The sequence below is a fragment of the Papaver somniferum genome, chromosome 11 (assembly GCF_003573695.1).
Source record: "Papaver somniferum cultivar HN1 chromosome 11, ASM357369v1, whole genome shotgun sequence".
Lineage (NCBI taxonomy): Eukaryota > Viridiplantae > Streptophyta > Magnoliopsida > Ranunculales > Papaveraceae > Papaver > Papaver somniferum.
In genome coordinates this window covers 122,045,320-122,117,408 of record NC_039368.1, presented here as the reverse complement: position 1 = coordinate 122,117,408, position 72,089 = coordinate 122,045,320, and the positions used below count along the sequence as shown (strand labels likewise).

General features: G+C 39.8%; 1 long non-coding RNA gene across 1 annotated transcript; it reads right to left on the bottom strand.

Annotated features, from left to right (window-relative positions):
• Window positions 1–35,275: 35,275 nt before the first annotated feature.
• On the bottom strand, window positions 35,276–41,621 carry LOC113321195. Its single transcript, XR_003346543.1, has 4 exons — window positions 40,317–41,621; window positions 39,909–39,996; window positions 36,353–36,409; window positions 35,276–35,507 (listed from the first exon to the last, which is right to left on the bottom strand). It is a non-coding gene; the product is annotated as an uncharacterized LOC113321195 (long non-coding RNA).
• Between the last annotated feature and the right edge of the window lie 30,468 nt (window positions 41,622–72,089).

Genomic DNA, 72,089 nt, shown 5'->3' with positions numbered 1-72,089 from the left:
AAGGGAGCGGTGATGAAATCCGAACCCCTATCTTATATGGTCCAGTCCTTGCCCTTTACTAGGAATTTAAAAACAGTCCATATTCAAGTCCTCAGCATATATTCACCTTAAGGAGTCCAGTAACCCGCTTGCAGGAGATTCGCGGGTGTTTAGAATTTTACCTCCCGTACCAGACGGGCGAAGAACCGCTGAAGTCGACTCGGGCCACGACTCCTATGCCGTGTGCGAACCCGAGGGGCCGAGACGATATCGTAATCGTCGTCCTTCCCTGCAAACAGTTTATATTTAAGGATACCCTTCCGTAGGGTTTAAAAAATAAAAATAAAATGTCCCAAAATTAATGTCCAAAGTCCATAAAAAAAAATACAAAAGAAAAGAAAGTCTAATAAAAAAATTACAAAAAAAATGTCTCTCTTTTTTTTTCTCTCTTTTTATCAAAATAAATAAATAAAATTCTTCTTCTTTCGCTCCTTTAGCTTTGCTTTTCGCTCCCAAACTTTAAGTAAATCACCACAAGCTTTGGCAAAATTGTCTTTCGCTCCAATCTTCAAAAATCTGCAAGGAAACAAAAAAAACCAAAAACGTAAAGAAGAACAAAAATAATAAAAATAATAAAAATCTAAAAAAAATGCTAACTAAACACAGGTCCCCGGCAGCGGCGCCAAAAATTTGATGGTTTATCAAAAGTGATTGTAGTAGTAGTGGTAAAACAGTTCTTTTCAGACTTGTGAAGGTAACAAAATTTCTAGATTTAAATAAAATTTAGGAAAATAGCAAACTGACGTAAAATTTTATGGAGAAATAGGGGTTGAGATTCCACCAATCAACAATACTTATGTGATCTAATATTTTTTTACTATGCAATTTAAATAATTGGGTTGATTCTAAATATTGCCTAAAGCAGATTTTCCAAAATATCAAATGTTAATCACAAGTATAATACATCAAGAGTCTAAAACTAAGCATGCATTATCAAGGGAAAACACAGTTGATTAATAAAAACCATTTAAATCATTTTTATCAATGCAATTAATCATATAAAAATATTGCATAAATTAATAAAATAGAGATTACCACATAATTATTGTGAGAATGGCTTCCTCTGTCGCCCCTGGGATTGGGTTTAGCTCCTCATCTCAAAAACACACTCACAAGATAAATTCATGGCTAAAATAGGTGTTTTTATTGATGATTATATGATGAAATAGGAATTAGCAACGCTGCAGTGGTGTTACAGCGCCACTGTTACAAAAGAGTATGGTAATTTAAGACTGCTGTAAACGATAACTATCTACTGCTGTGAAACAACGACAGTGGTATGAAAATAAGTCTGCTGAAGAACGACTGACTCTGCGAGTCTGTTCTTCGTGTTCTTCAGAAGCTTTAATGGCAGCAGCGTTGTCTCCTCTATAATTGCTTCTCCTCGGCTCTCATCGACTCTAAACTCTCTCCTAAAGGTTTCTAACCCTTCTATGACTTGAACCAACTCTTATATAGTCTTTTAATCCCCAAAAATCTCTACTGAATCCGACTTTTTCTTTTCTTTTTTCTTCTCTGCGCTGTTGAGAGAATATCTCTCTCTGATCTCCCTGTACGCGTTTATGATCTATTCTGTTGCCCCAAAACTCTCCCAAGACTTTAACATGACCAAGTAGAGTTTTCTTTAGCGTAAAACTCTCCCAGAATCTCCTCAAAAAATCTTTGAAACGTAAACAGAACCATGCGTGTCCTATTTGGACTCTGATTTCTTCTCCCGGCTATTCCAGCCCAATCTGATCGATAAAAACACATGTACCATCTCTGTTTAGTCCATTCACATCCATCCCAACTGATTTTAGGGGTTGAATCTCTTTAGAAACCGTCCATTAATTTAATCCAACTCTGCCAGTAAACATGCATGAATTTTCCCGCCAAAACATTAATTTGAAAACGTGAAGAAATGTGATCTCCCCCTATCCAGTTCTGGTGTCCCTTTAGCAGCTGCCTGGAAATGGGTCACCCCTTATTAATTAGGTTACCCCTTATCCAAAATCAAGGGTCCGTATAGCAAGTGTCCTCTGGGGCATTTTCCGCACTTTTTTCGGGGTTCCTCCGGGGTATTTCTGGGATACTTCCGGTACACTTCTGAGGCTCTTCCGGTACGTTATCAACGGAGGTCCAAATGCCACATTTTTAGCCAAATTCGCCGCAAGAGATTATTTTCCAAAAACACCTACAAATACATAAAATAACCAAATAAGTACAATATCGAGTACTAACAATATATACAAATGAGCTATATTAGACACATAAATGCGTCTATCAAGTATCAATATTAATATGTAGTATTAATATATAACATATAACATATTAATATGTAGTATCAATATATAACATATTACTACTAGTACTAGTACTAGTTACTACTAGTATGCTAGAAACTACATATTGACGATATATAACATATTACTACTAGTACTAAGTTACTACTAGTATACTACTAGTATACTACATATGTTATTACTACATACTACATATGTAGTAACATATGTATTAATATACGTAATATTATATGTTAGGGTTACTAGAATAATTTTACTCTTTTGCCCCTTAACCAAGCCTCGGCCAGATAGTGTTCGCCCAAGAGAACGACAATTTTGCCATTCTTTCTCAATTTAGATGATTCTTCTCTTTCTTCCGCATGACTTCAAAGTAGCTATAAAATTCAAAACACGCGTAAAATACATAATTTACAAGAAAAATAGCAAAGAAAGGATGAACAATAAATAATAAATCAAGGTGTATTATACACCTATCAAGTACTTGCAGAACTCTAATTCTCTCTTCCAAACAGAAGCGAACCTTAAAAGAGTATACATTCTACGGATTTCGGGTCGGCTCTTAAGACATTGTTGTGTGTTCGAGTGTTTAGGATTGTGAACACACGAACTACGCGGTTGTCCGAATGCCCGCAATCAATTGTTAAAGTCTAAAGAGATTACGATGATGATACCCGGATGTGGGTTCATTGGCTCAAAACCCACGGGTTTATCATGGCCTCCTCCAACTTCCCCATGCGTAGAGATTATGCATGGGGTACAAATATAAAAGGAAAACAACATATATAAGTAAATGCATGCGGAACTAAATGAAAAAGTGCTGAAATGTAAATAAGACCAAGGTTTACGTGGTTCAGCACTAAGGCCTACATCCACGGGGTTTGTTGTTCTGCTATATTATTCACGGTTACACGAATAGTTGAATGACTTGGGGTTTACATATTTCTCTCCACTATGGGATTCCTTACCTTTGCTATCTCTCTCTCTCTCTCTCTCCTGATTTTTTTCGATCCCCTCCCCCTTTGTGGAGATTGGGTATTTATAAGGTAGGATGTGGGACCCATCTCTGAAGACCGTTGGAACCTTATCTTCTAGTGTCTTGTGTCCATCACGCAGAGGTCTGCGTTTCCCCCTCGATCCCGCGGAGGCATCTTCGCTCGTTCCATAGGTCGGTCGACACGTGCACTGCTCAGAGTGTTTAATGCGGGTGGTTGAGGGGTCTGCTCGTGTCAGACAAGTGTCTTCTGCCCCTGTCAGTCCGTGTCAGCTGACTTTCTCCCACCGTTGATCTTAGCTCCTCTTCTGGGGATGAGATAAAGCAACTCCTAGGGGTTTATTTGGTGCTTCGCGACGCATCGTGTTTTGATGTCTTGGCTTGCATGCTTTCCACGTACCTTTCTGTATACACGTGTCCGATAGTGAGATATATGTGTACACAATTTGCCCCTTTTCTTCAGGCTTAACTGACTAATGGGTGCCTTGAAGAAAAACTATCGTCGCACATTCTTCTCACTCCTAATAACTTCTCCTAGATACTTGGGCACGTCTTTTATTCGTGCATTAACTGCTTATGTAACGGGCACGTTTTCCTATTTCTCCCTTAATTTCCTCTTTTCTTTCGGGTATTTTAAGGATAGAGAGGAAATTTAATTTCATTCTTCCTAAACACTCTCTCAGTTCATTCTTCCTTTAAGTTTCCTACCTGCCTTCATTAAACCTGTGACCTTAAATTCTTTGTCAGTCTTCATTGCACCTGTGATCTTAATTCTGTCAGTCTTTATTGCACCTGGGATCTTCCCCTGTTCGTTTCTTCTACTTGCTGTTTTTGCCGGTGAGTTTTTCTTTTCTTGATTTCACTGTTTTATGCCGTGTTGATTGTGAATTTTCTGCTATTGTTGTTCCTTGTGTTGTGATGAAGAACTCTTTCTGATGCTTGCATACTAGTTTGCCCCTGTTCTTCATCTTAAATTAAGGCAGCCATTACTTCGAGGGTGGAGTATTGAGATTGTATCCTAATTTTAGGGTTTATGTTGTCGTGGTTGTATTGCTATGAATGTGTTTTTTGATTTTTGGTTATTGTGTGTAACCTGTTCTTGATTTTATTCTTTCCGCAGCCATGTCTGACCGTCCGCGGCCTACTATGAGACTCCTGATTCTAGGTTGTCGAGATCTCCTCAGCGTCGAGAGTCTCAAGATGATGTTCGTCGGAGTCGAGTGTCTTCCGGAGCGAGAGCCTCGTCTTCTCGGGAAGAGATTCCTCCGATAATTCCGTCTGGCTCACGGAGATTTAATCACTCAATGGTGCGTCCTCGTGAAGAGACTCGGAGTACGCAGGCTCCTCCCCGCGCTGTTGCTTTTGACGTTCCTCCTTTACGTTCGTTAGTGCCCGAGCATCATCCACGGTCTTCTCCAACTTTAAAGGGAAGAATACAAAGGGCGTAGCTCCTGCGGCTGGATCTTCAAAGAATCCCCCCGTGAAGAGAAAAGCGTCTGAAGCGTTTGTTAGTTCATCCGGCCCCGCCGAGGAGGAAGAGGCTGCTCCCTTGATACGCAGTGTTTCTGTTAGCAGGAGAAAAGTAACCTTCAAGCATATCGATCTTGAAATATTCAAGGAGAAGCATGAGCTCCAAGCCTTCGGGGTTCGTTTTTATGCCCCCGAGGATGATATTACGTATGAGCTGATCTCTAAGTACGAATTCGATGAATTTCACTTGTTAACGACGGTTGGGGCCTTCGAGGCTGGTCTGATGCTGCCGTTGTACAAATCGGGTGATTCCTTCTACTACGACGTGCTCGCTAGTCGTGAGGGTTCTTCCACAAATACTCATAGCCGTTCCGTATCCCAATTATCGGGGAATTATCTCCGCGCCCTGAAGGAATGCTATCTGCGGAGTAAGGGGGAAACGTCGATGACTGCTACGTCCCCAATCCCTTGGAGAAGGAATGGTACACTCCTGAGAATTTAATAACTCCTTCGGTGATTACGTCAATAGCAGGAATCGCAAGCCGTGGAGTGTCAGCCTTCGGAATCTTCCTGCTCCTCGAGGCGAGATTCGTCTGTTAAATGAGGTCAGCGATGCCAAGCTGAAGTATGTTCCTGGCACGGAGGCGTCCAATCGTCGGAAACTCTTCCCCGCGCGAGAAAGGATCAAGCGTGATCATGACTACGAGTGGCACGCCACTGTCATTGAGATAGTAGGTCCGTGGGCTTACGGTTGGATTCCCGGTTCCCGCGGATGGCGGCCAACCGAGAATAGTAAGCCGCGCGAATCTCCTCCCGCTCGCTATGGAGATTTCTGCCCCTGGCGTCTGAACTTTGCGGGCATGAATTTTCCTTATGCCCTGGATGTCGTAGAGGGAGACGAGGAGGATGGTTCCGGTGCTATACTCCCATCGAAGAATATCTCAGCTGCTCAGGTACGCAGATTCTAGTTGTGTTTGTGTTTTTTTATAACTTCCATCGGACGGGAAGAATAATTCCTTTGTGGTGTCGGTTTCAGGTATTGAAGAAGAAAGATTAGGCCGAAGCAGTCTTCTACTATGGTGGTGGGTGAGGTTGAGGCCCAAGAAGAAGTTACTAGTCCTGTGAACGAAGAGTTTGCGAGGACGAGATTACAGATGGGGAGGAACGTACTGGTACCTCCCCTATCAATGCCGAAGAAGAGGTCTTCGCTGGTCCCCCGGTGATGGAGGAAGGAACAAGGGTGTAGTGGCGGATGATGTTGTCATCGAGGATGTTTCCGTCCCTGCTGGTGATGTCATGGATACCCTCCCACTTCTCAAGAATTTTCTTTCGATCGGATGTATTCCACGGGGAGTTCTTTGACGAAGCCCTCGATTTTCCCGAGGACTTCTCTTTACTTTCCCCTAATGACAATTGGGATGTTCTTGGTGGTGATGGTAATGGTGATGCTGCTGTAGAAGGTGTTGGTGCGGAGGAGCCTGCTGTGCATGTAGGCGCGGGAGAACATGCCAACGTTCATGCTGAGGGGGTCGAGTCGGTCAAAGGAAAATCTGTTGTTGACGCGCCCGCCGATAGTCTTCCCCAGTCGCCGATGTCTGAGGGTGAGGATGCCATCATGAGTTGGTTAAGGAGAAGAATCTTCTGTTTGTCTCTCATCCTGCTCCTGTGGTTGTTGGGGAAAAGGAATCAACCGCGTATACCCGTCGCATGATGGAGATGTCTTCGAAGGCGCAGGTGTCTGAAGCCTGGGGAAAGGTTGACCGTTCCCGAAGCTACCCTCGTGCCGGAGCCTCCTACTTCTGTTGCCGATATGATGGCTATTGCCGACGGGTATCAATATGGCTTCCCGCAACAGCGTGTGCTGGAGGTAAATTTTCGTACATTCTTGTTCGTGAGAATAGGACGCTTCGGTTGAATAATGTTTTGTCATTTTGATGTGTAGATGATGAGGAGCGAGCATTGCAACCACGTGCTATATCAGTTCTTTAAAGCAAAATCTCTGAAGCTCGAGGCTAAGCTTCGTCATCGGGAAAAGGAATTATCTGCGGCGGAGGTGGAAATAGAAGAGCTGAAGAAAAGCCTTAAGGAGAAAGAAAGACTGGGTGAAGCAGAGGCTGATCTTCGTTCAGAACTTATTGCAGTGCGCGCTGAGTTAGAGCAAACTCGTAGCCAAGTTTCCACTTTCACAGGTTTGGTTCTTTTCCTCGCCGTTATCGTCATTCTTTTCTCTTAGTTGTTCTGTCTGAGTCTCCCCACCCTATGTCCAGTGGGTGGCATCCCCGAGCTGGTATGGCTTCGAAACGAAAGAGCTCGGCAAAAATCTCGTATTAGAGATTTGGTTGAGAAGATTAAGAGTGAGGCTAGGAAATGGGATGCTCGGGCTGAAGTATGGCGCGCGCGGCATGTTCAGATGGTCGACATGCAAAATCTGTACAACCATGATCGTGCTTTATTTGATGGCACACTGCTGTGGACCAGTGATAATCTGCGGGAATCCCGCGAGCGTACTTCCTTGTTGGAATCTAGGATTCAGCTATTGGAAGAAGAATTACAGACGGCGCGGTCCATTCCTCTTTCAGGGGTCCAAGATAATATGCTTGGTCTTGCCAGGGAACGAGATGATGCTCGTGCTGAAGTCTATGCTCTCAGCAATGCTCTTTCCGCGTCTCGTGCCGATGTAGCCCGTCTTGCTGAGTCTGAGAGGAATCTTGAAGTGTGCATGTATAGACTCAGCAAAGGGGTCTCAGAGATAAATAAAGAGGTCGACCACCTTCGTCATATGGACTCGATGAAGCAGGTAGAATTAGATGCCTGTCAATTTACTCTCACCAACCTTCAACTAGACTATAAGAAATTATCCGCGGAATATGATCATCTTGATGAAGCGCGAGATGCGGTTGTTAATGAATATGAAGAGGCTTCGGCTTGTGTCGAAGGTATAATCCCAATTCATCGAGTGTGATCTTGTTTGTTTTCTACGCTAACTCCGTGGTGTTGTCTTTTTCAGGGCTCGAGGAACGCTTCGCGTCACAAATGAAGAACTTGAAAAGGCTCAATCTTCCTTAGCACAGCAAAGGAACAAACCAATCACTTCAAGAATTTAGCAGCCACCCGCGAGGAGGCCGTTGGTGCTGCTTCCAGAGAAGTGAATCGGCTATCCTCGTTATTATCCCAAGCCCAACAGCGGACAACAGTTATTAAACATAAGGCTCGTTGTCAATTGGCTGAGGAGACGAACAAGATGCTGGAGAGGATAGAGCTTGGCCTAAGGAATGAACATGGTCTCGTGAAGAACTACCCTCGTCGTCCCGTTCCTGCTGCATTGCCCAGCTCCTCGGGCCCCTCTTCTGGTGGGAGCGTCCCATCAAGTTCGGAAGAATCCGGATGACGGGACCGCCACCTAGGTAGAGATGGCAGCGTTCTGTAGGGTCCGCGGCATAATTGTGCTTTTTGTAACGATGTAAAAGGAATGTTTTTTGATTGTGTATCCTTGGCTTTGGCCGTTCACTTCTTGTAATCACCCTTTATGAAATGAATCTCTTCTTGATATACCTACAATGTTTTTGTATTTTAAGTTTGTGAAAAATCAAAACAAAAGTTAAGTGTTTTTGAGTGCGATACGAAAGGAAGGTACCTTCGTGATCGTCTTGAGACCTGTCACCCCGCTGGCAAATCCTGGGCCAGAGGATTCCCAGACGGTGGGGGCCGGGGCAACGTTCTAGGATATGGGGCGTAAAATATGTACGCACCCATTCCGTCGACCCGTTGCCTTAAGATTGGTTGGGTATCTCTTTCTGCTGGGTGCCTTCCCCCTGGTCCTACACTTATGGACACTGATGGGGGAGCCCTGAGAGATTGTAGATTAACTACTTTCCCCAATATTGTAGGTAGATTCCACAGACTTGATAATTTGAAAGCTTGTTTAATTGATAAGTTGAGGTCTGCAATTCCTCTTCCAGAGATAGAAACATGTTGGGCGGGGAGGCTCCTTTCTTCTTCTGGTATATTCCCAGCAGATTCAAATCTGCGTTGCTTCTATGGGAAGTATGGTTTGAGCCATTTAGCATTCCAAGGATGCCGGAGGACCTCACCTTTTAGATTACGAAGGTAGTAAGAACCATTACCCGCAATGTCGTGGATCATAAACGGTCCTCCCCATGTAGGTGCTAACTTTCCCCATTTCTTTTCTTGCTGATATCGTGGGATTGTTCTCAACACATACTGTCCCTCTACAAAATTTCGTAGCTTTACCTTTTTGTTGTACTCCCTTGCTAGTCTTCGTTGATAATTTTCCATCTTTTGCAATGCTACTTCCCTTCTTCCCTCCAAGTCGTCCAACCTTTCTAACATCATATCTGTTGTTAGGTTTTTCTCCCAGGCTTCAGTCTTCGTGGTTGGCATGAGGATTTCTGTAGGTATGACTGCTTCAGCTCCATAAGTAAGAAGAAACGGGGATTCCCGGTAGCGGACCTTCGTGTTGTCCTGTATGCCCACAAGACATTGTGCAGTTGTTCGCACCATCTTCCCTTATGCTCGTCTAATTGTTTTTTGAGTATAAGGGCGAGGGTCTTGTTGGTAGCTTCCGCTTGTCCGTTGCTTTGAGGGTATAAGGGGGTGGACTTGTTCTTTCTTATTTTAAAGGTGTCGAAGAGCATGTCTATATTTTTTCCCTGTAATTGCTTGCCGTTATCAGACACAATTTCAGCAGGTATACCAAATCTGCAAATGATGTTCTGGAATATGAAAGTGAACACATCCGCGTCTCTGATCCTGGCCAAGGCCTTAGCCTCCACCCATTTACTGAAGTAGTCCGTGGCTACTATCAAAAATCGTCTCTTCCTGGATCCTTCGATGAAAGGCCCGACGATGTCTACTCCCCATTTTGCAAATGGCCACGGGCTATCGACAGAGTTTAGCAATGTTGCCGGCGCGTGGATTTTTTTCGCGAAGCGCTGACATTCTTCGCATCGTCGGGACATCCTCGCAGCATCTTGTATCATGGTCGGCCAGTAATATCCTTGCGTTTTTGCCTTGTCAGCTAGTGATCTCATACCGCTATGATTCCCTGCGTCACCATAATGGATATCCTTTAGAATTCGATGCCCTTCTTTTCGGGATAAGCAGCGTAGTAATGGTCCGAGGAAAGATTTTCTATATAGGACCCCGTCCCGAAGATCGTATCTTCCCACTTTGGAGAGCGTCTTTCTAGCTTGCTTCCGATCCGCAGGTAGGCTTCCTTTGTCGAGGAAGGCATGTATTGTCACCCTCCAGTCATCTTCATTGCTGAAATCTTCGTCTTGATTTGCTTTTGACAAGATGTCTTCTTCATCAAAGTCGTTATGGATGTCTTCTCCTACTTGGTCTTCAATATATTCTTCCATCGTATCTTGATTGGTAGCGAAGGAGAATTGAGATGCAATCGAAGGCTCGTATACCCTTGCTATTTTAATACCTTCGGCATTTTTATCCCTCAACATGGATGATATGTATGCTAGGGCATCCGCATGCCTGAGGTCCCTTCTGCATAAGTGCCGGAACTTAATGTTCGGGATTTGTGAAGCCAATGTTTGGACCAATGCCATGTAAGCTGAAAGGGTGTCATCGTACACATTATATTCGAGCGCGATTTGCCGTATGACCAGCTGCGAATCACTTGTCAGCCTTACATCGGTTACCCCCATCTCTATTATTATACGTAGGGCATGTATGACAGCTTCGTATTCAACAATGTTATTGGTATGCTCTTTGAATTCCAATCTAAGTGCCTGTATGATCCTTTCTCCAGTTGGGGTGATGATGACAATACCTATTCCTGCCCCTTCCTTATTTTTAGATCCGTCGACGAAGACTTCCCATTGTCTATGACTCGCAGGTTCGAGGATATCCATTGGATCCTTGATTGCTTCCTCGGCTTCTGGTATTCCCTTGATCTCTTCGTCGTTGTCTAGAGGGAGGTCTGCTAAGAAATCTGCCAGAACTTGGGACTTCTGAGAATGTTGAATTTCATGAATGATGTTGAATTGGTCCAGATGGGTGTTCCATTTGGCTATTCGGCCCACTTTTCCTGTGCTTTTGAGGACTGCTTCCAATGGTGCTCTGCATGGTACCCTGACGAAGTGAGTTAGGAAGTAGGTTCTCAGTTTTTGGGTAGCCCATACCAGTGCGAGGATGAGTTGTTCAATCTTAGTATAATTTCTTTCCGCGGGATTGAGTGTCTTGCTGACGTAATAGATAGGCTGTTCTATCTTTGTATTGGTTTTGACTAATACCGCGCTGACTGCGTCCTCCGTTGCTGCTATGTACAGTGCCAAAACTTCATCAGGGTCAGGTTTCTGCAGGATAGGGATCGAAGCTAGATGTTCTTTGATCTTTTGGAATGCTTCCTCGCAATCGGCGGTCCATTCGAACCTGCTCCCTTTCTTAAGAATATTGAAGAAATGTTTGCACTTGTCCGAAGACCGTGCAATAAATCTGCCCAACGCTGCTATGGACCCATTGAGCTTCTGCACTTCCTTTAGATTCTTTGGTGACGGCATCTCTACTATGGCTTGAATCTTAGCTGGGTCTACCTCGATGCCCCTTTTCGTCACCAGATAACCGAGGAACTTCCCTGAGGTGACACCGAAAGTACATTTCTCCGGATTTACTTTCATGTGATGTTGTCTCATTGCATTGAAAATATTCCTCAGGTCCTGGTGGTGATTTTTACGCAGCTTGCTTTTGACGAGCATGTCGTCCACGTAGACTTCTAGGGTTCCTCCAATCCATGGTTTGAAGATAGCATCGACCATCCTTTGGTATGTTGCCCCTGCGTTTCGGAGCCCGAAAGGCATTCTGGTATAGCAATAAAGGCCATGTGGTGTATAGAATGCTGTGTGTTGCTGATCTTCTTCTGCCAGGGCTACTTGGTTGTAACCAGAGTATCCGTCCATAAACGACAGCTCCTCGTACCCTTCAACTGCTTCAACCAGTTGATCTATGCTCGGCAGGGGATAGCTGTCCTTTGGACACGCCTTGTTGAGATTAGTAAAGTCGATGCATATTCTAACCCCTCCATTTTTCTTAGGAACAATGACCATGTTGGATATCCAGGTAGGATACTTGACTTCCTTGATAAATCCTGCGTCTAGTAGCTTCCGAAGTTCTGTTTCTACCGCCTCATGATATTCTGGAGCCACTTTTCGTATTTTCTGCCTGAACGGGGGTGTGCCCTGTTTGATGCGTAGTTCATGTTGGATTACTTTTGGGTCGATCCCTGGCATATCTCCTAACTTCCAGGCGAACACATCCGCATATTCCTTAAGTAATTTGGTTAAGGAATGTTCTCTCCCTTCGCCCATGATGGTCCCGATTTTGACCCTCTTCGGGTCTTCTTCCGTTCCTATGTTGATTTCCTTAGTGGGTTCCACGGGTGTGAACATAGGCCTTGGGTTTCCGAGGACTGGGGCGCTCTTTAATTGCTATTTGGCGTGTTTCTGCTCTTTGTTGATTGTTGAGGTACTTGTTTCCGAGCCTCGGACATTACCCTCTTTCGTCAAGCCTTTTCCTGTGGTTTCCTTAAGGAATAGTCTACGGCTTTCTCTTGCGTGGTTTCTTGATTTCTTACTCTTCGGATTTTTCGCTGTTCTTCTTGCTCGTTGATATGATCCTGAGTGGCCTGGCATTCTCGTGTAGCGATTCGATCTCCCTTGATCTCCATAATTCCCTCAGGTGTTGGAAATCTGAGGTACTGGTGGTATGTTGCCGCAACTCCTTTGAGCTTGTGTACCCACTGTCGTCCAATAATGGCGTTGTAGGGGGAAGGGGTATCCACCACACTGAATCGGGTATCCAGTTTCATGGGCCCTGCGTTAACCTGTAACACAATGTCTCCCAAGGGCTTCGTGGCCGCTCCATTGAATCCGTAGATGGTGTGATAAGAGGTCATCAACTGTTCATCATGGAGCTTCATCCGCTTGAATGCGTCATAGAATAGGACATTCACAGAGCTTCCCCCGTCTATGAGGATTTTTTGAGGTTACATCCCGCTATTGGTAATGTCAGGACCAAGGGATCGTTATGGTCTTCCATATCTTCTTCGATATCCTCGGCATCGAAGATGACAGGTAATTCCATCCATTTTTCATGTTCGTCCACTGTTATCCCATCGACCTTATATAACTCGCAGCGATCTTCGAATTGCTTCCGTAACCTTTTTCCAATCTGTGCTGTGAGCGAGGGTCCTGTGGCTTCGGAACACGAGATGGTGTTGATTGTTCGGTTTTCTTCCGGAAGTTGGACTGGCTTGGTTCGTTTGGATCTGTCCTCGGTAACCTCCTTCCGTATGTAATGTTTGAGCTCTCCCGCATCAATTAATTTTTGATCATTATTTTAAGGTTCTTGCATTTTTCGGTCTGGTGTCCGTTGAAACAGTGATACTCACAGTAATCTTTAGACTTTCGGATCTTGGGGGCTGCTTTCCCTTAGACCATGGCCATTCTAAGTTTTCCCTCCCTTTGATCTCCCGCAGGATACGAGCATAGCTAGCGTTGAGTTTCGTGTAAACTTGGTCTTCGAATTTTCGGTCGCCTGTTCTTCGTTCATCCCTCCGTTCCTTTCTATCTTCGTGAGGTCTCTCATCTGAGGAACCCCTTTTGGCCCCATTGGTTTGTTCTGCTGAATTGGTGCGGTGAGACCTCTGCGGATATGCCCTCGGGTTTTCCCGTTGAATTTCTTCAAGTCGAGCGTGCTTCTCGATAATTATTCGGAGATCGCCTTCTGTCTTGGGCACGCTCCCGTGAATTTCAACAAATAGGGGACTCATTCGGTCCAAGCCCCACTTATAGCAATTGATGCTTACCACTGGGTCCACGCTTCCTATGGCTTGGCAGATCCTATGCCATCTGTTTGTGTATTCTCTCGTGGTTTCCTTGTAGCCGATTGCTAGTGAAAAGCTTATCCATCCCAGTGTTTACAGTCTTGTTGTACATGTATGTTCTTAAGAATTTCTCTGCCAGTTGGTCGTATGAGTGTATGGAGTTTGGTGGCAGATTATCAAACCATGATAACGCCGATCCCTTCAAACTTGACGGGAAGTATCTACAGAGTACGGCGTCGTTCTGTCCCCATCTGCTAGGACGCGGTTGTAGTACCGAACATGTGCAGCAGGGTCGCTGGACCCATCATAGCATTCGAACGTCGGGACAGGGCATTTCAGGGGAATAGGGGTGTTGGCCAAGCGATGCGTCAGGGGCGTGGAGTTAGCTCTCTCATAACCTCTTCTAACCTTCCCCCTCCTTGTTTATTTTTCAATTGCCTGATCTCTGCCATCATCTCATCTCGCAGTTCCTCCATTGCGCGTTGGTGTTCTAAATTCTTCAGATCATTTCCGTTTGATTCCATCGTCATAATCCGGGTCGGATACGCTATGTCTCCTTGTCGCGTCTTCATTAGTCGCTAGGACGACTCTGCAGTCTTGGTTTGGCTCTGGTGCTTTGGAGCTTGCTTCATCAAGTTGTTGGTTGGTCTTTGTGCTTAGAGCAATCCGCTCCTTTAAATCTTGATTTTCTCTGGCCAAAAGTGCTACAGCTTCTGCGTAAACCTGTTGGTTCCTTCTCAGTTCCTCGAGCTCAGCCATTAGTTGGTGTGATTGGTTGGACCCCTGATTGGGAGTCCCCGCACGTGCCGCTACAGCCGTGGCGCCACCCTCCTCCATGGTCTGTACCAAAGGTGGCAGGGGTTCAACTTCTGTTGCTGGTGTTTCCAAATTGGAGTGAGCGCCCCTTTGCGGTGCCCGAGCCGTTGGTATGGTTTGGTTCTGGTTATTTGTTAGCGGCATTCCAAAGGTTAGCAGATGCGCGGGTTGGAATATTCTGGATTCATCCACCCTTTCCCTTGGTTGGTTAAGTTGACTCATGGCGAAGGTATTGCTAGCCTCCGCGGCCTTCGGGACTACCGCAGCCTCCCCGTACTTTGTCGCTGCTCTGAGAGCCGCCATTGCAACTGAATTAGCGTTCATGGGTGAAGTGATTTCAGTTGTATCCTGCCTTCGATTGGTCATTTTAGTTTTATCTCCTTTCTGCTTGCTTCGGGTGATGATCGGGGTTGTCCGGGGTGTTTCTTTTGACAAAGCTTTGGATTTTCCTGCTCCCTGCGTCTTCTCCATCACGTGCCTTTTTGTTGACGAAATCTAGCGTAAACTCGCCTTCTTTACTCACAACACGTTCTCTCTGTATAAATTTATTCAAACAGAAACGGGAATATCCGCGTGAAGCGGGTTAGTTGTCGAAATACAATTTTTCAAAAGCGGGTTTATTAAAGGCGATCTTTAGTACTATGAAAACTGTAAATCCGACGGATTAGGACAATAACCCATGCTTGGAACACTAACTCTTATCGAAGGCAAAAGGTGGGTTTTTGAATATAATACAGTTGACGAATGATCTATACGGTCAGAGCTGATAAAATCGGAGCAATCATATGCCAAATTAGAATGAAATCACAGGACAAGATAAATCTTTTACCGGGACGAAGTCCCTGTTTCTAGCGCCAAATTGTGAACACACGAACTACGCGGTTGTCCGAATGCCCGCAATCAATTGTTAAAGTCTAAAGAGATTACGATGATGATACCCGGATGTGGGTTCATTGGCTCAAAACCCACGGGTTTATCATGGCCTCCTCCAACTTCCCCATGCGTAGAGATTATGCATGGGGTACAAATATAAAAGGAAAACAACATATATAAGTAAATGCATGCGGAACTAAATAAATGCAAAGTGCTGAAATGTAAATAAGACCAAGGTTTACGTGGTTCAGCACTAAGGCCTACGTCCACGGGTTTTGTTGTTCTGCTATATTATTAACGGTTACACGAATAGTTTGAATGACTTGGGGTTTACATATTTCTCTCCACTATGGGATTCCTTACCTTTGCTATTCTCTCTCTCTTTCTCTCTCTCCTCTGATGTTTTTTCGATCCCCCTCCCCCTTTGTGGAGATTGGGTATTTATAAGGTAGGAATATGGGACCCATCTCTGAAGACCGTTGGAACCTTATCTTCTAGTGTCTTGTGTCCATCACGCAGAGGTCTGCGTTTCCCCCTAGATCCCGCGGAGGCATCTTCGCTCGTTCCACAGGTCGGTCGACACGTGCACTGCTCAGAGTGTTTAATGCGGGTGGTTGAGGGGTCTGCTCGTGTCAGACAAGTGTCTTCTGCCCCTGTCAGTCCGTGTCAGCTGACTTTCTCCCCACCGTTGATCTTAGCTCCTCTTCTGGGGATGAGATAAAGCAACTCCTAGGGGTTTATTTGGTGCTTCGTGACACATCGTGTTTTGATGTCTTGGCTTGCATGCTTTCCACGTACCTTTCTGTATCCACGTGTCCGATAGTGAGATATATGTGTACACAAGGATATCGATTTTTGCATCGATGGATTTTTCTGCAAATATTTCCATTAAATTTTTTTGAAATAAGTTGAGCGTTCTTTTAAAAAGTTTGGTTTTTTGACGTGGGGTATGTTTACTGTCCATCATTATGTTAATTATCTGATCACGATTCTGTAATGTTTTAAGTAGATTCATTTGACCTGATTTTGGATCTTTGTATTTCGGGTCTTTGTATTTGAATATCGTTTATTTTTTAATAACTACATAGCAAAATCCATAATGTGATTCTTTCATTTTTAATAAAAGGACTATTTTTTTAACCTGATTTTTATCTCCCATGCTCGCCCTCTCCCCACCCTTTTAGCCGCCCGACCCCATCCAAACATACTTTGTGCATATCTTCATAAAAAAAAAAAATTGTGTAAATGTCTTCCTCCTCCTTATTGGCCAGCTTGCAATACACATCGTTTTCTTGATTTGTTCGGTAAACGAGGCTCAGAAATTCATGCCGTAGAAAAGCATTGAATCCAGGGGAAGATATTATCTAACCCAACCGAGAAATTGAAAATGGGAATTGATGGCAGTGCGTGGTTTGGGAAAGATTGTTCCATCAGTTAGGCCTCGCCATTTTTGGTTGTTTTTTTACCTTAGTGACTTGCTTATTGCAGCAAATATTCAGCATTTGTAAGATGGTCCTCATGGGTATAACGCCATCATATACTCCTTTGTTAACTGTCAATAGATACACATTCGCAAAAAGAATAATTACAGCCAGAGTTACCACCATGGTGGGGTCCACCGAATTTCCCTCTCTCACGATACCCCAAGAATTTAGCTGTGCATGAAAAGACCCAACGCTCGCTGCGGCAGAAAGTTTCCATAGACCAACTAGAAACGTTTCATTGCCTCTCCCTGTTTTTACCCACCGTCTCTCTTCCGCTATTCACAAGTTGACACGCGTAGTTTTTTTTTTTTTTTCCTTTCCTTTCCTTTCCTTTCTTATACGAGCGCATAATCAGAAGCATAAAATCTTCGCATACCTAAATTTTTTGTTTCCACCTCTTCCTCACCCTCTCTGTAACAGCTTCAAGTAACCATGGCTACCATGAAATCAACAGATCAATACTCATTTGGTTGCAACGATTACAAATACAGACACTGCTCGGCATCTCAAAGGTAAGCTTTTTCTTTTTATTTCAATAAGTTGAGCTTCTAAGTCGTCACGGTTTCTGATTATTTACTTGGACTTTTATATTTTGTTTCAAACTCCCATTTAAAAAGTTCGGGATCAGATTTACTCTAACTACTTCTCTCAGTTCGGGATCAGATTCCATTAATAACATCACCATTATGGTTTGGTTATGCAGAGAATATAGTGTTGGAACATCTTAAATGCTTTCCAATGCGTAGGAACATAGCTGTTAATGCTGTCAAGGTACGGACGTCTAATATACAGTGCATAATTGTTTCTAAATTACCCTGTAATTTTCATGGATTTTGTTTTCTGATATTTGCAGGTGAAGCGAAACAATTGCTTTTACCACCTACCAGATTCCGTACCCGTGAAAAGTGTTTTTGAGAGAGTTAAAGGAACATGGTTCCTTTACTTGGATGCTGTATCTTTGGAAGACATGGATGCCGAGAACCAACAAGCACTTGAACCAGAAAAATTGTTAGCTGCACATGTCGCTGGTGCTGATTTAGCAGTCAAACATGTGGAGAGTTCAGACAATGAGAAGAAAAAGCATAATCCAACCAATATGCAGCAACTAAAATCTATTGCTACACCTTCTGATTTGAAGCTGGATAAGCCTCACTAGATGACAACCGCGCAAATGTAATAGAAATTCAAAAAGATACGAGAACATCATAAAATTATCAGATGACCTCGCATTATATCGAAACAACAAAGCATTATCAGATGACCTCTCACCTGAAGAGATAAATTTCGTGCCACTTAAAATGTTTGGAGTAATATCGTATTTATAAACTTTCTAGAATGTATTCTATTCCGCTGCAAAAGCTTTAGTTTGATCAGTAGCTAGCAATGTAGCATTACTTTTTCCATTGTTGATTTTGTTTCCCTCGAGGATGTTCCAGGCTTATTGCATGGTATAGTTGTCCCGAAGGCTGGTTTGGTCAGCTATGTTATTGAGAATGCTTGTGCAACCTTCTTTATCTTACAATCCCACCTATGTATCAATATTGTATTTTGGTCCATGCAGCCATGCTTCAGTATGATTTCTTAAACATCATTAATTTTCTTTGTTTAATCTGGAGCTGCGTCAGTCAGGATAATGATATCTTTGATGAATCGTAATTTGCTCTTTGCTATGAAATTTTATAATGTAAGTCCAACTGATGCATCATTTTCTATGCTTCAACTTCTAATTTGTACTGCTGAGTTTTTAGGATTAGCTATTCCAATTGAACGTATTATCTTATTATAATGGTTAATTTCACTAGATCCGCACAAATATTTTAAGAAATTCAAAAGATGCTGTGTTTTTCATAAAATTATCAAATGTGTTCACAAGTTAAAATAAGCTCGCAATATAATCCCGAATGACTAAAAGAACATCATATTGGTACTCGAAGAAACCTTCACTGCCGCTCTAAGCTTATCTCTAAATCGCTTCAGTTGTCTCACTCTAGCGGGTGAACCAGCAGTAGAGCGGAAAAATAGAGCCACTTCCTTTAAAACCATAGCCATTTTCAGCAAGAGCCGTAGAAACTTGACTTCCTTATCACAACCTTCGAGTCCTTTGATTTCGACATATTTTAGGTGAGACAACATGCTTGGCAACTTCATTCCCACATCCCAATCATCTCCGACTTCGGCCAAGTTAGCCTATATCGAAACAACAAAGCATTATGACAGATATATTATGTATTATATAATGAGTATGTTCACAGAGTAGAACTAGCTAATTATTCATCTGGACAAGTAATTAGAACAACATATCTTTCAAAGCGTTGGCACACAAGTAGCCTCTTGTAAACCACATTTTGAGATCCAAATATTGTAGATTACAATATTGACGAGGTTGACTGATCAGTAAACTGGGTTCATTTGAGAGAACCTTGACAAACAAAAGAAATTTGTTACGTACCTGAGTGCCCTTAGTAATAAGACAGTTAGTAGGAGTAGTTAGTGAGGTAGCCGTTAGCAATCATGGGCTGTGTTAATGAGTTGTAAACCACCGGTCGGTTAAGGACGGGTGTACTGTCTGGATTAGCCTGTCTTTAGCAAATAGGGTTTGTTTCCTTAAAATCTGATGAGAGACGACTGTTCTTCTATAATGAATAATCAACCTTTTTCTCAATAATACCTGTTCTTCACCATTTCAAAGTATCAACCAGGCTCTTATCCTAGTGATTTGAGAATAAACCCTTATCAATCTGTGTTAATTTGTTGTGTTATCACAACCATTGGCATCAGAGCCATTCAATCCTTGTTTCACTATGGGAGGAAGCGGTAATCCAACTTGCAAAGATCTACAAGATAAATATGATTCTTTGTTTCACTATGGGAGGAAGCGGTAATCCAACTTGCAAAGATCTACAAGATAAATATGATTCAGAGCAATTAAAAATCAACTCAATGAATGATAAGATCGACAAGATGATGACTAAAGACGACTTCAAGACTCAGCTGGAGGATACAGTTACAGATTTCAAATCTTATATTGATTTTTTTTTCCCAGCGAGACTCTAATGGATTCGATCCAAACAAACCTGAATCTTCAAATCGAAGAATACATCATGAAGATCGAGAAATACCCATTCCTCAGCGTCTACCTAAGCTCGACTTTCCTCGATTTGATGGTGATAACCCTCGCTCCTGGATTCAAAAGTGCAATCACTATTTCCGGCTTCATAATATCACTGATGAATTGCAGAAGGTGAAAACGGCAGCCATACATCTTGATGGTAAGGATGAAACATGGCTTTTAGACTTGCAATCTTTTAGATCTGTTGTTTCTTGGTTCGAATTAAGTCACCAAGATTGTGTGCGATTTGAAAATCCAGTAAATGAGAATATTGTTGGTAACTTTAATAAATTAGATCATACAACCACTGTCGATGCATTCTTTGAGGAGTTTGAACATTCTAAGGCACTTTTGCTCACCCTACACCCTGATTTTCCTGAGAATTACTTCATTAATAGTTTCATTGGAGGTTTAAAGGCTGATATTCAAAATTCCGTTCTCATGTTTCACCCAAACACTCTTTTGCGCGCTTACTCACTTGATAAGATGCAGGAACAAACTGTTCTGTATCGTCAAAAACTTCACAAAACCACACCCAAGTCCTTCAATCACAATTTCTCATCGAGACAGTCTAATTCACCCACCTACATACCCTCCCAAACCCACCTATACACAACCATCTCCCTATAAACCTCCAACCCCACCACCACCTAAATCTGTGCCCTCTACAACACCGCCTATTCGACGCCTTACTCCAGAACAAGCACGCAAAAGAAGAGAACAATGTCTCTGTTATAATTGTGACGAGTACTACAAACCTGGACATATTTGTTCTACTCAACAATTATTCATGGTGGATACATCCTTACAAGAAGAGCCTGATGAGATTTCGGTTGAACAACCAGTTGAAGAACCTCCTTCACCAGTCGACTCTGACATGGAAATCTCCCTTCATGCTCTCACAGGAACTACCAGTGGAGAAAAAATTCGAATTCCTGGTATTCTTAACAAGAAAACTATTTCTATTTTAATTGATACTGGCAGTACTCATAGTTTTCTTGACTGTGAATTGGCCAAGAATTTACAGTGTGATATTGCTTCCACTGCACCTCTACTAGTCACTGTAGCGAATGGGGAAAAGACTATCAGTTCTGGTGTTTGCACAAAAATACAGTGGTCAATGCAAGGCTATAAATTCTATGCTCCACTGCGTCTTCTTCCACTTGGTGGCTGTGACATGGTACTCGGTGCTGATTGGCTCAAACAGCTAGGTGATGTTCTATTTAACTTCTCCAAATTGAGCATCACATTTAAACATCAAGGTAAGAAAATCACACTCTCTGGAAGTCATCCAAAACCTACCTTAATGCATATGAGTGGTAATGCAGTTAAGAATTTTCTCAACAAACATACCCATGGTGTCATAGCTCAATTATTTTCTGTCTCAACACAACCCATTTCAACACCACCACCACCTGAAATATCCACCATCTTACACCAATTTCAGGATGTGTTCTCTGAACCATCTCAATTACCATCACAAAGAAGTTTGGATCACACCATTCCCCTCAAACCAAACTCTGAACCTATTTCTGTGAGACCATATAAATGTCCTTATGTTCAAAAATATGTTGTAGAAGCCTTGGTTAAATACATGCTAGCCAGTGGTATTATCCATCCAAGTCATAGCCCATTTTCAGCTCCTATTCTTTTAGTCAAGAAGAAGGACAACACATGGAGGTTTTGTGTTGATTATAGGAAACTCAACTCAATGACTGTCAAAGACAAATTTCCAATACCCATTCTTGAGGAGATGCTAGATGAACTCAATGGTGCTAAATGGTTCACTAAAGTTGATTTTAGATCTGGATATCACCAAATCAGAGTGGCATTGAATGATATTTTTAAAACAACATTTAGAACACACCATGGACACTTTGAGTTCAGAGTAATGCCCTTTGGATTAACCAATACACCATCCACATTTCAAGTTCTCATGAATGATATTTTCCAAGCTCACTTGAGTAAATTCATTTTGGTTTTATTTGATGATATACTGGTTTATAGTTAAATCCTAGAAGAACATATCCATCATCTCTAAATCACATTGATTATACTCAGGCAACACCAACTCTTTGCTAAACTCTCTAAATGCTATTTTGCTCAACCTGAAATTGAGTTTTTGGGATACATTATAAATGCAGATGGTGTTAAAGATGATCCTTCAAAAATCTAGAGTATGACTGAATGGCCACTTCCAACAAACATCAAGGAATTAGAGGATTTTTGGGTCTCACAGGTTACTATAGGAAGTTTGTACAAGGCTATGGAATTCTCAGTAGACCTCTTACTGAGCTTCTCAAAAAGAATGCATTCACTTGGTCTCCTGCAGCCACTACAGCTTTTCATAATCTCAAAATGGCCATGACTCAAACTCCAATACTGGCTCTCCCTGACTTCACCAAAGATTTTTTGCTGGAAGATGATGTTTGTGAGAATGGCATTGGAGCAGTACTCAACAAGGAAGACCAATTGCTTTCTTCAGTCAACCTCTAGGCCCATGAGCTACAACTTTATATACTTATGAAAAGGAAATGCTTTCAATTTCTCAAGCTGTTACTAGTTGGAGACATTACTTACAAGGCCATCATTTCATAATACAGACAGATCACCAAAGCATTAAATACATGCTTGAACAAAACATTTCAACTGTGGTTCAACAAAAATGGGTAATAAAGCTTCTTGGTTTTGATTATGAAGTCAGATACAAAAAGGGTTCAGAAAATAAAGCTGCTGATGCTTTGTCAAGAAGACCTCATCCATCTGTTGAATGTTTCTCCATCACTGTCACTACACCACTTTGGACTCAAGAAATTTCCCTGTTTACCAGTTATAGCAATCGGTTGTTATTGAACACAATAAATGAGTTAAAACACTAGAAATAAGCCACTGAAACCTATAATAGAAGTTTTTCCTTTCTTTATTGTCTTCCTCACTCCAAAATACCTGCATATCTGCAACGAAACAAACATCCATGGATTAGGTTGGATGAACAAAAAGCAAATAAAATATTATAGAACAATTGTAAGGAAAAATTATAGAACAAACATGATAACCTATCTTAGAATGTGTAAACACAAGACTTGGATACCTAGCATGTGGAATTTTTTGTTGCAAGGTTTGTTCATTTTAACATGTGTAATTAGAAGTTACACATGAATCTCATTAGTGTAATTATGAGTTAGACATGCATATGGCATGTGTAACTGTGAGTTACACATGCATATGACTTAACTGAAAAAGTATACAGTTTCAAATTGAAAGATTTTAAAACGAACATATTAGCTCAAATTGAGAAATTTTTATCACTAAAACCTAAGGTTCCAAACATGATTCCATGACTGAAAATGTGAAAAACTCATCTTAAAACAACATATATTTGCTAGCTAAGGTTGGACATGTAGCCACGATATTCCAACAAACCAAAACGAAGAATCAAACAAATTAGAAGATATATATGAGCTAAGTTATCTGGATAACTAGGGAGAAAAAAGAAATATACTCACCGCGTACCAAGGGTGGATAACATCAAAGACGAATCTTGTATCCACGAACCAGCATCATGATACTTCAGAAAACCAGTTGGATTTCTGAAGCATAATGAAGAGCATGCCTGGTCTGAATTACAAATATTACAAAAAGCATTTGATAAAGTATCTTAGCATGTGTAACTCCTGGTTACACATGAATCTTGCTAGTGTAACTAGAAGTTACACATGTATTTGACTAGTGTAACTAGAAGTTACACATACATATAACTTGTGAATCTAAGGAGTATCAACACTTGCATTTCAGGGCACATACACATACATGTGTATACATGTGTAACTTTGCTAGTAATGCATTCACTGGTACAGGAATATAATTCGACAACTCCAAATAAAAACAAAGAAGAATCCATTCTTAAAACACGAACACCATACTATAAGTATATCATGGTAAAGAAGATGAGTTAGTGTCAATTAAGCAGAAGTAGTTACCTTCTATAAGAGCCGTAATTTGTGCTTCAATAGAACGGAGAGTTGTCAACAGCAGCAGCAACATCATCACCACCAGAGAGGTAGTATTACTAGTATTGTTTTTATAATAATAATCAACACCTGCATATTGAGACACCAATCCAAAACACCAACTAATCTTCATATTATTCTCTATCAGCTCAAGTATTACTCAATCATACCTTCTAACTCATCTGCTCAGAGAGGGTAACCTATTAAAAGATGGATAAATCAATATGGCATGTGTAATCGGAAGTTACACATTCAGTCGGCATATTCCACCTGCATCACTGACCTTCACAGCTAGATGCAACAGCCAAACATTCAACCATGTTCAATCCATAAATACAACCCAGTTCAAATCCCTGTAAGCATTCAATATATTATTCACATATATAAATACTTATTAATCTATATCAAACGGCATGCACACATATACACCACAAAATTTGTCAGATTCTTAGCTGATAAACACGATAACACCGTATAAAGTTCTAGTTTAAGCAACACCGATATTGAATTAAACATACTAATAATCTGACTGAGAATCATTTCAAAGATTCCTAACACTAAAAAATGCTTCACTTAAATATCACACATACAATTCAATTTGCATGTGTAAGTAGCAATTACACACCTAATTGACATGTGTAACTATTTACTACACATCCATATACCTAGTGTACTCGTAAATCAGCTAAATCTATTAACAACCATGATAAGTTAGGTATTATTTAAACCAACTAATAACTAATTTTTGATGCCTGCAAATGATGTTCAAGTAGAGCGATAGACATATAGTTGTATCAAACCTGCCTGCACCTTTGCACCTTTTCATACGGTAATTGTGCTCCAGAGGTAATAACTTTCAGTTTCTTCATTTCTGTGCATCCGTTTGACCTACACAAAACCAGTACTGTAAGCCAACAATTAACGTAAAATGGATACATAATCACCTAAACTGAATGGACATAGCAATCATATTCTTTGATAAACTCAGTCAGAATGAAATATTAATCAAATTCTTTGTAATTGCTCACCAGCACCAGCAACAAAAACTAAACATGATTCATCCTCTTTCTTCTCATATTCTCCTTCAGTTTTATCCATTTACTATTCAACCTCCCCATCAAAATTATCACCACCACCATTAATAAACCCAATAAAATCAAATTGAAATGTAAAAAAAAACAAAGCGAGCCTAAAACAACAACAAATAACAACATCAACAATAACAAACAAAATCGTGCCTGGATTCAATTTACTTATTTCTTCACCACTCATACTACTTGCAACTCTAATACCACCACCATCTCAAAATCCTTCTCTAAATCCTTCACCTCAACTAAATTCCTACCACCATTTCATGTAATCTATCACGTGTAAATGAAAATCAAAAACTAAAAGAGAAAAAATTCAAATCAAATCTATGGGTAATAGAGAGGATGATTCACTGATATCGGATCTCAAATCAGTTACAAGATCGAAGATAGAAATAGAGGTATACAACGATTTTGATGATGAACAGATCGGAAATTTTTGTTCAATTTTTTTCTTCAAAAACTCTACATCAAAACAACCAGAGTAAGTAGATGATTGTGAATCTAAGATCTGATTTCAATTCAGATAAGTCAATTGAAAAGCATCTGAAGATTTAAGTTTTGAAATACTTTCCTGAAATTTTAATCCAAAATAAATCAACTAAAATCTCTAAACCGAAGCATCATCACAAAGAGAAGAGGATACTTACCTGTATAATTAGCTTGTTGATAAATCTGAGTTAAATCTGCAGATTAGTTGATTGAAATTTGCTCTCGGATTCGTCTATTCTACTGCAAAATCATACAGTGAAAACTAGAAGAAACGTTGAATTAAACGTCATCAGCGGAGATCGATGGAGCGAGAATCGTTTACTTTCTCTCTCCAATCGTTTTCTTTCGGTATGATCAAAAAAAATTCAGAGCAGAGACGAGAGAGAAGTGAGAGAAAGTGAAAATGAAAATGAATCTGGAAATGAAACCTAGTCTATTTCATTAGGTATATATAGTAAAGGGTATTCTTGGTATTACGAATTTCCCCTAAACCCTAAACTTTATTACCAAGCCCTGAAATCTAAAGTTTTGGGCCTAGAAATATCAAAATGTGAAAGAATGGAGTTGATAGGGGAGGATCCAATTTTTAGGGCTTCTCTATATTCAACCCATATAATAAGGGGTTATAGTATTTTCTACTTGTTAAACTCTTAACCGGAAAGAAAGAAAAAGAAAAAAGAAGCTAACTTCTCTTACTCCAGGTCTCCAGGGTCTATATATATATACTACCTCCGTTTCTGTAAAAGAGATACTTTCATTTTTTTCATTTAGCCTGAAAATATGACAAATTGAAAAAGTGAAAGTAACACTTTTCCAGAAAGGGAGGGATTATTGTTTTTTAAAATGTGTTTCACCACTGCTGCATCTTTTACTTACGTCTGTTTCTCTATTTCCAGGTTCTCTCACCCGAAGATAAATTTTGTGCCACTAAAAACAGGTAATTAAGCATTAAGTTAAATGTTTGGAGTAATATCGTATTTATGAAGTTTATAGAATGTATTCCGCTGCAAAATACGCACGTACATATCTTTAAAAGCTTAGTTTGATCAGTAGCAATGTAGCATTACTCTTTCCATTGTTGATTTGTTTCCCTTGAGGATGTTCCAGGCTTATTGCATGCATGGTACACTTGTCCGGAACGCTGGTTTGGTCAGCTATGTTATTGAGAATGCTTGTGAAACCTTCTTTATCTTACAATCCCACCTCTGTTAAACCTTCGTAGAGACTAATCTCAATACCCATTTGGTTATAAAGATTACAAATAAAGACACCGTTGGGCATCTCAAACGTAAGTTTTTTCATTTTACTTCAATAAGTTTTTGTTTGATCTTCTAATTAAATCGTTAGGGTTTTTGATTATTTACTTAGCCTTTTATATTTTGTTTGAAACTCTCATTGAAAATTTTTGGGTTTTTACTTGGCTTTTTGTATTCTAACTTATATTCAAGCAATGTGTGAACACAAAAATAACAATGGTATCCAAGTGTTCACAAACAATATTCGCATTTCATACAAAATCATTGTGAGAGATGAAATACATATAAAACGATATGGGTTCGAAGCCTATCAGACTCTGAGCCTTCAGGATTGTCATCGTGTAGTCACAAGGGAATAAATTGAACCATGCATACGATTAAGGCATAATAATAAAACAGAAAATAAAGTGTTGACCGTAAATGAGACAATGATTTAGGTGGTTCAGCACTAAGGCCTACGTCCACGGAGGTTGGAGTTTCACTATATATTGAAGAGTTACAATGATAGTCAAATGAATCCGTGTGAATTACGAAGCTAAAGGGGGAAATGGAATTCATACTTACTCTTCCTATTTCTCTCTCCTAAGATCTCCTATACTCACTCAAAACTGGTCGACCCCTTCTCTCTCATTGGAGAGGTGTATTTATAGGGATGTAATATGGGGTCCACTGTCAGAGACAATTGCAACCTTATATTCTTGATCTTTGTGCTAATCCCGCTGGTATCTTCGTTCTCAACCGATGGATCCAGCGGTCACGCCTGGTAACGACGAGTCACCTCTTTCTCCTCCACAGGTTGATTGACACGTACTCTACGTTTAGGGTGTTTAATGCGGGTGGTTGGGTCGTATGCACGCGTCAGACAGGTTTCTGCGTCTCCTGTCCCGTATGTGTCAGTATATCCAATCTCCACCGTTGATCTTGGGTCCTCCTCGAGATGGAATAAAGTAGATCCTAGGGTGTTCTTCAGTACTTCTCAGTGGCTCGATAATTCAGTGCTCCTAGGTTCTTAGGCGTCGGATCTGCTCGATGATGAACATGTGTAGATGATAAATGTCCCTTGGGTGTAGAGACGTGGCATCGTGCCTTGATGTCTCAGGCTATGCATCCTCCACGTGTAATTATTCCGACACGTGGAAAATGATGAATTATGTGTATACAATTTGCCCCTTTTCTTCTGATTTGGATGTTAGTCAAAGTTAGAACAAAACTGTATTCACATCTTCTTCATCTTTCCACAATAATTTCCCCTAGATTTTAGGGCACGTTTCCCACTCCTTGCAATAACTCCTTCTTGAATCATGAGACGGTTTTATCATCTTTGTTATAAATATGAAAGAGGATGTCATTTAAATAAATTTTATTCTTTCATTCTCTTGTCAGTTCATATTCTCTGAACCTCTTCATTTTCTTCTTTTGTTCTTTAGTTCTGCTGGTGCTGCTTAGTTTCGACAAGATCCTTGGAGGTCCCCTACTGTCGCTGCTCTTCAGGTGTTTGCGGATCATATTCATCCTCTTATTGATACTTTTGATTCAGGTATAGAGTTCTTCCAACTCTTATTTGCTTTCGATCAGTTTTCTTTTTCTGCTACTGTACCTAGGTTTCGTGATGAAGAACAAATATACGAAAGTATATATACTTGCCCCTGTTCTTTATCATGAAACCTAAGGATTCCCCGTTGATTGTTTGAAGCTAGTTTTTGATGGTCATGACTGGATTAGGGTTCCTTGATTTTGTGGATTTTAGGGTTTCTAGATTTTACTGGGTCACTTATCTCTGTGTTTCTGATGATATTTCTGGTGAATGACATAAGTCTACAAAACTTCATCACTTTATTTGTTCTCCTTGTTTGTAGATATGGCTGATCGTCATCGGATCCCATATCAGACTCCACCATCGAGCCCTTATAGATCTCTTCCATCCAAAAGTCCTGATGTATCTCCGCCTAAGGGTGGTCCACCTAGGTCTTCCCAGCCATATCCTCGAGCTCAGAAGACTTCATCTGCAGCTGGTCCCCGAGTTTCATATGCCAAGAGAGGGTATCCGCCGAGGAGTTCTCAGGGTTCCCGATATGTTGTTAATCGTCTTTCTGCATTTCAGCGTGCTGAACCGACGAGTGCGTCATCTCCTACTCCTCAACTCGCTGAGCCGCTAGATATACAACCTATTCGTTCTATTTCTCCTACTACGAAGCCTTCTCATAAGTCTACGGTCCCACCATATACTGCTCCAGTGAAGGGGAAATCTGCCAAAGGTGCTGCGCCGAAGACTGACCCATCAAGAAATCCGCCAACCAAGAGGAAAGCTTCGGATATGAGTCCCCCGAAGAGGCCATCGTCGGATAAAGCTGATGATTCTGATGCTGCCCCAGTTGTATGAAGCGTCTCGGTTGGTAAAAAGAAGGTTACTTTTAAACATATAGATCTCGAGGCGTTCAAGGTAAAGCATGAGCTCGAAGCTTTCGGCGTTAAGTTTTATGCTCCCGATGACGATCTCACTTATGATTTGATTAAGAATTATAAGTACGATAACTTTCATCTGCTGACAACCGTGGGGGCCTTCGAGGCTGGCATTTTCCCATGTATAAGTCGGGTGAATCCTTTTATTACGACGTCTTGGCTCATCGTGAGGGCTCTACTCCGCATATTCATTGTCGCTCGGTGGTACAACTGTCTGGGAATTAACTTCGGTCGCTTAAGGGGTGCTACCTTAGGAGTAAGGTGGAGAAGACGATGACCTTCTACGTTCCTAACTAGGCTGAGCGAAATTTTTATACTCCTGAGAACTTCAATGCTTCCTTTTGTGACTACGTCAATAGTAGGAATCATAAGCCATGGAGCGCCAGTCTTCGTACTATTCCTGCTTCACAGGATGAGGTTCGTCTCCTGAGTGAGATGAGTGGCTCGAAGCTCCGATACATCCCTAGTACTAAACGAACTTCTCAGCGAAAACTTTTCCCTGCTCATGAGCGGGTCAAGCGTGATCATGATTATGAGTGGCACGCCACCATTATTGAGGTCGTCGGTCCTTGGGCTTATGGTTGGGTAACTGGTCAGCATGGATGGCGCCCTGTTGCTGGTAGTCAGCCTCGTGATAGTGCTCCATCTCTTTATGGTAACTTCTTCCCTTGGCAGTTAAATTTTGATGGTATGGACTTTGAGTACGCCTTCGATGCTGCTGACGTAGACGAAGAGGAAAGATCTGACGATACCCTTCATCCGAAGGATGTTGCTAATGTCAAGGTATGACTTTTTGTGAGTTTATAATGTGTATATTTTCCCCTTTTCTTCTTAGTTTGATTTGGTCATAGTACGGTGAAAATTTCCTTCTTGATACACTATACTATGTCCTTAGATAACGAAGAAGAAAAAGATAGGTTTGGTTCAATCTTCCACCGCTGCTATTGAGGAGGCTGAAGTTACCGATGAGGTTACCAGCCCAGCGAACGATGATCTTGCCGAGGAGGAAGAGGAATATACCGATGATGAAGAGCATACAGGGAATTCTCCTCACAATTACGAGGATGATGAGAAAGAGATTGCACCTGGCGGTCAAGGAGATACTGTCGTGGAGCTAATGAAAAAGAGATTTCCCCTGGCGGATAAGGAGATATACCCACCGATGAACATATATTCCCTCCCCCTACGACCCATAGGAACGAAGATGTTGATCTTCAATCAACGATCCCTACTGGGTTGGGTTCGGGATTCTCTTTTGGAAAGATCCACTCCTATGCTGGGCAAGATGACCTTGGTGCTGCTAGGGGTTGGCTTCAGACTTCTCCTTGATCCCTCCAAACGATGAGTAGGATGTTCTTGGTGAGACTGGTGGAGAAAAAGTAACTGATATGGAAGAGAATTCTGCTGGTGAAGACGCCGATGCCCAGGCTAAGAGAAATTCTGACGCTAGAAAGAACGCTGCTGTTGATGAGGATTCCGCTGAGGCGTCTTTGGAGGGTTTTGAGAGGGACATGATGTAAGATGGTGATGATGTTATACTTGACTGGATGATGAAGAAGAATTTGATGTTTGTGTCAAACCCTGCTCCAGTGATCCCAGGTGAGAAGAGTTCTGATGCTTTCACCCGTCAGAAGATGCAACTAACGTCCCATGATGAGGTTGCAGAGATCTGGGAGAAGGATTTGGGAGTTACTTCCACTAGTCTTTTAGTCGATCCTTCGTCTTCTGTTGCTGACATGATGGAAATTGCCGATGGGTACCAATACGGTTTCCCTCAGCAACGGATTCTTGACGTAAGGTGTCGTGATTCCCTATGAGCCAAATGATCTAATGTTGTGGATTTTTTACAGTTATAGCTTGTCTGTTATTAACGAAGATGATGAGAAGCGAACATTGTAATCATACCTTGTACCAGTTCTTCAAGGCGAGGACCGGTAAGCGAACAAAAACTGCCACGGCTAGGACATGTCCGGCCATCTAGCAAGCTCGGTCCCGCAGCACCCTTCCCAATTATATGTATTTTCCCTGGAGTGAAGGAAATACCATGAAACTGAGGAATTTCATGAGGTTAAGGAATTTCCATGAGATTATGGAAATAATAATAATAAAATAGGGAGTCATGAAGTGTGGGACCGGATATGGCCAAGGCATGGCCGGCCGGCCAATGAGCTCGGTCCCATGGCACTTTACCTTGAAGTGAAGGAGTTTGTTGAAACTAGGGAATTTCCTTGAAGTGAAGGACTTTCCATGAGACGAGGGAAACAAATAATATTAAAATAATAAAACAAGGGCGCGTGGGACCGGCCACGGCTAGGGCATGGTCGACCGGCCAATGAGCCCGGTCCCGTGAGCTTTTCCCTAATTTTATATTATTTTCATGAGTTGAGGGAAATATCATGAAATCAAGGAATTTTCATGGGATGAGGAAAATAATAATAAAATAATAAGGAGTCATGAGGTATGGGACCGGCCATGGCTAGGGCATGGCCGGAAGGCTAGTATGCCCGGTCCCGCGACACCTTTCCTAATTTTTATTATTTCTTTGATACGGGAAACACCATGAGACTGGGGAGTTTCCTTGAGACGAAAGAGATTTGTTCAAATGAAGGGATTTTCATGAGATCAGGGAAAAATGATAAAATATAGAATTGCGCGTGGAACTGGCCACGACGTGACTGGTCGGACGGTGAGCTCAGACCCCTAGCCGCCTTTGCTAATATTTCATTATTATTATTTTAATTCTTATTTTTCATAGGTTCATCATTCCTTCGTGTTTTGGAATGCTCGTTCGTGCATTCAGGTGCTCGTTTGTGCATTATTGCTGAGTACACTTGCACCATTTTGGTCGAGGCTTACTCGATAGCTGCTCAGATGCCCGTACATTGAATATTTATTAATAACACATGGAATTCTAAAAGTATTCCTGTAATGTTGATCTAAAAGTATGGTTCAAGCCCACTATTATACCCAGGTTTGTGCAGGCAGTAAAAAGACTAGCAGAAAACTACTCCCTTCGTTCTTTTTTAATAGGCCGGTTTTGTTTTTAGCGAAATTTAAGGAAATTAAGAGAACTAATCATTGAAAGTGGTCCTCATGACACTTGTTAATAAAAGAAGTGAAGTTAAATGGTCCCCATGACACTTGTTAGCAAAAGAAGTAAAGTGAAGTGGTCCACATGACACTTGTCACCAAAAGAAGTTAATAGAAAAGTGGTCCCAAAAAATTAAAGTAACATTTGACTTTCCCAATTAAGAAACTGGCTTATTTTTTTGAAACTTTTATTTATAGAAACTGGCCTATTAAAAAAGAACGGAGTGAGTATAATATTTGCTTCTTAATTAAAACCCACACCTAGAGAAGTCCGGTCTGAGCTTCACTATTGTAATAATAACACCAAGATGATAGTAACAGGAACAGAGCGTAAGTTGAGTTTCCACAACTTGGGTTTGAACCGGCCAGCCGTAAGGACAAGAAATGTGAAAAGTTTAACAAAAAATTTACCACTTTTTTTACAAATTTTAAAGAGGGCAAGGGTACCAAAAATTTCAAATAGTTTAACCAAATTATAACCAACGTGACCCGTTAGTATTTCTGGAGGTATATAAAGCAAGGCCCAGGATATAAACCCAAATCAGCTAAGAGCCCATATTGATTCTACTTTTCATCAAAAAAATTCTTTTACAAGGACCAGATAGAATAGAACATAATGATTTGATTTTACTTAGAGGTGAGCAAAAAGTCCGAAATCCGCATCCGTACCCAAAATTGCGGGTGATTTATGGGCCGGTTACCGGTGGGAATCTCAAATCCGCAGTTTTAGCGGTTTGGTTGATTTATGGGCCGGTTACGGATGGGATTCTCAAATCCGCACTTCTAGCGGTTTGGTTGTGGTTGGACATTGATATCCGCGGATTCACCCGCACCGTAAGTCTTGTTTCTACAATAAATAATTTTGCTAATGAGATTTATAAGAAGATGGAAGATATGAAGCATAATAGAAATAGAAATCATTTCCCTCCTCCTTCATTTCACCTGTAAATTGCAATAACCTATGCGTTCCAATTATGCTTATATAGGTCTGCAGCCGTCTTTGTTTAACTGTTCGGTTAATATGCTTATTACAGATCTTCAGCTCAGTTGTACGTCTTTGTTTAACTGTTCAGTTAGTATTCATTATTGGGTCCGGCATAAGGTGAACTGTCATTTTGGGGTAGCTTTTGCTCTTACTGGCTTTTTAAGTCACTAAGTTGACAATAATCTAAATACAAATGGCTGAGCCATAATTTCTAGTGGAATCAAGTCAGGTTGGCTTACCATATCAACAATATTGTAGAGCTACTTGCTATGCAACTGGAGTTACGCCAGCCACTATCAAGAAATGTTATAAGGAGATTTATCCTTACGCATCGTGACCGGCACCGGCTTAGGAGGACCTCAAGAAATTGCGTGTACCTAAAAAGAAAGAGAAACAAAATTCCATATTCATGATTGCACTCTGTTTCCACAGTTGATTTTTTTTTTTTTTTTTTTAAATCTGCGGCTAATCCGCATCCGGTCCGCGTTATCCGCGGGTAAATTGGCCGGATGCGGTTGGATTTTCCAAAGCCGCAACTTTGACTGATTGGATGCGGGTGACCCCTATCCGTAGGGGTGTGCATAAAATCCGGAACCGCGGATTTCATCCGCAACCGTCCGCAAAATTGCGAGTGAAAATCAATCCGCAAGAGTCTATGGACCGGACACGGATGAGTTTCCAAATCCGCAAGGTTTAACGATTTGGTTGCGGTTGGTTTTGTAAATCCGCGGATTCACCCGCACCATAGGATAATAAGAGAACTTAATAAAATTACTAAGGATAAAGCCCAGTTAAATAAAGCCCGGCAAAACAAAGCTTATGACTTAGCAGAGACTTACAAGCTCCAAAGCAACTTTAATTCTCCCCTGTAGGAGTTGCTTACTCTTCTTCATGGCTGCCGAGCCGTACACATTTGGTTGAATAACAGAGATTACACTGGCTAGATGCCATAACGCTATAACATAGAAATGAGCAAAAACGTAGATGATACAAAGTACGATAAGAAAACTCCACAACACAACTCCAGAGAACGTAAATGATCAATCTTTAACCAAAAAACCGAGACATACACAGGAGTGAAGTTGACCAAGTATTATGCCACGACCTTGAGAAGTAAGGCGTATAAGAAGGTGATCAGAAGATGTTCAAATATGCGAGGAATTGCAAAGAGAGTTGGGTATACAGAGACTGATTTGGATGCGTAAAGAGAAGCAACCGTGAAGACAATAGCGGTTGTTTTTCATTATTATCATTATTATGCACGCAAGTTGTTTGACGAAATGGCTAGCATAGTATGTCCAAAAATTCTCTCACCGGTTTTGTTTGTTTACTTTTTTTTTTCATCCGGTCCGTGTTACCCGCTGATCCGCGGGTAATTGAGCCGGTCACGGTTCAATCTCTCACCGGTTTTGTTTGTTTACTTTTTTTTTATCCGGTCCGTGTTACCCGCTGATCCGCGGGTAATTGGACCGGTCACGGTTCAATTTTCCATGACGGTTCAATTTTCCATGATTGGGCCGGTCAATTTTCCAAATCCGCAATTTTGACTATTTGGCTGCGCGTGACTCCTAATCCGCAACCGTCCGTTGCACACCCCTACCTATCCGTACCCCTAATTCTACTTGAAATAATTTACAAGCAAATTAGATTTAAAAATCGCCCCTGACGGGGCACCCCAAAGAGCAGTTGAAGACGTTTTTTCCAACTCAACATCTTGAAATCTGACACCACAGTAAACCATTACTGAGGAGGAACACCCACTTCATCCACTTGGTATCAACAGGAAACCAAGTACATTTATAGCCTTCTTTATAATCCCCCAACAGGAAAATCTTGAATCTGCAATCTTATAAACAGCAGAAAAACAAAAACAAAAAAAAAGGAGTAGACAGACCATATAACCATTCTTATCCACGATTATAGGAGTAGGCTTCATTGAAAACGACAGGCAATCAAGCAATATTACACAAAAGTGAGCATGCAATGCAAAATAGAATAGAAAGTTTAGGGTAGTGAACAACTGCACAAGTAACAGTCGAATACATTTGGGCAAAGCCGCAGCTAAGTCAAGACTAGATGATGTGAAGTTCTACAATAATCTACTGACACAGTGTTTTCCGTTCTCTTCTAGACACCAGCTTGTATCTTTATATATATATATATATATATCATCTTTCAGTTGTTGGTGCGCTCCATCTATCAGTTCTGCAGTTACAATGTCAAAGAGTTAGTAAGCATTCAAACGCCACCTAGAACACATAAACATACACGTGTAGTTCTAATCAGAGCTATCTCGCTTGCACACCAGAATGACATTATTGACATCAATTACGTATTCGAAATGAATACCGAAGGACCAGCCAAACCATGTTCAAAACGACTAGAATATTACAAATATCCTTGCAGATATTATTTCAAGGGCAGTGTGAGTCAGTGAACCAAATTTAGATGATGGACTGCACAGCGTAATATTTCAGATACCAAGCGTTTCTGTTTACGCTGGCATATGGAGTATAAAAATGTCAGATTCAAATTTCACATTTGCGCGTCACTAGCAAAGGTGGAAGAGGTTGAGATATTACGCTTATATAAAAAGTATCATCCAGGGCATGCTCACAAATACTCTACATGGACAGCGGTATGCAAGTAGTTGTGCTTACTCAGCTTGGTTAAATAGGAACATCATATTAGATGCTTGGAGAATCATGTAGAAATCATAAGAGAACATATCATAATTTTCTTTTACATCCATATATATATGAGGCTAGAAGAGAGTCTTAGTCATGCATGCCATATGTACCTCTTAACTTTTCCATCATGAGTTGGAGACCCGTCATTTGGCTACATAAGACAACTCATAGAACGATTAACTTAATTTATCAATCATATCATTCTAATTATTACTAATCCAGCTCGACTGAAATCAATCAGAGATCACAACTTGATGCAAAACAACAAAAGGACAACATTGATATTCAAACGTAAAACAAAATGAAAATGACCAAACAATTACTTATGACCTAAACCAGCGGTGGAAGTGAATGACTTACCATTTTAATGGGTGCCTGCCGAGCTATCTTCTCTTTTTTCATGGGTGGTTACAATGCCTGCAAGAAGAAGTACATAAAAAACGTGTTCGTATCCTACTATCTCGTAAACTAGTAAAGAAAGTCAAAATCATTATCATCAATTCCAGTAATTCCACCTCGGTTCACAAGTAAATCTAGGAACCAAAGTAACTTTTTCTTATAGCATCTGAATAACATCGAAAAGCACATTTAGACGTCATGTTAATAACCCTAAGCAGCTTCCCCAAGTTCTCATCGTAAATCAACTGCTGACTTACGTTGGGAAGAGTACTACGAATTTGTTAGCTGGTCTAGGAAGCAATGCCTCTGACCAATGAAGACATAAAACTACTTCTGCCCTACAGCTTTGGAACACTTAATGTTTATGCAATTCTTCTCCATTTGATAAGCAAGATACAATCGAAACTTACATATATAACTTCTTTGACATCAGCAGGCTTAGTAAGTTTGTTCACTGCTGTTATCAACAAGGTATATGATGAATCGCCTAAAATGGTATACCAAATTACACCCTTTATTTCTAGATGGAACTTAAGACTAGAAAGTAGAAGGCGGAGGCAGCACAAAATTTATGTCGTCAAATAAAGAGACAAGGACAAGCATTTTTTTAGGTTTTGCTAAGTAAAGAAATATCTAAAGCTCAAAAACCCAAGACAACTCCAACAATCTGTGCTACAATGAAGAGAATGTTATTAACAGTAGGAGCTGGCCTGGCATTAAGAATACGTCACAACCGAAGGAAGGCGTTACTTAAAAATAATTGTTGCCTCCTCAGTGAAAGAATATCATGCTATCACCATCTGGAGTTCTATTTTGCTAACGGAAAGATGATAAAAAAAATGTCTATGAAAAATCAGGATCATAGACAAGCAAGAAACAAAGTTTGATGACTACCTCAAACTCGTCGGTGTTGCACATGCCCGAAAACATCATAGATTCTTAGTTAAGGGAGTCATTGCAATTAATGACAAATGCCACATTGATACACTTCAAATGTGGCCTATAATCAACGACTATTAGAGCTGACCCATACACGAATCCCCTCATGGTGATTAACACCACAGGTATGGAGACCCTAATGGTGATTAACACCACAGGTACGGAGATCATAAGAACACAATTAATGTGATGCATAACATGTATTCATTGTGAGATTACTTGAGTACTCAGGTATGGAGTAGACGACATCCAGATGCTGATTCAAGTTCTGTGCTCTACTTTTGCCACTAATGAAAATTTATACAGAGAATAAATAATAAAAAAGAAGTTCCCCAAAGAAGGCTTCTAGTTTTGAAGAAATCTGCAATGACATGTGACTGCCCTTCACGAGGACAGCTAAGCCTGAACTCCTGACATATGTTATCCATTCAAATGCTTACATGCCACAGTACAATGAATATTGTAGGAAAAACTAACAAAGGTGAGCAAAACAAGTAGCAGGGATAGAAACAGTCTCACTGTTTGTTACCATTGTCATTTATATCGTGTTTTATTTACATCTTTAAGTATAATTTCCAAAGTATTGTATATCAAAGATGGGTTACACTATATTTCCTAATTGATTTCTTTGACATTTCTATTAGATGTTCCTTGGGATGATATGAGTGATGTTTTGTGATATTGATTTCCTAAATGATAAGAGTACAATTAAACCTTCTTGTTTCTCTGAGCCATGACTAGTGATACAATTAATTAGAGAGATCAACAATCGCTAGAAGACAACTTACCCATGGGAGATCCTGATCCCAATATATACAATTCATCCTTCTGCCAAGAATTCCGACATAACATCCTTAATTGTTAGGGTGATTTCATTGTGTTATCACCTAAGGTTTTTCTTTATATGCTTATTTATGCTCGGTAAAAGTAAGCATATTGAATGCAAACCAAAATTCCAAGTGCTTAAGAAAGAATAAACCAAGAATACATAATACCCAAAACAGGAAACTCGGAAAGGTTAAACTAACAAGAGGAAAAGCTACCGATAAAAACGGACCAAAGAGTTCAATATTCCAAGGTTAGAATATTATCCTCAATCATATCGGAAAAACAAATTAGATTGGGTATCATATCCATCTAATTAGTCACATACACCCAGATAGTTCAACAAAATTAAGAAAAAAGTCACTAATCAAAGATAGTATCTTTAAAACATAGCTTAAAGGAGGAGACACGGAATATGTTGAATTACAAGTGTGACAAGTAACATCTCAATAAAGAGTTGGACATTGAAGGCCTCAACTTCTAAAGAAATCGGTAGTGACGTGCAACTGTCTTTCACGAGGGCAGCAAACTTGAACTCTTAAGATGTGTATTTCATTCAAATGCTTATATACCACAGTACAGTAAATAGTGTGTACTAACAAAGGAGAGCAAAATAACTAGAAGAAAACAAACACAGTCGAACTAAACTTGTCACCTTTCTCATGTGTATTGTATACACTAGCATATGAAGTAGAAACATCTAATGGTGATACATGTATTGTACATCAAGGCTAAGGATGATGAGGATTGGTTACCTTTCTTATCTACCGTTTTTTATCAATTTTTGCTCGGCAAAAAGAAGTATATCGAATGAAAACCAAAATTGAAAATGGTTAAGAAAACACAAGAATACAATTCGGGAAGCCAGAATACTCGGAAGATTAAAGAAACGAGAGGAAGTCCTATCAATAAAAACAATCGAAGGAAAGATGTATAACCAAGGAGGATTGTAGAGTTTTAATTTTCAGTTCACAAAAATATCAAAATGTGATATTACAAAACAAAAATCTTGGTTTTACTATCCGTCATATTACATGATGGATTATGAATCAAACTTCAAATAAAACATAATGACCTCAAACACTAATCAAAGATGGTCTATCTGGGACATGCAATATTATGAAACACTTCCTAATTTGCTATTCTTTGAGATTCGAGCATTGTTATATCTTTTGACAAATAAGAATACCTGGTCGTTGTTCCTATTCATGTTTGTATGTGGTGCAAACCTTTCATTCACCAAAACATCAAGCAACTAAAACTATTTATGGAACACTATAACTGGCTACTCTTATTTGAGATTCGAGCATTGTTACATCTTTTAAAAAAATAACAAACCTATTCATGTTTGTATGTGGTGCAAAGCTTTCATTCACCAAATCATCAAACAACTAAAACTATTTATGGAACACTATAGCTGGCTACTTTTATTTGAGATTCGAGCATTGTTATATCTTTTAACAAATAACAATACTTGATCCTTGTTCCTATTGATCATGTTTATACGTGGTATGAAGTTTTCTTTCACCAAATTATCAGACAACTAATGCTATAATTCATCATCAATTAACAAAAGAATGGAATATCTAGTTGCCCGGAGCATCTTAAATTTAACCTACATATTCTTGTATCTGGAAACCAGCCATACCCAATCAAACATCAACATAAACTGAACTGAGACATAATTGCATGTCGGTGCAAAACCAAAATTAGCAGTTTGAGCTAGTGCACAACTTTTTCTAACATTTCTCACCTTTGGAGCTGAACTTGCAGCCATTCTCAGTAACCTATAGTAACCTAGATTTTTTGATTGATCAAGGCAGTTGTCCATTTCATTTCTTCTGCTTCATCCAATAAAGGAATATGTTAGAATACATTATGAACATCCCAAATAAATGAAGATAGAGACATTAAAATGAAGTAAAACAGCATTAATTAATGAGCACTTGATGATAAGGAAGATGAAATATTAAGGTCTTGTGTGAAAAGTTGGTTGAAGAAAATAAAATCTACTACTAGTTCAATAGAAATGCCTAAAGATAAGGGTTGAAGCAAAAGATATGTAACAACACAACATGCATTAAAAAGAGAAATGGCTTGGTCAAATGTATCTGTAGTAAAAAGCTGAAAGAGAGATAGCGAGCCAGAGAGAAGTCATTACATCTGCTTAAAGGAGGAGACCTATTTTATGGAAGTTCTCCTCCGCAGCTACAGCAAGGTTTGTAAAAAAAGCTCAGCAACAGATGCATCAACAAATAGAGAGTAACAGATTGAAGTTTGCAGAAGAGAAGAACAGCAAGCCAGTTGCAAAAACACACATTAAATACAAACTTATTAGATCTCAGCCTACAGAAGAGAGAATATGATCAACATGACTGACTGACTACATCAAATAACAAATAAACAGAAACAAGAATCACAGATAATAAGAAATTGAAGTTATAAATCTGTAAATGAATGAATAATCTTGAGTTGCAGAAACATAAAATAGTGTTCAAATAGATGATTTTTTATTTTTGCTCAAACAGTTCATTGTTGATGATATATATATATATATATAATCCTATGGAAGTATAATCTCCATTTTTTATATATAAAAAATAGTACTACTAACTAGTAGTTACTGTTTATCATAGCAATCTATAAAATAATAATAAGAAGAAACACTAAACTAAACTTATGCTCCACTTCTCTTCTTCTCCTGTGAATTCTTCTTGGTCTCACAGATATATCTATATCATATCATCAAAACATAACATAACATAACATAACTTGTCAGTCAGGGAAACAAACACATAGATTCATAATTAATATTACAGAGGCAGGAGCAGAAGATAAGGCAACTTTAAAGACACAGCGTTGCTGTAGAAGACCAACCTGCAAGAAGAAATTAATAATAAAAGCTGACAGAGAGAAATTAAAGCAGCTAGCTAGGGTTTAAAGGCAGAGTTCAGGAAAATAAGTAGTAATTTCCAGCTGACAGAAAGAGGAGTAAGCACGCACCGGCAATCGTATATAAAAATTATACAAATTTCCCGAGTGTGTGCTCACTCTCTTCTGTCAACCCTGAAAAAAATTTCAACAAAAAGAAAAACAAAGAAAAAAAAGAAAATTGAAGGGAAAAAGAAAAGGTTTCCTTAAATAGAAAAGGAAACCATCTCCATATAAAGAAGATTTAGTCAGATCTGAAACTAGTACCACAAAAACAATCACCAGATATATACATGTACTCCATTCATTCATCAAATCTTCTTTCTTCTTCTCTCTTGCTGGGTAAAACTCAGGCCAGTAGTACAAGAGAAATAAAATCATAGGAACAGAAAGAAAGGTGTGACAGTATCTATCAGAAGAGATGAAGAAGAAGAAGAAGTGACTTCTTCAATTAGGGTTTATGTAGAGGACAGAAGGAAAAAGAAAAAGAGAGAAACCCCTTTCTTGTTATCGTTTGTTGATTCGATATAAACCATGTGATTACCGTGGACTGATGTGATGATTAACATGCAAAAAGAGGATACGTGTCAGTCACACGTACCACGAGTATCGTACTTAGGACAACTGCCGCTCCTGTACCCTTGATATATATATTACTAATAATACTAGTAATAAGGATCAATCAGAAACATCAATAATCTCAGTCGCTCATTCATTTCATCTTTTTCATACAGGTGGGGGTGTTTTTTTGGTCAAACTTCTACGCTGTGTGAGGGAAAGAAAGTTCCTCGGGAAACGATAAAAGACGTGGCAAGAGATGATTCGATGCTAGAGAGCACTGTGTGGTAGGGTCAATGAGAGTGACTTCTTTCTCGGGCTGAGTCTTTCGAATACGACCACTAGTAGTGTATTATTTGAATTATATATATATAGTGTATTAATCGTTTGATTAAGAGGCGTGGGGGGTGCCGGGGGTGGTCGGGGGCGGCGGTGGGATCACTTGTCGGTGATTAGGGTTTAAATGCGCGGATGGTGCTGCGTCAAACAAGGAGACAAGATAAAGAATAATTTTTTTTCCTTTTTTTTTTTGGAAAAATAAAATAAATAAATAACATATATATAAATAGTATTTAAGATGAAGTAGTGGAGGATAAAACTGTGGCCAGGAGATGTCCAAGAAAACGAAAACAAAAACTGTGGCCAGGAGGACCGGTAATGGAGGAGAAACAGTGTGTGTGTTGTGGAAATGTATGGCAGCGAGATACTGTACGACGCCAGGCTAGCTAGCAGCTCTTTCTTGTGGCGAGAGGGTGAGTACTTACGTGCCTGCTGGCTAGGAAAGCGGTAGTGAGTGGCTATGATTATGAGAGTGAGTGAGTGGATTTGGCTGGCACTGGCAGTGGGAGACTGTACGATACCCGGAGGACCAGGTTAACTATCCTATTTCCAGTGGCGTGGGTACTGTTTGCTCATGTTTAACTCTAGTATTTTATTTTACAGTCTGGGTTTCTGCACTGAATTCTTTAAACTAGTATATTGGGAATATTGGTTGTTATTGTACCTGATGATATATATCTTGGTGTTGTGGGGAACTGGGAATCATCCTAGGTTAGTGTTGCCTTCCTTTAGCCATGCGGTCACACTTGCAGTATGGGGGAAAAAAACATAGTCATAGACACTGTTCAGTTTTCTAATCCCAATCTTTAGCCCTTCAAGGAAACCCAAATGTTAACCTTAGATAACATAGTTGTTAATGGGATATCAGTTTACGAGCAGGAACAAATATGAAAATATTTTCTCATGTACAGGGATTTAGTATCCTTCCCAATAATATTTTCATGACGAAATGTCATGTGTCTTGAACTCCTTTAATTACTACTAATGTCATTCTTTTTTCTAATAGAACCTCCTTTTGCTTTTAATTTCTCCCTTGTCCTTTCTATCTTATGGATATTTTCTTGGTGGACTTGGACTTTAGTCCCCATGTCTCATGTTGGGTTTGCCTCCCTTTTGAGGGCACACTAGCCCGGCTAAGGGGTAATACTTTTCATGTATCAACATTAGTCCCCTAACTATTGGGTCAATTGGTAGATGGCCCGATAGTCAAACCATCACGCATTCTCGATAACCATGTCATTTATGGTGATCTTCTCTATATAAAGGTATCATTCCTTCCACCCACTCATTCGTTTCGAGCACCCTGTTTTCTGTTTTTGTTTCTTTCCATGAGGATATTTTACTTAGATGGCTCATTCTCTTCATGGGTACGTTTTGACCTTAACACATGTCCCTGCACTGGTTTCAATGTTCAAAGAGGCGGAATTGGAGCGCCTGTTGTAAGTGAAGGTCGAAGTTGAGGCGCTTCGTGAGCATAGGCTAGCAAATAGGGACTCCATGCGTGCCCAGTTCGCGGAACGTTATGAAGTGCATCAAACAGCTCAGAGGGACGTACATATGACATCTGTCATCCAGCACGCCTTACATGATGCTGTCACGGATCGGTACGCTGCTAGTTCGCTTCTCATGGAGTCTTCATCAATGATAAAAACTATAAATCATGCCATTGTTGATTGTCGTTCGTCAGCCCCTAATCAAGTGACTCCGCGGCTTCCTGGGTACACTATGTCCTTAGTGGCTGTCTCGGCGCTCGTAAACTTGCTCTATCCCAGAGATGAACTTGCGCGCTTACTAGCGTTAAGAATGGAGGTGGATGCGCTATGGGATTTAAGGATGGATCGCTTAGACAAAGCAAGTAGGGAGTGTGACGAACACGAAGGCACTCTTGCACTCGCTCGTAGTGCAGGAGGCAAGGGTAAAGTCATGCGAGATATCCGTAGGTTGACAAGCGAGGCTGACTGGGAATTGTCTCAAGTTGTCGTTCAGTGTGATGAGGGATGTCTGATGGCAGAGACCATGGATATGGACATTGCCCGCTGTCGTGAGCTGATAGCAAGCTAAGGTTGCATGTCATTTTGGGACATCTTATCTCGCTAGTTAACCGTAGTTTTATTACTTGTTACGCTTGCTGGTTTTGTTGTTTTGTTTTTTTTTGCACTTGTTTTGGGACTGCCTCTTGAGGATTTTCTTTGGTATTATTTATAGATTGGTGCGAGGCTTTTCTTCCTTGTTGATACTTTCTCTACCCCTTTGTCTTGTAGATGTTGCCATGTTGGTTTCTTAGTTCTTGATGTTGTGCGAGATAACCAAACTAACCGCACCACTTGTTAGGAAAATCCAAATAGAATTAACCCACAAGACACTAAATCTTTGGATCGACGTAGAATGAAAGATAAACGATGCAAACACATATTAGAAGCAATAAGTAAAGCACGCAAGACTTAACGTGGTTCGGCAATATGCCTTCATCCACCAAAACAGTTACGACTTCTTCATTATTATGGAACCACTAAATAGAGAATTACACACTTAACGATTGATGAATTAATCACTAACTATGATCCAATATTGTGTTGATCATAAACCCTAAAATAACTCTCATGAAAAAAACGCTCCATAAACCCAAATAATGTCTAACCAAACAAGATAATACTTATCTCACATAGCCGAGATGATCTCCTTCTAAACGATGTATCTTCCAACACCAACGATGATGTTCCACTATCAACGAACAAGGCGATCTTCTCTTCACTAAAATTCCACCCCAAGAGGTGGGATGGAATCCCTAAAGACTTTAGAGAACTACATTGTGTATTCTCTAACTCTCTAGAAAACCACTGAATTCCATATCTAAACACATAGTCTAGACCTCCTTATATAGGAGTCACAAACTTGATTCCCAAGTATTAGTCTCCTTGGAAAAGGAAACCGTAACCAACTAAGAAACCTAATGTTATTTAGGTAACCTATTTAAATATGGAAATCAACCTAAACTAGGAAACCTTGTGTTTCTCTACACTAAGGATTTCTAGTATGTTTTGGAATTTTCCGGGACTTTCCAAAAACAATGACAATTATCTAACAATCTCCACCTTGTCGATGTTTTAACAAATCTCTACCTCGATAACATTCCACTAATCTGAGCCGCCCTTCAAACCATGACAATCGCCTCAGCATCCAAAAGGATCTCAACGACGAGCAAACTAGATCAAGTACCAACTTAACCCCCAAATGACCAAAGTCAACAAATCTCGTCCAAACTTCTGCACGAGTATCTTCTTAGCAGAACAAAACTCCTTCATCTCGACACTCCAAACCAAATTGCTTCTTCAAACAATAAAACTGAACTCGCTCTTTTCCATGAGCATATCCCCGAAAACGAGTAACGAGAAAATATGTTACCAAACATGTCAAGCTTCACAAAATCGCTACATTAGTCAACAAACAAAACATAGGCTCCAAAAGATGACATACCAAACTTCCAAACTAAACCAGCAACCTCAAACCGAACGGGCTGTGACAAATTAATGTCCTCCACCAAATCTCCAGGCAAGAATGCAGTTTCGACTTCGTCAACTAAGTCAAACCACCATACTAAAAAAAACTAACATGACTCGGATAGAAATGTGATTAATCACAGAGAAAAACTTCATAACAATCACACTCTGTCTTGTGCACATCCTTTAGTCAAACTTACCCCAAAAATGTGTACCAGTACGTAACTGTTCCAAACAAGATCTGGCAATCATCCTTCAGAAACATAAAGATCCAAACACACCCAGACATATTCTTAACCTTAGGAAACTCCACCAGCTCCCAAGAAACTATCCAAAACTTTGTTGTGCTCACCCATTGTCTTCTTACTCTTAAGCAATCGTAATAAGTTCTTAAGTGAGACAATAGTGCTAACTTCTCACGCTAAGCTGAGAAGCAAAGGATGATAAAACTAAATTTTTGTTGAATATATTTCTTAAAATAAATCTCTGATCTCATCTTCTACCGCCTCTGTTACTATTGAAACTATAATTTCAATATATGTAGTAGATGAGCAAAGGGAACACACTGCTCCACCCAAACCAAAACCTCTCAAAATACCATCACTGCTACAACATAACTCTCTTCACCAAGAATTCCAAACTGATCAAGAATTACAAATATAATCTCTGGAATACTAAAGAAAGAACACCTTCTTCAACACTAACACCAAAACTATTTCTTCTTGCGAGAAATAAACTTGGCAACCAAAACTTGATCACTATCCAGAAGTACTTAACCAAATAACAGTAGATGATAAAAGGTTCACGAGATAGCTGATAGACGCATTTATGTGTCTATTTTGTTCTCAATGTTCTGTATTGTTAGACTCGATTAAGTACTTATTGTGTTATTTTGTATTCTTGTAGGAAATTTTAGAGAAATAAGCCCTTGCGGCGAAATGGGCTCAAAAAGCAGTGTTTTACACCCCGGAGAAATGTACCGTAGGCACCCCAGAAATGCACCGGAAGCGTCCCAGAAATCTCCCGGAGGAACCCATAAAAATTAATATTTCCACCCCAATTGATATTCGCACCCCAGCACTCTGGATAAGTGGCACCTTCTTCAACAATTTGAATTTGTGTTTTTGGCGGGAAATGAAGTTTTCAACTGGCAGAATTTTGATTGTCAAAATGAATGGGTTAGAGTGCGATTCAATCGCTGAAAATTGGCAGAAATATGTGATTTGGCATAAGGAACAAAGTTTGGGTGGTGGTTTCGATCAAATTTGGCTGGAATACGTGTTTTGATTCTCGAGTTCAAAACAGGGCAAGCATGCACTGGAGGATGATAATCACGCGTCATGGAGAGTTATGGACGTGTTCTGATGATGTGGAATGGCTCGAGCATCACTTTGGGTCGTGAAGAATTGATTTGGAGCGTGGAGGGAGGAAGTTTACGCAAGAAATTCCAAGTTTAGTAAGAAAATATTCGGAAAATATTGTTATTCACTGCCCGCATAATGAAGAATTATATTGGAGTTATTGGCGAGATTTGGAGCTGTTGTTGGGTATAAATAGGCTATTTGGGTCTACTAGAGAGGGTGTCGAGAGTCTGGGGGGCTGAGGAGAGCCAGAGAAGAAGAAATCCGAGTTTTCCCAAACTCAGTTTCTGCTGCTGCTGCTGCTGATGAATATGAAGAACACGAAGAACGGACCTGTATCAGCAGTCGTTTTTCAACAGGGAAATAGACTCATAGACGTGGGTCGTAGGTGTGGGTCTTAGAGATACAGTAACAATAGCACTTCTTCTGTGTCGTTCATTTTGGACGCTTTCTGTGGGTCGCACATTCACTGTTTTATTATTTCATCTCCATTTTCATCCTTGTAAACACCCTTTGAGCAATAAATAAATACTTTGAGCGAGTTTTTATCATGATGAGCTAAACCCAACACTGGGACGATGGAGGAGGTCGAATTTCATCCATGTGGTAATTTCATTAATTCTTTTATTTACTTTTTGCACTAATTTTAATTGAATTAAGATTTTAAATTAATTACTTGTGATTTCATTTGATGGAGTATGCTGGTGTGGCGTGGAAAACACACACAAACGACTTGCAAGTATACAAGGTCAAGTTTTAGTATAGAGAGTAAGGAAGGGATCAGTCCACAGGGAGTGGGAGCATACAAGAAATTTTCCTAAGCTAGCAATTGAGACAAGGCACTATGGAAGTGAGCAAGGCAAAGTAATATGGCAATTGCAAAGAACTAAAACAGTTAACAAAGCAAAGATGACAAAACAGCATGGAACCAAGGCTGTGAGCCAAGGGCAAGGGTGAGTTTGTGCACTGATTTCAGTGCACAACAACTACAAATTGCAAGAAATTAAACAAGCAAAACAGGTAAGGATATAACTGAACAGGAAGCAAAACAGAACTGAATTTATAAGTGACTGAAATAAGGTATTGTGGTTAAGCCAAGGCTTAGAATCCACCTTGTGTCCTAATCAAACAACATATTTCTAGGTTGAGTTGAATATCCTATGCATACATCTAGAATGGGAGGAAAACTAATTTGCTCACTAGTTTGCCCCTAGCATTGACTGTCTTTTGACAGAACAATCAATCACAGGCACTATGAGCATTAATCTCTTCCCATTGCTCAAGCAAAACAGGGCAAGGAGTTAACTATCCTAGCAACTTGTCATTTGACAGTGCATAAGGCTTCAACTGAGCCTCAGCCTAATGCAGTTTAGCTCATGCTAAACATGTAAACAACAATAAACATCATGCAAGATAATTCAAACAACACACACATAACATTCAACTGTCAACTGTATAAGAAGAACTGAAATTGGAATTGCATCAAAATAAATTTTGTTTCCAATTCTCTACTGGCTAGTCCAGAGATCCATATTGATACCCCCCTCTCTCACACACAACAAAACATTACAAATTTATACTCCCAATATCAGAATTAGGGTTCCAGCCCCTTTTCCCCAAAAACAGAAAATTAGGTAAAATTGATTTACCTAATTTGTTGAGATACTCACTCCATCTCGTCGACCCACTCTCCAATTACTTCTCCTGGTTCATCTCATGCTCCAATTGTTGCTTTAACATCACTTATATCCCCAATTTCTCACCTAGGGTTTCATTGAGAAGAAAGGTGAGAAATTGGAGAAATTAGTGGTTGATAAAGAAATAGGACGTGATGGTAATGATGGGTTTAGGTTTAGGGTTGGTTTGGTGGCGTAGGGAGTGGTGGTGGCGAGGTCAGAGCAGGTGGAGAAGGTGGTGGTGGTTCTGCACAGGGTATGGAGGATGAGAGGTCGATGGAAGAAGGGGAAGGGGATGTTTGGTAGGGGTATATGGCTCGGATGTTATGGTGTTGAGCGGTTTCAGCGAGGGAAGATGTTATGCGATCTGCGCCGTAGGATGAGAAGATGGTAGGTAGATCTGACGGCGATGCGGAGGCAAGCGATGAGCGACCGTCGGATGAAGGGATACAACGAAACGAACGGCACTTGGTGGAGTTAGGTACTGTAGTGTAAAGCGGAGATATCAAACTTTGATGCACAGCAAGGGAGCGACCGTAGGATGCTTCTGAGAACTGTTCTGACGGCTGAAAACGCAAGCGGATATGGATTTGGGTTTTAGGCTTTTGGGTATAGAATATGGGTTTGAGAAATGAGTTTGGGCTTGGGAAATCTTGAGCCCACTTCTTCTTTAAGAACAAATCTTCCTTCTTGAGCCTATTTCTAGTCTTTTGGGTTTATGCGCACCATTCTTCGCGGCTTCCTTGCGTAATTTCTTCCGGCTTTTCACTACTTTTCTGCTCCGCAAATTATCCAGACTTTATTTGGTACCTAAAAATGCAAAATTAATTAAGAAAAATATTTATTCTTGAAAACAATGAAAATACAGAATATGGGATAAAATGTAGAATTAATGCACAAAAGATGAGTTAAATGCCAACAAAAAGGGATAAATATATACATTATTTGGCACTCATCAAATACCCCCAAACCTGAATTTTACTTGTCCTCAAGTAAAACAAAACTAAGGAAATCCTACCTATACCACTGTCGCTGGTCTCTCGAATGCATTTAACGTATGCACTAAGCCTTTTAAACCACTAAGTGTCCCTAGTGGACGAGTTGAAGTCTCGTGAAGGTTTGCTTAGAACGTACCTACAAAGTTCTAGGTCAAAATATAAGCTCAGATTCCATCAAATGTGACATGTGCAAAACAGTTTAAGCTCACAACAAAATGGAGATGTCAATCTAGCTATCGAAGGCACAATCCTAGCACTGATAACAAAAAAAAGACATGTGATAAGAGTGTAAAGTGTATCTACACATGTGTAAGTTATGACTACTAATCACCAAGAGATAGTTTCTCAGGCTAAGAACTGAGGTCGAAATCTAGCTAGCTGTCCGGACTTTACGAGAATTGTGAATGAGTTGGAGGTATTTCACAATTACTCGCGTTGTACATCAATGGCATACACCCTCCTTGCTTATTACAATGAAACAACAAAATGACTCTTTACATGACTCTTATTTACATTGACTATTCTCTTTTTATTTTTGGAACAAGAGATGATGGAATTGATAAATACTTGATTTTTTTGGAAACACTTTTGATACATGTACAAAAGGAAACAAAAGATTACATGACACTTTGCAAGAGGTAGCCCTTTTTGATGCACCCAGTTAAATTCGATGGTTGTCTTTCTTAATGTAACCTCCACCTTCTATCCCAACCAACCAAAGAACAAGCTAGTCAAGTTTCGTTCAGTATTCTAAAGTGATTGGCAATCGTAACTTCCTATCAAACACCTTGAAGATGGAGGCCATACATGTATTGGTAGATCGTGCGCGTGCAAATTTCTTATCACTATGTGAATTGTGCTAGAATCAGGGTGCCTAAATATCTAGACTAAGACTCCTAATAATTACATATTTGCACAAGAGTCAACATTTCAAGGTAAATGAGTTCCATTTTTATGATTTTTCATTTTTTTAATTTTTTTGAATTTTTTCGATTTTTTCAAAAGAAGGAGTTTTGTTTTCAATTATAGCATATTATCATGGTATCCATTCCATACCCCCAAACCTAAACTAAACATTGTCCTCAATGTTTCAAAATATGGAAAGAATTATAAAACAATATATGAAGAGGAACATGCTGAGTAGAGTAAAAGGAGAGAGAATACCCGATTGTACGGCGAAAGCTCGATTAAAACTCTGTTATTCAAGGCAAAAATCCATCATAGTAGGAGTCACAATGGATGAGCACAAAATATACACAAGGAAATAAAATATTCGACTAACATATTATCTACAAGAAAATTTGGTTTTTAATGGGATTGGACTTTTTGGGAAAAATTTGGTTTTGTCGGGATTGAAAACTTTTTGGTTATTTAGGGAAAGAGTGGACCAGTTTAGTCCACATAGACCGGGTCCTCCAGGTTGGTTGTTTCAATGTCGGGTGGAAATGGCTCAAGGAATGGCTTTAATCTCTGCCCGTTGACTTTGAAAACGTTCTTGTTGGAAACATCCTCCAGCTCTACAGCTCCATGAGGAAAAACTGTGTGTACTAGGTACGGACCCTTCCATCTGGAACGCAGTTTTCCTGGAAAAAGATGTAATCGGGAGTCATACAGCAAGACTTTCTGACCAGGAGTGAAAGATTTTCTTAGGATACGCTTGTCATGAAACAACTTCATCTTCTGCTTGTACAGCTTGGCACTGTCATAAGCCTCATTCCTTAATTCTTCTAACTCATTGAGTTGAAGTTTCCGTTGTGCACCCGCCTTGTCGAGAGAAAAGTTAAGTTTCTTGATAGCCCAGTAAGCTCGACGCTCTAATTCCACAGGAAGGTGACATGGCTTTCCATACACCAAACGATAAGGGGACATGCCAATTGGTGTCTTATAAGCTGTTCTATAGGCCCACAAAGCATCATTCAATCTCAATGACCAATCTTTCCTGGACGGGTTGACCGTCTTCTCCAGAATGTGCTTAATCTCCCTATTAGAAACTTCCACTTGTCCACTAGTCTGAGGGTGGTACGGAGTAGCAACCTTGTGGGTTATGCCATACTTGCGTACTAAAGACTCAAAGTACTTGTTGCAGAAATGCGAACCACCGTCACTGATTATAGCTCTAGGGGTACCAAAACGTGAAAATATGTTCTCCTTCAGAAATGAGAGTACCACCTTGTGGTCATTCGTCTTGGTTGCAACAGCTTCGACCCACTTCGAAACGTAATCAACAGCAACTAGGATGTATAATTTACCATCAGAAGTAGGGAATGGACCCATGAAGTCAATCCCCCACACATCAAATAGCTCAACGATCAGAATCGGATTCAACGGCATCATGTTTCTCCTCGAGATACTTCCTAGTTTCTGACAGCGCTCACAAGCAATACAATACTCATAACAGTCTCTAAACAGCGATGGCCAGTAAAACCCACACTGCAAGATCTTCGCAGCGGTTTTCTTGGTACTAAAATGCCCTCCACATGCTTGGTTATGACAGAATGATATCACATCTTTCTGTTCCATGTTGGGTACACATCTCCTAATGATTTGGTCTCGGCAGTACTTAAACAAAGATGGGTCGTCCCAAAGGAAATGTTTAACTTCAGCCAAGAACTTGGAGCGGTCTTGTCTCGACCAATGTGAGGGCATCCTACCTGCAGCAAGGTAGTTAACGATGTCGGCAAACCAAGGAAGGTTTGACACAGACATCAGTTGTTCATCAGGGAATGATTCTCTAATCAGCGCAGATTCGTCAATAGACTCTATGGTTAATCGGGACAAGTGATCAGCAACCACATTCTCACACCCTTTCTTATCACGGATTTCGAGATAGAATTCATGTAATAAGAGTATCCATCGAATAAGGCGAGCTTTAGCATCCTTCTTAGAAAGAAGGAACTTCAAAGCCGCATGGTCAGTGTAAATGATGATCTTAGATCCTATCAAATAAGATCTAAACTTGTCTAATGCAAATACCACAGCAAGTAACTCCTTCTCGGTGGTCGAATAATTGAGTTGAGCGTCATTAAGAGTTTTACTAGCATAGTATATCACATATGGTAGTCTATCAATACGCTGTCCTAAAACAGCGCCAACGGCATAATCAGAGGCATCACACATGAGTTCGAACGGTAAATCCCAGTTGGGTGGTTGGACAATAGGAGCTGTGGTAAGGAGAGTCTTGAGTTCTTCCCACGCCTTCACACACGCAGCATCAAAGTTAAAGACAACATCTTTGGCAAGTAGGTTACACAAAGGGAGAGAGATTTGGCTAAAGTTTTTGATGAATCTCCGGTAGAATCCGGCGTGACCTAAAAATGATCGAATACCCTTCACAGAGTGGGGTTGGGGTAAATGTTGAATGAGGTCGACTTTAGCTTTATCTACTTCAATTCCTTTTTCCGATACGATGTGTCCTAGAACTATGCCGGAGTTCACCATGAAGTGGCATTTTTCCCAGTTTAAAATCAGATTCTTTTGCTTACATCTTGATAGCACAAGGACTAGATGGTCCAAACATTCGTCAAAAGAAGAACCAAACACAGAGAAATCATCCATAAAGATCTCGAGAAAACTATCTATCATGTCTGAAAAAATGCTCATCATGCAACGCTGGAAAGTAGCAGGTGCATTACACAGCCCGAAGGGCATACGTCTAAAAGCAAATGTCCCAAATGGACACGTGAATGTAGTTTTTTCCTGATCTTCTGGTGCAATGTGGATTTGGTTATAACCGGAAAAGCCATCTAGAAAACAGTAGTGACTGTGTCCAGACACACGTTCTAGCATTTGGTCAATAAAAGGGAGCGGTAAGTGATTTTTTTTTTTACTGTGTTCAACTTTCTGTAGTCGATACATACTCGCCATCCTGTGGTTGTACGTGAAGGGACTAACTCATCCTTGTCGTTCCGAACTACAGTAATGCCTGACTTCTTAGGCACAACCTGAATGGGACTGACCCATTTGCTATCAGGTATTGGGTATATGATACCCGCATCAAGTAGTTTCAGGATCTCTCCTTTGACTACATCTCTCATGTTAGGATTAAGTCTCCTTTGCATTTCCCTCGATGGTTTGGCATTCTCTTCAAGGTTAATGTGGTGCATGCAAATGGTGGGACTAATTCCTTTGAGATCTGAGATGGTCCATCCTAAGGCCTCTTTGTGTTCCTTAAGTACTTCTAAAAGCTTACTTTCATGTTCCGTGTCTAAACATGATGAAATAATGACAGGTAAAGTATCAGAAGAACCTAGGAATGCGTACTTCAACGTACTAGGCAATGTTTTCAATTCAAGCTTGGGTGGCTCAACAATGGCTGGAACAAGCTTGGAATCAGAGAGTAAGGGTGGTTCCACTTCATATCTTCTTTCAGTGACGTCCATTTGAGGTACAGATTCGAGCAGAGATATGACGTCACTACAGTATGCATCATCATAGGAATCTGAGTTAAAGTTCTCCATACATGCTTGAAAGGGGTCGACGGATAGAATGTTAGTCAATGAATCTTGTATTAATCCTTCAATCATATTAACTTCATGCACATCATCATCATCAAGATTCACAGGTTGTTGATTAATATCGAACACATTCAATTCTATCGTCATGTTGCCAAAAGACAGTTTCAACACTCCGTTACGACAATTAATAATCGCATTGGACGTAGCTAAGAAAGGACGTCCTAAGATGACTGGAATGTGACAGTCTGGGTTTTGTACAGGTTGAGTGTCTAAGACAATGAAGTCTACGGGAAAATAGAATTTGTCAACCTTGATCAAAACGTCTTCGACCACTCCACGAGGAATCTTGACAGATCGGTCTGCCAGTTGTAGAGTGATAGATGTTGGCTTCAACTCCCCAAGACCTAACTGCTCATAAACAGAATATGGCAGAAGGTTAACACTTGCACCTAGGTCTAATAACGCTTTATTGACCGTGTGTTCTCCTATAGAGCAAGATATTGTTGGACAACCTGGGTCCCTAAACTTGGGTGGAGTTTTGTTCAGAATGATGGAACTCACCTGTTCAGCTAAGAAAGCATGTTTGTGCACATTAAGCTTGCGCTTTTGAGTACACAAGTCTTTGAGGAATTTGGCATATGCAGGGATTTGCTTGATTGCTTCAAGAAAAGGAATGCTGATGTTGACTCTTTTGAACAGATCTAACATCTCATTATAATGGGTACTTTTCTGTTGATAGATCAATCTTTGAGGAAATGGGGCAACAGGAGAATGAGTTGGCAAAGGGACATTCACAGCAGTAGATTTGTCAGGCTTTCCAACTTGCTCAGATTCTTTGGTTTTCTGGGGTTGTGGAGACAGCGTGGAATTGATATCAGATTCATTAGGTTCGCCCACGTTGTTCTCGATGACTTTACCACTTCGGAGGGTGGTAATGGCATGGACTTGATCGGGTGAGGTTTCAGTGCAGGATGTTGTGCCTGTTTGAAATACACTCTTTGGATTTTGTTGGGGTTGGCTAGTAAGTTTACCCTTTTCTCTCTCACTTATGGAATCACAGATTTGACCCATCTTTTGATTAAGACTTTTCTGACCTTACACCAGATTCTGGACCATGTCCTCTAGGGCGGATAATCTCTTGTCGGTATTGTGTTGAGGATATGATTGTTGTTGAGAGTTTGATTGTTGTTGAGGGTTCCTAGGATATTGATAACCTTGATTGTTCTGAGATCCCTGATTGTTTTGATAGCTCTGGTTGGGTTGAGATGGTCCTCCCTGAGTGGGTCCTTTGGACCATGAAAAGTTAGGGTGGTTTCTCCATCCTGGATTGTAGGTCTGTGAATAGGGGTTATGCTCTTGTTTTTGAAACATGGCATGTGCCTGTTCAAGCCTAGATTCCTGGACTGCAAGCAAATCGGGGCAATTTTGGAATTGATGGTTGGGATCGTTACAAGCGGCACATACAGACGAAGCGACATGTTCTCGGAGAGTAGGTTTTGAATTTTTATGTAGTTCTAACTCTTCTAATCTCTTAACTATTGATGCCATGTTTGCTCTTCCCTCGAAATCTGCTTCAATCCTAAAAAACTTAGCTTCGGATGTAGTCTTTCTGGGTTCACGGATGGATTCCCACTGTTGCGTCTTTTCAACTACTTCAATCAAGAAGTCCCAAGACGCATCAGCAGTTTTGTCTACGAATAGACCATTACACATTGACTCAACCGTTGTTCGGGTGGACACATCTAGACCTTCATACAAAATTTGCACAAGTCTCCGTTTTTCAAAACCATGATGGGGACATTGGAGCAATAATTCATTGAATCTCTCCAAGTATCTAGCTAAGGTCTCACCCTCTAATTGCACAAAGCTATTCAGACTTTGACGAATTGTCGCAGTCTTGTGATTCGGGAAAAACTTTTTGAAAAACTCCTTTATGAGGTCATCCCATGTCATGATGGATTGAGGCTGTAAAGCATAGAGCCATGCCTTTTCCTTATCTTTCAGGGAGAAAGGAAAGAGCCTTAACTTTAGGGTTTCGTCGGACATTTGAGTGAAACGCAGAGTTCCAAAAATTTCCTCGAATTCTCTCACGCGGTGGTACGGGTTTTCATTCTCAACACCTCTAAAAATAGGAAGCATCTGTATTGTGCTCGATTTCAGCTCATAATGGCCATTATCCTCGGGTAACACAATACAAGAAGGTTGACTGGCTCTAGTTGGGTACATATAATCCTTGAGGGTACGGGGTTCTCCCATTGTTTCGGATTGATCTGGGCTGTCTACCTCAGAACTCAGAATTTCGATAGGTTCTTCTTGATTAATTCTAACAAGTCTGTTTGTTTGGTCTCTATAGGTCACAATCATGTCCTTGTAGGTACCTCAACTAACATGTTGGTCATACAGAGCAATCGGAAACAATTTGGCTCACAAGGGTTACGAAGATTTGGTTTTGAATGGGTGTTGGACTAACAAGGGATTTTGGTTAAAACTGGGCTCGGGATTTTTTTTTTTTTTTTTTTTTTTTTTTTGAACTTAGCCTAGCATAAATTATCACACCCCACAAAAGAAAATAAAAACAACAATAAATAATTACAAGCCCATAAAAGAAAAATAAAAGAAAATAAAAGAAAAAGAAAATAAAAATAATTATTACAAGCCCAAATTAAAAATAAATTAATTATTACATACCCAAATTGAATATTTAATGGGGCCCAAGTGGGTTACTCATGGTTTAGGCTTACTTGGTTAAGGAGGGAAGCCCAGTTAGGCTTTTGTTCCCTTTTAGTTGCACAGCCCAGTTGGGCTTTAGGATCGTCCTTAGCAGCTTCGCGCTCAAGCCCAGCAACGAAGCCCAGCTCACAGAAGAAGGCAGAGCCCAGCAGCACTTGGCAAGCCCAGTTCAGTTGAAGTTGGTGAAGCCCAGTTCAGAGAAGTACAAGCCCACCAGTAGAAGGCAGAGCCCAGCAGCAGCAGGTGGCTAAGCCCAGTTGCAAAGTTTGGCGAAGCCCAGCAGACCACCACCAGTGAAGCCCAGCAGTGAAACGCAGCTTCAGTTGGCAGCCCAGTTGCTTTGGCTTGGCAGCAGCAGGCTTGGTTCACCAGCTCCAGCAACAGCAGCAGCAGCAACTCAGTGGCACCTGCAAGTGAACAAGAGTGCAATGATCTCAGACAACTCTGCAATGATCTTGTGCAATGATTGCAGGGCAGGACAGCAAAGGAAATCAGCAGATGGCAGCACCAGTCCCCGGCAGCGGCGCCAAAAACTTGGTGTGGCGTGGAAAACACACACAAAAGACTTGCAAGTATACAAGGTCAAGTTTTAGTATAGAGAGTAAGCAAGGGATCAGTCCACAGGGAGTGGGAGCATACAAGAAATTTTCCTAAGCTAGCAATGGAGACAAGGCACTATGGCAGTGAGCAAGGCAAAGTAATATGACAATTGCAAAGAACTAAAACAGTTAACAAAGCAAAGATGACAAAACAACATGGAACCAAGGCTGTGAGCCAAGGGCAGGGGTGAGTTTGTGCACTGATTTCAGTGCACAACAACTACAAATTGCAAGAAATTAAACAAGCAAAACAGGTAAGGAGATAACTGAACAGGAAGCAAAACAGAACTGAATTTATAAGTGACTGAAATAAGGTATTGTGGTTAAGCCAAGGCTTAGAATCCACCTTGTGTCCTAATCAAACAACATATTTCTAGGTTGAGTTGAATATCCTATGCATACATCTAGAATGGGAGGAAAACTAATTTGCTCACTAGTTTGCCCCTAGCATTGACTGTCTTTTGACAGAACAATCAATCACAGGCACTATGAGCATTAATCTCTTCCCATTGCTCAAGCAAAACAGGGCAAGGAGTTAACTATCCTAGAAACTTGTCATTTGACAGTGCATAAGGCTTCAACTGAGCCTCAGCCTAATGCAGTTTAGCTCATGCTAAACATGTAAACAACAATAAACATCATGCAAGATAATTCAAACAACACACACATAACATTCAACTGTCAACTGTATAAGAAGAACTGAAATTGGAATTGCATCAAAATAAATTTTGTTTCCAATTCTCTACTGGCTAGTCCAGAGATCCATATTGATACCCCCCTCTCTCACACACAACAAAACATTACAAATTTATACTCCCAATATCAGAATTAGGGTTCCATCCCCTTTTCCCCAAAAACAGAAAATTAGGTAAAATTGATTTACCTAATTTGTTGAGATACTCACTCCATCTCGTCGACCCACTCTCCAATTACTTCTCCTGGTTCATCTCATGCTCCAATTGTTGCTTTAACATCACTTATATCCCCAATTTCTCACCTAGGGTTTCAGTGAGAAGAAAGGTGAGAAATTGGAGAAATTAGTGGTTGATAAAGAAATAGGACGTGATGGTAATGATGGGTTTAGGTTTAGGGTTGGTTTGGTGGCGTAGGGAGTGGTGGTGGCGAGGTCAGAGCAGGTGGAGAAGGTGGTGGTGGTTCTGCACAGGGTATGAAGGAGGAGAGGTCGATGGAAGAAGGGGAAGGGGATGTTTGGTAGGGTTATATGGCTCGGATGTTATGGTGTTGAGCGGTTTCAGCGAGGGAAGATGTTATGCGATCTGCGCCGTAGGATGAGAAGATGGTAGGTAGATCTGACGGCGATGCGGAGGCAAGCGATGAGCGACCGTCGGATGAAGGGATACAACGAAACGAACGGCACTTGGTGGAGTTAGGTACTGTAGTGTAAAGCGGAGATATCAAACTTTGATGCACAGCAAGGGAGCGACCGTAGGATGCTTCTGAGAACTGTTCTGACGGCTGAAAACGCAAGCGGATATGGATTTGGGTTTTAGGCTTTTGGGTATAGAATATGGGTTTGAGAAATGAGTTTGGGCTTGGGAAATCTTGAGCCCACTTCTTCTTTAAGAACAAATCTTCCTTCTTGAGCCCATTTCTAGTCTTTTGGGTTTATGCGCACCATTCTTCGCGGCTTCCTTGCGTAATTTCTTCCGGCTTTTCACTACTTTTCTGCTCCGCAGATCATCCAGACTTTATTTGGTACCTAAAAATGCAAAATTAATTAAGAAAAATATTTATTCTTGAAAACAATGAAAATACAGAATATGGGATAAAATGTAGAATTAATGCACAAAAGATGAGTTAAATGCCAACAAAAAGGGATAAATATATACATTATTTGGCACTCATCATATGCTTAGTCCTAGGGATTTTTGATATGCCATGCTTAAGAAATATAAGTAATATTTTATAAAATCTATCTTGGCAATAAACTAGAGTTAATATTTGTTTTGTTTTTGAACTATAATTGCTAGAATTAATTTCTGAACCATTTGAAGAAAAAAAAACGGCCGAATCTTTAGTCCTAGTTTCTCGCACCAGTGTTAATATTTTTATGGTATATATTTATCTTTTTTATTAAGTTTAAAAAATTATCCTTCACAAGTCCGATAGTTTGAAACTCATTACTACAACCCATGAAAAATCTCAAATCATTTTGGCGCCGCCGACGCGGATTTGTGTTTAGGTAGAATTTTTAGGTTTTTATTATTTCTTTTTTTATTATTCCATTTGTTCTTTTTACGTCTCTTTGGTATGTCTTTGTATTACAGGTTTGAAGTTGGATACTAAAGACCTTGGAATCAAAGCTTAAAACGAAAAGAGAAGGAAAAAAGACAAAGCAAAAAAAAAAAAGAAAAAAAAAAAGAAAAAGAAAAAAAAGAGAGAATTATTTTTTATTTTTTTTTTTAAAAGACTTTCCTTTTTTTTGTTTTTCTTTTTTGTAATTATTATTATTTTTTTTCTTTTCTTTTCTTTGGACTGGACAATCGGGACATTATTTTTATTTATTTTTTTAAACCCTACAGAAGGGTACCCTTACATACAAACTGTTTGCAGAGAAGGACGACGATTACTATATCGTCTCGGCCCCTCGGGTTCGTACATGACATAAGAGTCATGGCCCGAGTCAACTTCAACGGTTCATCCCCCGTCTGGTACGGGAGGTAAGTCCATCGAAACACTCGTGAATATCTTGTAAGTGAGTTACTATATTCCTTAAGGTGATTCATTGATTGAGGACGAATTTGGACTGTTTTTAAATTCATAGTAAAGGGCAAGGCCTGGCCAATACAAGATAAGGGTTCGGATTTCATCACCGCTCCCTTCTTGCCCGCCTTAGGAAAACGAAACCTAACGCGAACCCAAGCTTAAAACTTGACTAGAACGAGACCGATAGGGTAACGCGCTTATTAGAAAAAAAAATCGAAGGATATTGGTTACTTTCTTAAGCACACCTCGAAGTTCATGATGGTTTCTGTGAGTTGAATGCGTGACTGCGCCGCCTTGTGATAGCGGTGAGGCCTTGGGTATCAAAGCTCCACTAAGCTTCCCTCGCCTCTATTCAACTTACTTTGACTCGGATTGATTCCAGAGGGGTTTTCTCAAATTTCAACGAATTCCCTTTCGAAAGATAGAAGCTGGTCTAGAAACAATCTAAGTGGAGCCATCATGCTTTTTGTTTGCTAGAATTTATAGGTTTGATTTGGTCGAGTCAGCCTTGTTTGTGATTGTGTAGAATTCCTCTGTAGTTTGTGTTTCCTCGGTGATGAATCCTTTTCAGGAGACGCCACCTGAGATGACGTTACGAAAATATATGAGTAGAAATTCCCATTATCAAGAGACGTCTTCGAAAATGACTCTTGGTGAATATATGCAAGGGAAACGACATTGGGATGTTCCAACGGTTAGCGATGAATCGACTCTAACGATCAACGAGAAGTATTATAAAAATAGACCGCTTAGTTTGGAACAAATATTGAGAATTATTAAATGTCAAAAATTATATTATGATGATGAAGATAGTGCTGATGAAGAATCGGAAATGTGTGGGAATAGTGATCAGGAATTTGTTACCCCAGTTGAGCCTTATAATGATTATATTATTTCTGGTTCAGATCCTAATAATTTTAAAAATTATTCACTTATTCAAAAGGACGAGGATTTGACTAGAGATACCCCAGTTTCAGACGATGTAGTATGTCTTGCTTACGAAACCAAGAAAGGTTTAGAGGAACCGGTTTATCCTGAGAATACTGTTTTAGAGTCATACGATTTAGAAACAATAGTTTTAGATGAACTCGTAGAGGTGAGTGAGGATGCACCGCAAGATTACAACTTAGAAGAATCAATTGCCCATTTTCAAGAATCTGATGACCTACAAATTAGGGATGTTGTGACTAGTCTATCTAGAGACACTGAAAACTCTAAGTTTGGGGGTGAGTATCATCCTCCATGTGCTTTAACTCTTAGTAAGGTCCCTCACTTGGGACTTGACATCAATGCCTCAACCATCTTACAAGATTATCTTCATACTCGTTGTCCAGAACCTAATGATATCCAACAAGAGTCTCAACTGTTAGAAACCCATCCTATGGTTGATGTGGTTAACCCAGGCAATAATACCAAGATTGATTTTGTTTTCCCACCAAATAGTTTTCTTACAAATGTGGGAACATATATATTTCAAATGTGTCGAATATTAAGTTGTGAGACTAAACCTAAATGCCTTAGGAAATTAGAATCGACACATTTGCTTAAGAATGACCACTACTCTCACTGTGGTCAGTTATGTAAGTCAAACCTGATTGACTTAGAGTATCCTCAGTTATTTAGGTTATTATTATTTTGTGATTCTAAGTTCTTATTTGAGTTTTTCCAGACTCTAGGACCTAATAATTTGGATCCAACCTATGAGGAAATGCATCCGAGGAAAATATTTTATTTAGACCCTTTCATAGAACCTGAACCTGAACCACAATTAGATATAAATATCTTAATCATGAAACTAGAAAAGGGCGTGTTATTCTTGTTCACTTTCTTGGGTTATTGTAGTTTCCTTTGGTCAGCTCTATTTCGTTTTGAAGACCCACAATTATTTCGACTGTTACTTTATGGTTCGAGTTGACTAATCCTTTCCTAAGTCTGGCTGAAGACTTTAAACTTAGCACTTCTTGGGAGGTAACCCAATCTCATGCAACACGGTAATATCTTTCCTTAACTCTTTCGCTTCAAATGGTAACAGTTTCTCCTTGTTCATGCTTTTAGTTTCATCTTTAGAACATTGAGGACAATGTTAGATTTAAGTTTGGGGGTATGGGAGAAACTTTTTAGTTGCAATAAATAAACTCCAGAGCTTAGAAATTTATGCCTATTTAGGATTGCACTAACTAATCTAAGTGGATGGAAGCATTTTGATCGTAGGAGTTGAGGAACCAATCTGAATAGATGGAAACATCTAAAGAGTCTATTCATAAAAGCACAGAGCTCAGGTGTTAGAAATAACATGATAGTTTCACCATATTTCGTTGAGTCCTTTTCACTTCTATTTTTATTTTTTTTCCCATTTTAAACTATGTTTCTCTATGTGATTAGGTGGGGCACACGATTCAAGTTGTTACCACTGCTAGGGTGAATTAGAGTGATTGAGTTACTATATAGATTAAAAAAAAAAGTTGAGACCGGACCAATTAGACCAATCGTAATAAATATTAACACTTGGATAGCAATATGCGTGTGTTCTCCCTGTTTCCGTCGCCTAAGCAAACGTGGAATGCAGGACCCGTGGGAACTATCGTGTAATCTGCTGACAAGAAGCATGTGCTTGGATCAAAAAAATCTATTCATGCCGTTAAGTTAAAAAAAAAAAAAAAAAAATCGAGAAAAACGGTTATTATTCTATGTAGTCAACCACTGGTTCCCTTGTATATGCCAGTTTGTTGATCTAGATTTAGGTTATCGGCCGCTGGTTCCCTTGTATATGTCAGTGCGTTGATATTAGTCAGACCGGTATCTCAGTCATTTAGGTTAGGCTCATCTTGGCAGAGGCCTTCAGACTGATATGGGAAACGTCGTTCACTTAGTAAACATCAAAACCATCTATGTTTTTATATATCCATCTCTTAATCTTTCCATGTGATTAGTTTGACTCCGAATATGATGTCCATAGTGCAACTATCTGAGTAGAGCTCTGTCACTTATATATGAATTTTAGTATGCTTGAGTGCAAACTCGTGTACATCAATTGGAATTTCGCATCAGGGTACTTCCTCTTGTAGTCAATAAGTATGCCAACCAAGGAGATTCATTACTCATTAGTGCCTTCCAAGGTTCATTGTAGATATCTAGGGTCTGGAGTATAAAGGTTTTGTGGGTACACCTCTAGTAAACCCTCCGGAGACAACACTCCGCCACTAGGGCCACCTAGGGGTTCAAATGATTTTCCTTTCTAGAATAAATTTGCTCGAGGACTAGCAAATAATAAGTTTGGGGGTATTTGATAGACGCATTTATGTGTCTATTTTGTTCTCAATGTTCTGTATTGTTAGACTCGATTAAGTACTTATTGTGTTATTTTGTGTTCTTGCAGGAAATTTTAGAGAAATAAGCCCTTGCGGCGAAATGGGATCAAAAAGCAGTGTTTTACACCCCGGAGAAATGTACCGTCGGCACCCCAGAAATGCACCGGAAGCGTCCCAGAAATCTCCCAGAGGAACCCAGAAAAATTACTATTGCCACCCAATTGATATTCGCACCCCAGCACTCTGGATAAGGGGCACCTTCTTCAACAATTTGAATTTGTGTTTTTGGCGGGAAATGAAGTTTTCAACTAGCAGAATTTTGATTGTCAAAATGAATGGGTTAGAGTGCGATTCAATCGCTGAAAATTGGCAGAAAGATGTGATTTGGCATAAGGAACAAAGTTTGGGTGGTGGTTTCGATCAAATTTGTTTGGAATACGTGTTTTCATTCTCGAGTTCAAAACAGGGCAAGCATGCACTGGAGGATGATAATCACGTGTCATGGAGAGTTATGGACGTGTTCTGATGATGTGGAATGGCTCGAGCATCACTTTGGGTCGTGAAGAATTGATTTGGAGCGTGGAGGGAGGAAGTTTACGCAAGAAATTCCAAGTTTGGTAAGAAAATATTCGGAAAATATTGTTATTCATTGCCCGCATAATGAAGAATTATATTGGAGTTATTGGCGAGATTTGGAGCTGTTGTTGGGTATAAATAGGCTCTTTGGGTCTACTAGAGAGGGTGTCGAGAGTCTGGGGGGCTGAGGAGAGCCAGAGAAGAAGAAATCCGAGTTTTCCCAAACTCGGTTTCTGCTGCTGATGATGAATATGAAGAACACGAAGAACGGACCTGCATCAGCAGTCGTTTTTCAACAGTGAAATAGACTCACAGACGTGGGTCGTAGGTGTGGGTCTTAGAGCTACAGTAACAATAGCACTTCTTCTGTGTCGTTCATTTTGGACGCTTTCTGTGGGTCGCACATTCACTGTTTTATTATTTCATCTCCATTTTCATCCTTGTAAACACCCTTTGAGCAATAAATAAATACTTTGAGCGTGTTTTTATCATGATGAGCTAAACCCAACACTGGGACGACGGAGGAGGTCGAATTTCATCCATGTGGTAATTTCATTAATTCTTTTATTTACTTTTTGCACTAATTTTAATTGAATTAAGATTTTAAATTAATTACTTGTGATTTCATTTGATGGAGTATGCTTAGTCCTAGGGATTTTTGATATGCCATGCTTAAGAAATATAAGTAACATTTTATAAAATCTATCTTGGCAATAAACTAGAGTTAATATTTGTTTTGTTTTTGAACTATAATTGCTAGAATTAATTTCTGAACCATTTGAAGAATAAAAAACGGCCGAATCTTTAGTCCTAGTTTCTTGCACCAGTGTTAATATTTTTATGGTATATATTTATCTTTTTTATTAAGTTTAAAAAATTATCCTTCACAAGTCCGAGAGTTTGAACCTCATTACTACAACCCATGAAAAATCTCAAATCATTTTGGCGCCGCCGACGCGGATTTGTGTTTAGGTAGAATTTTTAGGTTTTTATTATTTATTTTTTTATTATTCCATTTGTTCTTTTTACGTCTCTTTGGTATGTCTTTGTATTACAGGTTTGAAGTTGGATACTAAAGACCTTGGAATCAAAGCTTAAAACTAAAAGAGAAGGAAAAAAGACAAAGCAAAAAAAAAAAAAAGAAAAAAAAAAGAAAAAGAAAAAAAAGAGAGAATTATTTTTTATTTTTTTTTTAAAAGACTTTCCTTTTTTTCTTTTTCTTTTTTGTAATTTTTTTTCTTCTTTTCTTTGGACTGGACAATCGGGACATTATTTTTATTTATTTTTTTAAACCCTACGGAAGGGTACCCTTACATACAAACTGTTTGCAGGGAAGGACGACGATTACTATATCGTCTCGGCCCCTCGGGTTCGTACATGACATAAGAGTCATGGCCCGAGTCAACTTCAACGGTTCATCCCCCGTCTGGTACGGGAGGTAAGTCCATCGAAACACTCGCGAATATCTTGTAAGCGAGTTACTGTATTCCTTAAGGTGATTCATTGATTGAGGACGAATTTGGACTGTTTTTAAATTCCTAGTAAAGGGCAAGGCCTGGCCAATACAAGATAAGGGTTCGGATTTCATCACCGCTCCCTTCTTGCCCGCCTTAGGAAAACGAAACCTAACGCGAACCCGAGCTTAAAACTTGACTAGAACGAGACCGATAGGGTAACGCGCTTATTAGGAAAAAATTTCGAAGGATATTGGTTACTTTCTTAAGCACACCTCGAAGTTCATGATGGTTTCTGTGAGTTGAATGTGTGACTGCGCCGCCTTGTGATAGCGGTGAGGCCTTGGATATCAAAGCTCCACTAAGCTTCCCTCGCCTCTATTCAACTTACTTTGACTCGGACTGATTCCAGAGGGGTTTTCTCAAATTGCAACAAATTCCCTTTCGAAAGATAGAAGCTGGTCTAGAAACAATCTAAGTGGAGCCATCATGCTTTTTGTTTGCTAGAATTTATAGGTTTGATTTGGTCGAGTCAGCCTTGTTTGTGATGGTGTAGAATTCCTCTGTAGTTTGTGTTTCCTCGGTGATGAATCCTTTTCAGGAGACGCCACATGAGATGACGTTACGAGAATATATGAGTAGAAATTCTCATTATCAAGAGACGTCTTCGAAAATGACTCTTGGTGAATATATGCATGGGAAACGACATTGGGATGTTCCAACGGTTAGCGATGAATCGCCTCTAACGATCTACGAGAAGTATTATAAAAATAGACCGCTTAGTTTGGAACAAAGATTGAGAATTATTAAATGTCAAAAATTATATTATGATGATGAAGATAGTGCTGATGAAGAATCGGAAATGTGTGGGAATAGTGATCAGGAATTTTTTACCCCAGTTGATCCTTATAATGATTATATTATTTCTGGTTCAGATCCTAATAATTTTAAAAAATATTCACCTATTCAAAAGGACGAGGATTTGACTAGAGATACCCCAGTTTCAGACGATGTAGTATGTCTTGCTTACGAAACCAAGAAAGGTTTAGAGGAACCGGTTTATCCTGAGAATACTGTTTTAGAGTCATACGATTTAGAAACAATAGTTTTAGATGAACTCGTAGAGGTGAGTGAGGATGCACCGCAAGATTACAACTTAGAAGAATCAATTGCCCATTTTCAAGAATCTGATGACCTACAAATTAGGGAAGTTGTGACTAGTCTATCTAGAGACACTGAAAACTCTAAGTTTGGGGGTGAGTATCATCCTCCATGTGCTTTAACTCTTAGTAAGGTCCCTCACTTTGGACTTGACATCAATGCCTCAACCATCTTACAAGATTATCTTCATATTCGTTTTCCCGAACCTAATGATATCCAGCAAGAGTCTCAACTGTTAGAAACCCATCCTCTGGTTGATGTGGTTAACCCAGGAAATAATACCAAGATTGATTTTTTTTTCCCACCAAATAGTTTTCTTCCAAATGTGGGAACATATAGATTTCAAATGTGTCGAATATTAAGTTGTGAGACTAAACCTAAATGCCTTAGGAAATTAGAATCGACACATTTGCTTAAGAATGACCACTACTCTCACTGTGGTCAATTATGTAAGTCAAACCTGATTGACTTAGAGGATCCTCAGTTATTTAGGTTATTATTATTTTGTGATTCTAAGTTCTTATTTGAGTTTTTCCAGACTCTAGGACCTAATAATTTGGATCCAACCTATGAGGAAATGCATCCGAGGAAAATATTTTATTTAGACCCTTTCATAGAACCTGAACCTGAACCACAATTAGATATAAATATCTTAATCATGAAACTAGAAAAGGGCGTGTTATTCTTGTACACTTTCTTGGGTTATTGTAGTTTCCTTTGGTCAGCTATATTTCGTTTTGACGACCCACAATTATTTCGACTGTTCCTTTATGGTTTGAGTTGACTAATCCTTTCCTAAGTCTGGCTGAAGACTTTAAACTTAGCACTTCTTGGGAGGTAACCCAATCTCATGCAACACGGTAATATCTTTCCTTAACTCTTTCGCTTTAAATGGTAACAGTTTCTCCTTGTTCATGCTTTTAGTTTCATCTTTAGAACATTGAGGACAATGTTAGATTTAAGTTTGGGGGTATGGGAGAAACTTTTTAGTTGCAATAAATAAACTCCAGAGCTTAGAAATTTATGCCTATTTAGGATTGCACTAACTAATCTAAGTGGATGGAAGCATTTTGATCGTAGGAGTTGAGGAACCAATCTGAATAGATGGAAACATCTAAAGAGTCTATTCATAAAAGCACATAGCTCAGGTGTTAGAAATAACATGATAGTTTCACCATATTTCGTTGAGTCCTTTTCACTTCTCTTTTTATTTTTTTTCCATTTTAAACTATGTTTCTCTAAGTGATTAGGTGGGGCACACGATTCAAGTTGTTACCACTGCTAGGGTGAATTAGAGTGATTGAGTTACTATATAGATTAAAAAAAAAAAAGTTGAGACCGGACCAATTAGACCAATCGTAATAAATATTAACACTTGGATAGCAATATGCTTGTGTTCTCCCTGTTTCCGTCGCCTAAGCAAACGTGGAATGCAGGACCCGTGGGAACTATCGTGTAATCTGCTGACAAGAAGCATGTGCTTGGATCAAAAATATCTATTCATGCCGTTAAGTTAAAAAAAAAATCGAGAAAAAAGGTTATTATTCTATGTAGTCAACCACTGGTTCCCTTGTATATGCCAGTTTGTTGATCTAGATTTATGTTATCGGCCGCTGGTTCCCTTGTATATGTCAGTGCGTTGATATTAGTCAGACCGGTATCTCAGTCATTTAGGTTAGGCTCATCTTGGCAGAGGCCTTCAGACAGATATGGGAAACGTCGTTCACTTGGTAAACATCAAAACCATCTATGTTTTTATATATCCATCTCTTAATCTTTCCATGTGATTAGTTTGACTCCGAATATGATGTCCATAGTGCAACTATCTGAGTAGAGCTCTGTCACTTATATATGAATTTTAGTATGCTTGAGTGCAAACTCGTGTACATCAATTGGAATTTCGCATCAGGGTACTTCCTCTTGTAGTCAATAAGTATGCCAACCAAGGAGATTCATTAGTGCCTTCCAAGGTTCGTTGTAGATATCTAGGGTCTGGAGTATAAAGGTTTTGTGGGTACACCTCTGTTAAACCCTCCGGAGACAACACTCCGCCACTAGGGCCACCTAAGGTTTCAAATGATTTTCCTTTCTAGAATAAATTTGCTCGAGGACTAGCAATAATAAGTTTGGGGGTATTTGATTGACGCATTTATGTGTCTATTTTGTTCTCAATGTTCTGTATTGTTAGACTCGATTAAGTACTTATTGTGTTATTTTGTGTTCTTGTAGGAAATTTTAGAGAAATAAGCCCTTGCGGCGAAATGGGCTCAAAAAGCAGTGTTTTACACCCCGGAGAAATGTACCGTAGGCACCCCAGAAATGCACCAGAAGCGTCCCAGAAATGTCCCGGAGGAACCCAGAAAAATTAATATTTCCACCCCAATTGATATTCGCACCCCAGCACTCTGGATAAGGGGCACCTTCTTCAACAATTTGAATTTGTGTTTTTGGCGGGAAATGAAGTTTTCAACTGGCAGAATTTTGATTGTCAAAATGAATGGGTTACAGTGCGATTCAATCGCTGAAATTGGCAGAAAGATGTGATTTGGCATAAGGAACAAAGTTTGGGTGGTGGTTTCGATCAAATTTGGCTGGAATACGTGTTTTGATTCTCGAGTTCAAAACAGGGCAAGCATGCACTGGAGGGATGATAATCACGCGTCATGGAGAGTTATGGACGTGTTCTAATGATGTGGAATGGCTCGAGCATCACTTTGGGTTGTGAAGAATCGATTTGGAGCATGGAGGGAGGAAGTTTACGCAAGAAATTGCAAGTTTGGTAAGAAAATATTCGAAAAAATATTGTTATTCACTGCCCGCATAATGAAGAATTATATTGGAGTTATTGGCGAGATTTGGAGTTGTTGTTGGGTATAAATAGGCTCTTTGGGTCTACTAGAGAGGGTGTCGAGAGTCTGGGGGGCTGAGGAGAGCCAGAGAAGAAGAAATCCGAGTTTTCCCAAACTCGGTTTCTGCTGCTGCTGCTGATGATGAATATGAAGAACACGAAGAACGGACCTGCATCAGCATTCATTTTTCAACAGTGAAATAGACTCACAGACGTGGGTCGTAGGTGTGGGTCTTAGAGCTACAGTAACAATAGCACTTCTTCTATGTCGTTCATTTTGGACGCTTTCTGTGGGTCGCACATTCACTGTTTTATTATTTCATCTCAATTTTCATCCTTGTAAACACCCTTTGAGCAATAAATAAATACTTTGAGCGTGTTTTTATCATGATGAGCTAAACCCAACATTGGGACGACGGAGGAGGTCGAATTTCATCCATGTGGTAATTTCATTAATTCTTTTATTTACATTTTGCACTAATTTTAATTGAATTAAGATTTTAAATTAATTACTTGTGATTTCATTTGATGGAGTATGCTTAGTCCTAGGGATTTTTGATATGCCATGCTTAAGAAATACAAGTAATATTTTATAAAATCTATCTTGGCAATAAAATAGAGTTAATATTTGTTTTGTTTTTGAACTATAATTGCTAGAATTAATTTTTGAACCATTTGAAGAAAAAAAACGGCCGAATCTTTAGTCCTAGTTTCTCGCACCAGTGTTAATATTTTTATGGTATATATTTATCTTTTTTTTTATTAAGTTTAAAAGATTATCCTTCACAAGTCCGAGAGTTTGAACCTCATTACTACAACCCATGAAAAATCTCAAATCAATAGCACACCGAAAAATTAGCCCCAAACTTGTCCAAGAAACTTGAACAACATGCACAGTGATTTCTCTAAGTAGTATGCGATAAAATCGCTTTCTATACCAAACTGTAGAATTGTACCTAAACTTATAAAGTTCCCAAACGATACCTTGTTCCTATCAAACGGGTCTTTACCTCCAAATTGGAACGTATCAACACTAAAAGACCAACCTGTTTTTCAAAACGGTCTTGCACTTCAAACCACTTCGATGATCACTGATACACTTCCAAAATCCTCCGCCAAAACATCTTAGAAACAAAGGTCACAATCTACTTAGCTTCTCTCCTAGAAACAGTAAGAAAGATGCCCTAAACACCCAAGTGGATTTCACTAAACGTATCATATATACGTAACATAATGATACCCAAACCCGCAGCCACGTCACTCTCCAAAGGTACACACCCTTCGAAGCTACAACGTTCACAGAAACACAACTAAATAACCATTTCTTTAATCATATGCCTAGGATGCATATTCCATAACTTGTATCAACAAAATTATTTCTTATTAAATAAAAAGAAACCATAGCTCCACCACAACTGAAATCCCCGTATACGAAGTCCAAAACATACCACGTCTCATCAAACGATCATCAAACTTCAACTTACTTGTAACCAACGCGCAACAAGTACTCCAAACGAAATTAAACTCTTCGAAACTGAAACATGTTGATCCTTGATTACGGTCACCTCCCAAAACGAAATCTTCAAAAAGATCTCACCAAATATTCACTGCCTTATGCAATTGAATCCATAACATCTTCGAGTCTTAACTTCCTCTTAACATCCTTCGACTTCTTAGGTCAAAAAATTAGCAACATGATCAAACTAATGACAACCGATATCAAACTTGCACCCTCCGTACCGAAATAATGATAATAATTTGACACACTAAAAATTGTCGCCTTTACTTCAACAAACATACAAACCAAAACTTGTATTTCGACCACAACGCTTTTGCTTTCTAAAAACGTGATTTGCGAAGCAAACACACCCAAACGAAAACAACTTAGTCTTCCAAAATAGTCCACAAAAGCCTCATATGAAACGAAGTAAAAAACACAATCAACTAACCAAAATATGGTTACACAAATACTTACTTGGAGCTATGCGGAATGCATAGGGTTATAGTCTTCAAGAAGTATAACGTCAAATTCTTCAAATGTAGAGCACCACCAAAAATGAATGTGGAATATCAAAGTATCTCATTCTTCCAAAACACTTTAACTTGCTTCATACCCAAAATTGATAACATCAAACCTTTCAAATATGAATGCTTGATAACATCAAGCTATGCATCTTCAAATATTTGAAAACTTCAAATCCTTCGTACTTGAATACTTGAAAACATCAAATCCTTCGAAACCACAAATTCTGCTACCCACAGAAAACCAGTATCTCCACTTCTAACTTCGATCCTCTCCACCTTCACCGCACCACTTGTTGTGGGAGATAGCCAAACTAACCGCACCACTTGTTAGGGAAATCCAAATAGAATTGACCCACAAGACACTAAATCTTTGGATCGACATAGAATGAAAGATAAACGATGCAAACACATATTAAAAGCAATAAGTAAAGCACATAAGACTTAACGTGGTTCGGCAATATGCCTACATCCACCAAAACAGTTACGACTTCTTCATTATTATGGATCCACTAAATAGAGAATTACACACTTAACGATTGATGAATCAATCACTAACTATGATCCAACATTGTGTTGATCATAAACCCTAAAATAACTCTCATGAACAAAACGCTCCATAAACCCAAATAATGTCTAACTAAAGATAATACTTATCTCACATAGCCGAGATGATCTCCTTCTAAACGATTATC